Source organism: Lolium rigidum, chromosome 7 (genome assembly GCF_022539505.1).
Source record: "Lolium rigidum isolate FL_2022 chromosome 7, APGP_CSIRO_Lrig_0.1, whole genome shotgun sequence".
In the NCBI taxonomy this organism is placed as follows: Eukaryota; Viridiplantae; Streptophyta; class Magnoliopsida; order Poales; family Poaceae; genus Lolium; species Lolium rigidum.
The window spans coordinates 282627457-282699121 of record NC_061514.1 but is presented as its reverse complement, the minus strand read 5'-3'; the positions used below and the strand labels follow the sequence as shown (position 1 = coordinate 282699121).

Here is a 71665-nt window from a genome sequence, read left to right as displayed (position 1 = left end):
TCGATAACCTTGGTTTCTTTCTGAGGGAAAACCTGTCACTGTGCGCATCATACCTTCCTCTTGGGGTTCCCAACGGACGTGTACATCTACGCGCATCAAAGACCCACCACCAATCTCAGGACGGCCGATGGGAAACCTCGTCCAGGACCAGAGCTGCAACAGGAGTGGGCAACCAACGATTCCAGAACCATGCGAGGTGAGCTGGAAACCCTTACACATACCTCGGTACATAGCAGCTAAGACCGCAGAACCCCAGCTCCTGTGTGTGATGTGCTCTGCTTCTGTGGCCTCTGCTATCTCCTGAGCTATAGGGATGTACCGCGCCTGATCGTGTTCCCGTGATTGTCCGTGAACATCGTCTTCCCGAGTAGCCACATGAGGTACGCCTCCAAGCTGCGAGTGATTTGGGCCGCTGTCATCGGTTCATCTGGGTATCCGAACTGCTCGATCTATCAAGAAATATTCAATGTTAGGACTTACATATTACGCGGTAATTAAGTTGTCATAAAAAAGACGAAACTGTTACGAACCTGGAACTCGTGTAGCCACGCCTGGCGAGGGCCGTGAGCCTCAAAAGAGATAGGCCCAACGTCATCGCGAACACCAAGGAAACGTGCATCCATGCTGTGCATCCAGCCCACGGGTTCCTCCAATGGGCCGATGGGCTCACCAGCCAACGGAATGCCCAGCAACATAGACACGTCCTCTAGAGTAGGAGCCATCTCACCCCAGCGAAAATGGAAGGTGTGGGTCTCGGGCCTCCACCGATCCACTAAGCAGGTGATCAAAGCAATATCGTAGTTCAGGCGCGAAACGTTATCCCGGGCCTTGATGGCGCGTGATGCACACGTCCGTTGGGAACCCCAAGAGGAAGGTGTGATGCGCACAGCAGTAAGTTTTCCCTCAGAAAGAAACCAAGGTTATCGAACCAGTAGGAGATGAAGGCCACGTGAAGGTTGTTGGTGGAGGAGTGTAGTGCGGCGCAACACCAGGGATTCCGGCGCCAACGTGGAACCTGCACAACACAATCACAATACTTTGCCCCAACTTAACAGTGTGGTTGTCAATCTCACCGGCTTGTTGTAAACAAAGGATTAAACGTATGGTGTGGAGAATGATGTTTGTTTGCGAAGAACAACAGAGAACGGAGATTGCAGTAGATTGTATTTCAGATGTAAAAGAATGGACCGGGGTCCACAGTTCACTAGTGGTGTCTCTCCAATAAGATAAATAGCATGTTGGGTGAACAAATTACAGTTGGGCAATTGACAAATAGAGAGGGCATAACAATGCACATACATATCATGATGACTACTATGATATTTAATTAGGGCATTACAACAAAGAACATAGACCGCCATCCAGCATGCATCTATGCCTAAAAATTCCACCTTCAGGTTAGCATCCGCACCCCCTTTCAGTATTAAGTTGCACACAACAGACAATTGCATTATGTACTATGCGTAATGTAATCAACACAAATATCCTTAGACAAAGCATCGATGTTTTATCCCTAGTGGAAACAGCACATCCACAACCTTAGAACTTTTTGTCACTGCCCCAGATTCAATGGAGGCATGAACCCACTATCGAGCATAAATACTCCCTCTTGGAGTTACAAGTATCAACTTGGCCAGAGCCTCTACTAGCAACGGAGAGCATGCAAGAACATAAACAACACATATACGATAGATCAATTAATCAACTTGACATAGTATTCCATATTCATCGGATCCCAACAAACGCAACATGTAGCATTACAAATAGACGATCTTGATCATAATAGGCAGCTCACAAGATCTAAACATGATAGCACAAGAGGAGAAGACAACCATCTAGCTACTGCTATGGACCCATAGTCCAAGGATGAACTACTCACGCATCAATCCGGAGGTGGGCATGGTGATGTAGAGCCCTCCGGTGATGATTCCCCTCTCCGGCAGGGTGCCGGAGGCGATCTCCTGAATCCCCCAAGATGGGATTGGCGGCGGCGGCGTCACAGTAACTTTTCTCGTATCGTCGCTCTCGGTAATAGGGTTTTCGCGACGGAGAGAATATATAGGCGAAGGGGCAGAGTCGGGGGACGCTCGAGGGGCCCACCCCATAGGGCGGCGCGGCCAGGGGTGGGGCCGCGCCCCCCTAGGGTGTGGCCGCCTCATTGCCCCTCTTCGTCTCCTCTTCGGACTTCTGGAAGGCTCCGTGCAAAATAAGACCATGGGCTTTTGTTTCGTCCAATTCCGAGAATATTTCCTGTGTAGGATTTCTGAAACCAAAAACAGCAGAAAACAGGAACTGGCGCTTCGGCATCTTGTTAATAGGTTAGTGCCGGAAAATGCATCAAAATAATGTAAAGTGTATATAAAACATGTGAGTATTGTCATAAAACTAGCATGGAACATAAGAAATTATAGATACGTTTGAGACGTATCAGGCCTCCACTAATCGAGCGAAAGGTAGTAGTCCAGCCCACTTCAACCTGCAAAACAAATCATGAACAAGCTAAATCAGGTCCAATATAGTTCTTACAAATTTGATACAAAACAATTGAGCATGTACCTGTCTTCCCATTGAGGGTGTATCATCCAGTTTTTCTTGGAGTACGGGTCTGCAGTGGCTCCAGGCCAAGCAGCTCAGCCTCCAAGTGCGCTGCACGATGTTTCTGATCAATGAGTGGATCGAGCAACGATCGGGCCGCCATATCTGCACACATACAACCATCGATCACAAATTCTAGCATTGTTCAGACTTAGTACAAATTAAACCATCGATCACAAAGATTACAAATTAAAGCATAGTTCATACATATTACAAATTAAAACATAGTTCCTACATATTACAAATTAAAGCATTGTTCACACATACTACAACTTAAATATTACAAAGTTGCTACTGTCTCCCTCTAGTTCTTCCCCTCCCACGCCTTCCTCGGTTGCCTCGACCACGGTTAGCCGCCGCCGCTGCAGCCGCTGGGTAGAAAGTGGGACATAGGGGGTCCCTGTGGCCAAACTGGTTGCACAGAAAACATTGCCTAGTTGGACCACCCGCTTCTGTTTCATCCATATCATTTCTAATGCGCCTTGTCTCCCGTCGACATCTGCTTGTCCGCAATAACCTTGGGTCAGGGATGTACCGCCTTTCATTTGGTACCACCGTAGTAAAATTTCCCACAACTCTATATCCTAGCATCTCACCGGTCCAGGTGTTAAGCACAGACTCTTTCATGTAATATGGAGAGACGAAAGAGATTGAGTCCATCCCTAGTTGTCTGCTAGCTGCCAGCACATGGGAGCATGGAAGGTGAAGCAACTTCGGTTTGTTGCATGTGCACTCACACGATGGCCATTCTTCATTTCCAATTCTGACCTCATGTGTTCTCACCGCATTCACACAACCAAACTTGTCGGTAGGTAAGGGCACCTCGAACCTCCTTCCCTCATTACCGATGGCCAGAACAGTGTGTGACATACCCTTCTTCATCTTGACATCCATATATTCCATAATGGCCTTACAGTAAGGAGTGTTTGGATTTTCCAGCATATGACTCACAGCCAACTGTCGTCTCTCTTTGAAATAATTCATGGTATAAAATACCCTCCACAAGGGCTGTCAGCGGCAATGCCCTATTTCCCCTAAGCACGAAGTTGTATGATTCAGCTAGGTTGGTAGTTATCACACCATACCTAGCTCCATGTGTGTCATGCAGCAAAGACCACCTTTCTAATGGCTCGTGCTCTATCCACTCTGCAAATTTTTTAATCTGTCGTCCAGGCCTCCTTCTAGTATTGGGTGGGTCAAATCCAGGCAGGTCACATAGCCCAATAGGATCTGGCTCTGGGGCTTCCGGAACCTGTGTACCCTGTGCCACAGCTGCTGCATGAGCTGCTGCTAATGCAGCTCGCGCGGCTTTCCTTTGCCGCACATGGTCCTTAGTGAACTCATCCAGCTTGCCGCGGAGAAAATTGTACTTGCATTCTTGAGTCTGCTTGCACAACTTCTTGAACAGATTCATAAGACTCTTGCTCCTAAATTGCGAGAAGAAATTGGCCCCTAGGTGGCGCATGCACCACCTACTCTACATATCCTGCCATGGCGTCTCTTCATCAGGTCCGGCTTCTTTCAGCGTCTTGATAGCCGCAAGTATACCTGCATGCCTGTCATGGAGCACGCACACATTTCGGCGATCTTTCACTATCGATTTTTTAAACTCCCTGAAGAACCATAACCAGCTAGCAGTGTTCTCGCTCTCAACAAATGCAAATGCCAGAGGAACAATTCGATTGTTGCCGTCCACTCCAATGGCTGTAAGAATCTGACCCCTGTACTTTCCAGTCAGAAAAGTTCCATCTACACACATCACCGGACGATAGTGCATGCAAGCCTCGATGCATATGCTAAATACGAAAAACACCCTGTGCAGAACCCTGACATTAGGGAACTCTGGTATCACAAAGTCTTGTATATCCACATGGGTGCCCGGATTCCGGTCCTTCAATGTCTGGAGGAGACGGACGACACTGTCATAGGCATCTAGGAATGTCCCGAATCTGTTCTCCAGTGCCGTCTGTTTAGCCCTCCATGCCTTGCCATATTCAATATCATACTTATATTGAAGGAAAACTCTTTTCTGGATGGCTTTAACCCCCATGGTTGTATTCTCTACAATCTCATTGTAGAACAGACGAGCAATCAGAGTGGATGTAAGGTTTCGGTGATCCTTCAGCATACTCTTAAGGACACAGGTGTGTGGGACGAAGTCGCTCACAACCCATGATGTGTCATACTTAGGACAGTACCCATGCACCCTTGCTGGACATCTAGCATTGTTGCACACCACTGTCAAGAATTTCTGACTTGAAACGGTGGTTCTGAATACCCTTTGCATGTTCATTGCCCACTGAGTGATTGCTTCCTGCAGATGTCTCTTGTCAGCATATCTAGCACCAATTGAGATGGTGTTCATGCTGTAATCTGATACGTCTCCAACGTATCGATAATTTCTTATGTTCCATGCTACTTTATTGATGATACCTACATGTTTTATGCACATTATATGTCATATTTATGCATTTTCTGGAACTAACCTATTAACAAGATGCCGAAGAGCCGATTGTCTGTTTTCGCTGTTTTTGGTTTCAGAAATCCTAGTAAGGAAATATTCTCGGAATTGGACGAAATCTTCGCCCGGGGTCCTATTTTTGCACGAATCTTCCGGAAGACCGAAGAGATAACGAAGTGGGGCCACGAGGTGGCCGGACCACGAGGCGGCGCGGCCCGGCCCCCGGCCGCGCGGCCCCGTCATCCGGGCCCCTCGTGAGCCCCCCGACCTACCCTTCCGCCTACAAATAGCCTCCGTCGCGAAACCCCCGATACCGAGAGCCACGATACGGAAAACCTTCCCGGAGACGCCGCCGCCGCGAATCCCATCTCGGGGGATTCAGGAGATCGCCTCCGGCACCCTGCCGGAGAGGGTATTCATCTCCCGGAGGACTCTTCATCACCATGATCGCCTCCGGAGTGATGAGTGAGTAGTTCACCCCTGGACCATGGGTCCATAGCAGTAGCTAGATGGTCGTCTTCTCCTTGTTGTGCTTCATTGTTGGATCTTGTGAGCTGCCTAACATGATCAAGATCATCTATCCGTAATTCTATATGTTGTGTTTGTCGGGATCCGATGGATAGAGAATACTATGTTATGGTGATTATCAATCTATTGTTTATGTGTTGTTTATGATCTTGCATGCTCTCCGTTATTAGTAGAGGCTCTGGCCAAGTTTGTACTCTTAACTCCAAGAGGGAGTATTTATGCTCGATAGTGGGTTCATGCCTGCATTGACACCTGGACAGTGACAGAAAGTTCTAAGGTTGTGTTGTGCTGTTGCCACTAGGGATAAAACATTGATTCTATGTCTAAGGATGTAGTTGTTGATTACATTACGCACCATACTTAATGCAATTGTCTCGTTGCTTAGCAACTTAATACCGAATGGGGTTCGGATGATAACCTGAAGGTGGACTTTTTAGGCATAGATGCAGTTGGATGGCGGTCTATGTACTTTGTCGTAATGCCCAATTAAATCTCACTATATTTATCATATCATGTATATGCATTGTTATGCCTTTCTCTATTTGTCAATTGACCGACTGTAATTTGTTCACCCAACATGCTTTTATCTTATGGGAGAGACACCTCTAGTGAACTGTGGACCCCGGTCCTATTCTTTACATAGCATACAATCTACGCAATTGTGTTTTACTTGTTTTCTTTGCAAACATCTTCCACTCGATACGTTTAATCCTTTGTTACGAGCAAGCCGGTGAGATTGACAACCTCACTCGTTTCGTTGGGACAAAGTACTTTGGTTTTGTTGTGCGAGATTCCACGTTGGCGCCGGAATCCCTCGTTGTTGCGCCGCATCACATTTCGCCACCATCAACCTTCAACGTGCTTCTTGGCTCCCTACTTGGTTCGATTAAACCTTGGTTTCTTTCTGAGGGAAAACTTGCTACTGTGCGCATCATACCTTCCTCTTGGGGTTCCCAACGAACGTGTGAGTTACACGCCATCATAATCCCAGGCAGAATCGTGCCGGTCATCCACTATCATTGCCTCCGACAAATCATGGTTCCAAGAAGAGGGGATCGGATCCTCCTCCTCGTTGTCATCTGAATTATCGGATCCACCGGATTCATCTGAGTCAACCTCATAGTCCACTCCATCCTCGTCTTCCTCGTCCATCATGTTCTGCATCTGGTCTTCTTCGTCATCCTCGCTTTGAAGCTCGACACCACCGTCATGACCACCAGCTGCATGGCTACTCTGCCCGGATTGGAAACTGCTGCATCCAACATCTGAACTTTGACTGCTCTGTCCTGGACGGAACTCACCCTCGCCTTCCTGGGAATTCACCTCCTTCGCCTCGGGAAGCATTAAGGCGATGGGGTGAGTTCCCCTGCGCTCGCACGCTTCTAACCAGTGCATCCACTGAGAGGTCCGCTCAATCGGCTTCAACCGCCAGAAAATCTGGGTACTTGAGCTGCTCCACAAAGCATGTACACCAACAGTGTATGCTTCGGGATTAAGCCCGAAATTCACGGTCAACCACTCCTTCAACTGACTAACTCGCCATGTTTTTGGGTTTGACAACTACAACTCCTCATACTGAAACTCGCACAGATCAGCTCCCATCGGAGTTGTTCGGACCGTGCCGTGACCGAAGTAAACAACGAATTTTACTCTATCTAACATATCTGCTCACCTATACAAATTACAGACTCGTCAAAAAAATCTAGCACCTATAGTCCTAAATAAATACTTTCTACCGGTACATATTTCAGTAACTATTCTGCGAAGCTAACGAACGCAACATGCATGATTATACCATCTAATATCAGGAATTAGGGTTTACCCTTGAAGCGTGCCAAACACCTCAGTCAGCAGCTCAGCTCCTCCACCACGCAGCAGCTGCACCACCACGCAGCAGCTGCACCACCACGCAGCAGCTGCAGCACCAGCAGCACCACCACATGCTCCTCCACCACCACAACACCTCCACCACCACCACCAACAACACCTCCACCAAAACGCCTAAAAAACTAACCCATCTATAGATCAGGTGATTCTACAGCTTTTGGTGCTCAAACTACAACAAATGGCTGGACAAATCGCTCACAAATGGGAGAAAATGCTGCTGGAACGAGAGAGAGAAAGAAGATGAACTGAGAGCTGAGAGCTGGAGGAGGAAGAACACTGTCGAGGCAGCAGCGCGCTCTCGCGAGGCAAAAAAAGTTCCCGCTCTGAAAACAATGCTTTCACTAATTAAGACTTTGAATTTCTCATGCAATGTCGCCCCACTAGCATGCCCGTGCTACGAGTCCCGAATCACCAAGCAACATCCTCATCGCCACAAAGACTCGAACCACCATTACCAGTCCTTATATATGGGCTTCCATGCCATTCTCCGCATTTGACTTCACCGTGGAACAAAAAAAACATGTCCCATGATGGCAACCGATAGCAGAGCTTCACGACGCACCCTCCTAAACTTGACACTCCGAACATGGGTGCGCACGATCGATTCCCATCCGATCCAGCAATCTCCAGGGCATGAGGCGCCTAAGGAAATTCGCCGGTGGATCCTTCCGAAACATGCCACACCAATCAGATGAGAAGGAGGACAAGCATCAAGTAGAACACCGTCTTGGCGCGAGAAAGAATCCTAGGACTTCCTCCATTATGCAAGCAAAACCAACCGCCATCCACACCGCCGGTCAGAACAACGGAGGAGAAAGCTACCACGGTGTTGCCCGCCTGCCACCACCGCCGAAGTAGCTGTTTGGAGAGCGACCCACATACCCCTGTCTCTCCACTCCAAATGGCACCAGGCCCATGCCAGATGCCATTCCTTCCAGCGTTGTAACCTCTAGGCGGTCACAGAAAGGCAACGACCATGGCACGACCTAGGGTTAAGATCCCCAATCCATGTGTCGCCACTGCCAGATCGTCGCCGCTGGAGATCTCCACAACCATCCCTACGCAGAGGCGTCACCCTGGTTGCTGAATGTGGGCAAACCACCACCGCCACCCCAGCAGCTCCTGCGGATGTCCCCGACACACCACCACCTCACGAAGCAGAAATTGCAGTTTTATATATAGTGTATGATCAAAACACATGAACATATCAAAGAACACAAAATTTGTATCATTAAAACATTATTAATCATTGTTTTTATTTTCTCCAAGACGAATCAGCTAATTTGTAAAAGAAAAACTTACACCTGCATGCTGCAGTATATGTTCCAAGACACACTTAGGAAAAGGAAAACACCATACAAGTATAAACACTTGGATTTTATCGTCCGAATAGGCCTCCTGGTCTCCCCTGGCTTTCGGACGCACCCCGTTTCATGGACGATATTTGAGTCCAAACTTCAGTTGCGAGGTCTGGACGCTCATTCTCTTCCGGGTGGCTGCATCTGAGGCCCAATACCAGCATCTTCACAGCATCTTCGGTCGGCCAGTTATCTAACTTATCATCCACAATCTTTTTATTTTTAAGCACTTCCCTCTGCCACCCTATATCCTTCTCTTGGAACTGGTTAAGATCTCCCATCTTAAGTACCTCCTTTCTCACCAAATCCTTTTCTGCTTGCCCTGTAACTATCTGCAGCAACACAATACCAAAATCCGATATGTCCGACTGAATTGAGGGAACTATGTTGTTGTTGTTGTTGTTGGTGGTGGTGGTGGTGGTGGTGTGTTGCGTTGAATAGGACATTCCGAAAACACTGAGCTTGCATACGTTGTCTGCATCGAAAGAGATGTTTTGTGCTTCAAGATTGCCGTGAATGACCGGACTAGGCTTCATGTTGTGGAGGAACAAAAGAGTGGAGCATATGCTAGCAGATATTCTAATTCTTTCTTCCCATGAAGTTTGCCTCTTGTTAACAAGCCGATCTTGAAGTGTGCCGTCAGGTAAATGTTCACAGATGAGTGCGTATTTCTTTTCATATTCTTCTATATAACTGACCAAGTTTGGATGCCTGATATTTGTGAGGATATCAACCTGAAATTTCAGAGTTTTTGTCATGAATGAGAATGTAAGTGTACTTTGCTGATAATACATTTGCTCGGAAAGGGGAAGGACATCGGTCTCTGCATCGATTGATGCATATAGCCTTTTGTTGCACTATTATGGTTCCATCATATTCTAAAATGAACTTATTATTCGTGCAAGATGTAAGGGCATATGCATACATATAATTCACCCTCCTAAACTGAACTTGTGCTAGCTAAACTAAAATGCAGTTTGGAGTATAGTGTGTTTACCTTTTGATTGAAATCTTGCTGCCTTTGGTAGCTTTTGTTATTGAGAATTTCAATGGCTACTTCCTTCTGGTCAAGTTCCGAATTATACACGGCGCCACATCTGGTCTTCCCAGTAGACTCCTTGCTTGCCCTGTTCAGTGCCATCTCAAGCTCCCAAGAATCATACTTTTTCATGCCAAGTGACCTGCTAGATTGATCCTCGCTCCATCGGCGGTAATATTCATAAACGTCCGCCATAGTTTTCGACCTAATGAGTTCTTCGTTCTTTCTGTTGAGTTCGTCATATGATCTTTGTAGCTCTTTCCAAGACTGCAACATAGGTAAATATATGAGATGCAGGATACACATATTGGATATTCATGTTCTAATTATATTTGATACCTCAACTGAACTTTTAAGGTTTGACTCTGCTTCTCCTAGCTGTTTCCTCATGCTGATAAGTTCTTGGTCCTTCTTTTGGTGCGACACCGGAGCGCGTTGATGCTCCAGTGCAAGCTCAGTTTTCAACCTTTTCACCAGTCATAATAAAATAAATTAATCTGAGATGTACCGTCATAGTTAGAATTTGCTCTACCCCATCTAACAATTAGCTATGAGCTTTTATAGTTGTAAAATTGGATAAGAGCATTACGATGTTAGTCAATTTTCTTTATCATAGATGTACTACATGACTACCATTTCTGGTGAAAAAAAATCCGATGATTCATTTTGAGAATAGATTGCGATACTAACCTGAGGACCGCATCTTTCTCTGTTTTAAGCTCTGTTCTTAACGCCTGCACCGCATCTCTCTCCTCTTTAAGCTGACCTGATAACCTGAAGTTTTGTTTACCATTACGATAAGCTGACAGCTTTGTTGATCAGAAGAAAAACACCACTCCCGGTGGTAAGTTTATCTGATTTTTTCCTTGGAAATAAATAAATCCAAAGTTTTTTTTTTGCGAGGGAATAAATCCAAAGTTTAAAGGTGTGCATTATGAGAAAGGGGAAGAAGGAAGGAACATTTCAGTGCCGACCTGTTGACGGCATCTTTTAGCGTTTTAAGCTCTGTTTTATGCTCTGCTTTGGACGCCTGCCTGGCCTCCGTCTCCTTTTTAAGTAGTCCTTTTAACCGTAACACCTCAGCTCTCTCGGTTTGAAGCTCTCCTCCCATGCTTTTGATGGCCGCTCTCTCTTTTTCAAGCTGGAGTTGCTCCCGTGCAAGCCCAGCCTTCAACCTTTTCACCATTCATAATAGAATAAATTAATTTGAGATGTACCGTCATTGTTAGAATGTGCTCTACACCATCTAACAACTAGCTATGAGCTTTTATGGTTGTAAAATTGGATAAGATCATTACGATATGAGTCAATGTTCTTTATCATAGTTGTACTACTACCTGAATGGATACCACTTTGGTGATAAATAAATCTGGTATTTCATTTTGAGAAAAGATTGCAATGCTAACCTGTGGACTGCATCTTTCTCTGTTCTAAGCTCTGTTCGTAACACCCGCGCCGCATCTCTCTCCTCCGTATGCTGACCTGATAATCTGAAGTTTTGTTTTCCACGACGATAAGCTGTCAGTTTTGTTGATCAGAATAAATATACAACTCCCAGTGGTAAGTAGATCTGAAGTTTCTTTTCTTGCGTGAAATAAACAATCCGAAGTTTAATGGGGTGCATTTTGAGAAAGGGAAAGAATTCAGGAACATTGTGGTGCTGACCTGTGGACGGAATCTTTCAGCGTTTTAAGCTCAGCAATATGATCTACTTCAGACGCCTGCCCGGTTCCCGCCTCCTTTCTAAGCAGCTGTCCTTTTAATCGTACCACCGCAGCTTTCTCCCTGCGAAGCTCTCCTTGTAAGCTTGCGGCGGACTCCTTCTCCTTTTGAATTTGGAGTTTCAGCCCTGCGGCGGCCGTGTTGGATTTCGGCACTTGGTAGTAGGGGTTGCTGCGTTGCGGATTCTGTAAGAAAGAGAGAACGCACAGCTTGAGCTGGGTTGCTTTTTTTTTATTGTACAAAGAATGTTGCTGAGAAGAGCTGGGTTGCAGATTGCATTTGCCTGATCATAGCCTGGTCCCAACTTGAAGCTTTGCCCTGAAATGCTGGTTGGGAACAACGATGACAATGATGACTTTCCGGGAGTTCCAGAGAGCGACGAGACCCCTGATGAGTTCACTTTTTTCTCCACATTCGAGTACAAGGATGATCCTGAGGAGTTCCCGTGAGTTCCCGAGAATGGCGACGCCCCTGATGAGTACATCGAGTAGGGCGATGACCCTGATGAGTTTCCGTGAGTTCCTGAGTACCCATGAGTTCCTGAGTGCGACGCCCCTGATAAGTTCCCATGAGCTCCCGAGACACTGCAGGATGGATAGTAAGGCGCATTGTTCAACTGAGACTTCAAGGGGGGAAAAGAGAGGGCGAGAGAGCTGAAGGGACTGCCAGGGACACATGACGAGCAAACCTTGAGGTCGGGTGAGCGGTGCCAGATTGTAGAACCTTGCTCTTAGACACGAACGCCGAAGGCGGCGCCGGTTGCTGAGACCATGCAGATTCTTTACCTTTTCCTGCCATTTTACAGTGGCTGTACTGCAGTCTGCAGAATGGCTGATGGCACTAACGAAGGAAGAGTGCTCTGTGATGAACTGATGATGGGTGTCGAAGGAACATCGCCGATGGACGGATTTATGGTCGCGCCCGCTTGACCAGAGGAAAGGATCGTCGTCAACTCGTCATATTCTATTGTTTCAGTAGGTGAACTGTGGTAGGGCACTAGCAGGAGCACACCGTGTGGACTGTGGACCGTGGACGACGACTGATTGAGATTGATAGCCTCGATTCAAATTAAACAACGGTTTGCCATAGGTTGGGAAAGAGACGGGGATGCACCTGCCTCGATGCCTTTTTCACCCACCCACACCGCCGCAACAAACTACATCCTTCGAACACTTTGTGGCTGGCCATGGCGGCTTCCTCGGAAGGGAATTTGGTGCACATGGGCACCAGTGCTCCCGCCATGTGTAGCTGTGTGGTTGGCTCATTCCTGTGTTGGTAACTGTGCCATCCGTATTTCTAGCACACACGGACGCTGTCAAAAACAGAAATACGACACGCCCCGCGTAGTTCCGCTCCTTCCGTGCTCGAGCAGGTCAACCGGCAACTGCCGCACGCGGCCCTCCCAGCGTAGCATGCATGCGACTGTACCCCATCATGCATGCATGTTTTGCTTGGCCAAGTCGCCAACGGCTGCTCGCGCCGCACCAAGCTGCAGCTGTCCTGCAAGCTTTTTCTAGCACACAGACCTAGGAGCAGTATACTATTTGAAGTAGCCTAGAGTGAATCTACCCACTAAAATTAGACTAGATACAAATAAAAGTGAGTTAATCTATAAAATGGCAAAAACGTCATACTTTTCTTTACGGAGGGAGTAAATGTTATAATGCATGCATGTACGACTAGTGGTCGGCTATTTCATACAGCTGACTGCTTGTTATGGTGTTCGCTAGATCGATACGATGTTGTATGGGCTAACCAAGTCGGTGCCTATTATGTTACAAATGGAGCCTTTGAGCCTACTTGCAACGCCATCCAATCCCTCTGTTGCCACGAGTACGATGACCATGGGTAGACGATGGAGCAGTGGGAACGTCTCAGGGTGCCCGATCTAGCGCCAACATGCTTCCATCAAGTCAGGTTTGTGGTTAGCGGTGCCGAATCAGCGAGATTGGTGCTCCAACAATAGTTTAGGGTTTCACGTATTTTTTAATGGTGCGTACATGCTTTTAAATTGTACTCCCTCCGTCCCATAAAATATGTCAAATGTTTGTCTATATTCGGATGTACTAACACTACTTTAGTACATCCGAATTTAGATAAACTTTTGACAAGTTTTACGGGTCGGAGGGAGTAGTAAAATCATGTGTGTTTTGTTGCAAAAAGCACATTCGAGTTATTTCAATGTTTTCTTGTTCGTTTGCTATAAAATTTTTTAATGTTGTGTTCATGCTTTTACAAAAAAGAAAAATTGTATGAGTTTTCTTTGTGGAAAAAGGACTTGTTGTTGCAAGATTTTTATGGTTGTTTGCTAGAAATCGTGTCTCCTCGGATTTTTCAATATACAATGTGACATAAGTGCTTTAAAAATGTAGCAAACATGAAAGTAGATACAAGTTTTTGCAAGGTTTTCTAAAAGTTTGCTAAATTTTGTGTTTCCTTGAATTTTCACATGTTGCATTAGAGATTTTATAATGTAAGAAAAATATTTGAATTTCGTTGTAAAAGCAGACACGAGATGTTGGAAGGTTTTCTGGACGCTTTACTAAAGGTTGTGTTTCCTTAAATTTTTAGATGTAGCATTAGTGATTTCAAAATGTAACAAAATTATATTATTTTTGTTGTGAAAGAAAAACCAATTTTCTTTTTCTGCGACAAAGAAACATCAGAATTTTGGTGAAAGTGAACACATGTTGCGCAAAAAAAGCGTGATGATGGAACGAGAAAGGTCCTCAGCGGTATCCTTTTTCCCTAGCTCGTGCACACCGGGCAGCGGATCATACGGAGGGGTAGGCGTGATTACTAGCATGGAGAAGATGGGGCATCAAACATGACGACAAGCTTTCTAATATGTAAGCAGGGGTGAGGGCATCTAATGCGGGGCGATCCAAAATGGTCCTGGGCCGTTAGAAATGATCCGCGCGAACTGGCTTACTAGTCACGCACGCTCCAGCACACGATCCAAATAGGCTAGCTGATCTGTCCTGTGAGCCATCAACCCACCAATTTGGGGAGCTGATGCGTCTGCACGAATGCGCCGTGGACAGAGCGCGTGCCATGGCCCGCCTGGCTGCAACCAAGTGTAGAAGGCTGACTGGCGGCATAAGCCACGTCCATCAAAGTCGTCGGTGAACTAGAGCTCAATTTTTTATTTTCTATATAAATTATGTTTGAATGAATAAAATATATATTAAAATTTCACTCGCTTTTAAATTTAAGTTGCATTCAGTTTATTTGTTTGTCTGCGATCAACGGGCCGAAATGGCCAGCGGGGATTAAATGGATCACGCCGCTATGCACGCTAGCCTAGTAGGCCAGACTACAACCTAAATTCTTACCGTGCGCTGACTCAGACAGTAGACTGCGCTGACTCAAACAGCAGACCGATCTGGTTTGAATCGCCCGTTTGGAAACGTCGTGAGCCAGAGTGAACAGGAGGAAGGAGCTGGATACGTTAATACGTAGGAGACGCGTGTCGCGTTCATATATCCATGTGATGTGCGATGATGTGCAACGGCACACCTATGAGCTGTGAAGCCTGTGATGCTGCAGGCCTAGGATTGACAACTCCACGACCCATCACACGCTGTAAGAATTTGGAGGCAGGCACAGTTGCATTCCACATGGTACCTCAATAAATGCACCTCCGTGGGAAATACAGATATGTTGGTCATATACATGAACTTATACAGTAGCGAAACTTTCTCTGACAGAAAGGGATACGGTTAATCGATGGCCAGAATGGGAAAAGCAACGGCTGAGACCGACTCCAGCTGGCAGGAGCACTGATGCTCATGTTCCAAAAGCACTTTTCGGGCTTCCTCTCACAAGTTGTGCTATTTTAGGAGCATTACCGTGTGCAGGCTTCCGCGGTTACTACAGCTTGTTTTTCCGACGAAGGAATGTATTAAGGCCACCAATTACAACTTAGCGTCTACAACAACGTAATACCCTAAAGATAGCATGGATGCACACGTGTAAAAAAAGAAAAAGAAAAACTAAGAGAAAAAAACCGCTACGGTATTTTAGTTGTAACAACAACAATACATCCACTACCAAAGACAACACATGAACTCCGGGCTCTCAAAAAATACGTCTCCAAGAAAGGAACATAGCACTAGCGTCGTTATCGCCTGATCAAAAAATTTAGGTTTTCACCCTAAAGATAGTTTCTGCTCTTAAAACACTGCCTTCAACAAGGTCATTGCCAGACAAACCAATTAAGGTCAGACCTTAGATTTTCCCCCTGAAAGATAAGACTCTGAACTCCACTTGTGCTGTCGCTCTCACTTGCATACTGCTGCTACCAAACCCAGAACACCAAACAAGTCCTTCAACAACGCAAAGACTCGAACCTCCGTTGCTAGTCCTCCAATCTAGCCTTAATGATATTCTCCGTCTCTGACTTCACCAAGGAACAAAATGTTACCTGATGGCAACAGAGAACAGAGCTTCGGGCCGCTCCCTACAGAACCAAACAGTCGGAATAAAAGCATGCACGGGTGCGCACGACCGAATACCACATGATCCACCAAAACTCTACGCATAGGTTGCACTGTTACATTTTTCGGCGGAGCCTTCCGAAACTCACCACTCCAGCCAGATCAAGAAGGACCGGCCTCAGGAAGGTCTCCATCTTTGCACAAGAGGAACCTTAGGCCAGCCACCTTTATTAGGAAGATCGGTAGGCCCCCATACCACCACCCGTCGGTCAACCTCATCGGTAGAAGATGAGACCGCCACCGACCACAGACCCGTCGACGAGTCGTCCGCCGCCTCCAACACTGAAGAAGGCCACCACCGTGAGCTACCGGGAGGGAGGGATGCAGATGACCCATCGGCAACCACCAAGCACGACTGCGCCGCTGCATCCGCAACCGTCTAGGTGACCCCCGCCAGCCGCATTGCCAAGCCATCACCCGTCTGCCGCAGCCCTCCCCAAGGCAGCTAGGCGCGACACGCCACCCTGGATCCCACCCTAGACCCCACGACGCCGACCTTGGACCAGCCCCGCTACCGGCCGGTGGTCACCTCTGGCGGCGGCATGGAGGATAGAGACCGGAGGAGGGGAGGAAGAGGCGGTGGCGTTAGGGTATCCGCCCGAGCCGCCTGACCCGGAGGGGGGTGGGGAGGGGGGATGCGGGGATGGTTGGGCCTCGTATAACTTATACACTGTCCATGCCGGCAACTATCTTGTGTCGTACCACTGCACTAAAACACATCGTCTAGATACATGCATAGTTTGATAAAGTTGAGACATACTTTTGTGAACATAGAAAATATAACAAATTATTATATGTATTTTTTGAGCTGTCTAGCTAAATCGAGCCAGGTAGAGTTAGCTCAAGATTTTCAATATCTAACTTTATAGCACCAACAATGCTACACTTACGAAAGAGAGCTTACGAAAAAAGCTTACGTGGAGATCGTGGAACCAATTCATTGGAAGGAAGTTTTGGTTCGGTTGCAGAGAAGAATTCAACGACAAATCCTTGATTGACACCTAACCCCGTTACAAAATTCCGTAAGTTGTCTTCCCATAAACTTAGCATTTGTTTTCCCGTCGATCTTGAACTGAGTTAGAGCAAGAACAATAGTATAGCCAGTAGCTGGCTGTAGCGGTTTGATATGTCATCTATAACCAACTTATAGTCATCATATATAATAGTGAATTTTAATACTCCCTTCGTTCCTAAATATAAGCCATATAGTGTTTTGAGAAAAATTCTAGAATATAAGGTTTACTAAGTTGCCCCACTTGTATGGAAAATATTTTTGATTTGATTATGTTTCATTAGCTTATGCAAAGTCCTATATTAGCTCACGTTTAATTGTCTAGGGTTAATTCCAGCCAAACATGGTGTAATTTTTCCTAAATATGTGTTTCTTAATTTACGTGCTAAAAACTATATAGCTTATATTTAAGACCGGGGGGAGTAATGTACTATTTTATCCAAATATGGTCCACATTTCACTCTCATAAAGTGCCCAGGAGCATGTGGTAGAGCTAGCTCTTCCATAAGAGTCCACTTACTTTCTATTCCCACTCCTCAAACTAAACAAAGATATAACATTTTATCTATAATAGCGAGCTGACTGTACCTTATTATACTTGCTTTTAGAAAAGTATCGATCTCACCTTATCAGTCCATATTTATATTTCTAGAAAAAGTATCTCGTGTTTTTCATTTCCATTCCCACAGAAAGAAAAAGTACTATAATTCACATTTCAAAAAGGCATGGAGGTAGGAGTTTCGTAGCAGCAAGCCCATATCGCGACGATCGAAGAGACAAGCACGTAAGAGCATCTCCACTCGTCCCCCCGAACAGGCCCCCGGCGAGCGTTTTTTACATCCGGACGGCGTAAATCGGCCCAGTCGCGCCCCCGGTTCCTCGTTTTCGTCCGGATTTGGGCCTAGTTTCATCCGGCGATCCCACGCCATCCCCGGCCCCCCGGGGAGCGCTCGGGGACTCCGGACGAAACGAAATCGCGGGAAACGTTTGGTGGCCCCGACCTGTCGGCGACAATGGCATGGGTTTCTACGGCAAAACCCTCATCTTCCCCGATCAACGGCACAACCCTTGTCTTCCCGATCTACGGCAAGACCATCGTCGAACGAAAGATTTGAATTCCCAGTTCAAATTATATATAGTTCGAATAAACATAATTATATATAGTTCGAATAAACATAAAAATTACATATAAAAACTTAAAAACAAACTAAAACTACTACTTCTTCCTAGATGGCCCCGCCTCATCGTCGTGGCGGCGGCGCTTCCGGCTCGTCACCTCCTCGTCGGAGGAAGGCGCCTTCGCCTCTGCGTCCTCCTCCTCCTCAGCCTGCTCCTCGGGTTCTTCCTCGGCCGGCTCCTCGGCCTGCTCCTCGGGCTGCTCCTCGGGCTGCTCCACGGCCGGCTCCACGGCCGGCTCCACGGCCTGCTCCACGGCCTCCTCCTCGTCCTCCTCCTCGTCGTCGTCCCATTCTTCTTCGCTGGACGGCGGGGGGGAATCGTCGCTGCTGGACGATGCAACGCGATCCCACCAATGCCGCCATCCTGGCGGCTTCCCCTCGCTGTCGGTGTCCGATGGCCACGACCAGTCGCTCATGGTTGACAGAAGATGGTGGACGAGAGAATAGATGAATGGCGCCGGACGTTCGAAACCGTATATGTAGTTCTCTGGACGAAGAGAGCGGCGGTTGCTCTTCCTCCGACGGTTGCCCTTCCCGGCGACACCGTCGCTATGCACGCGGTGGGTGAAGTCGACCATGGGCTCGCCACTGGGAAAATGGGCATTTAGCGCCGGATTTCGGCCTGGGGAGCCCCAACGGCTGGGATGCTCTAACTGCCCCGTCCCCAAATACTGCCGCCCTCCATCAACAGTTTCAACTCGCATTCACTCGCCGCATCGATCCATCCGTCTCCTTCCACAAGCTCCACATCCAAGCTCCTCCTCGCGCACTGCTTTGTCCTCGTACAGGTCGCTCGCATAGCTCACCCTTCCGGCGATGGCGGAGCTGGGGAGGGAGCTGCTGGAGGAGGCGCGGGCGCCGGAGTTGGCAGCGTGGGTGCGAGGCCTGCGGCGGCGGATCCACCAGCACCCGGAGCTGGCCTTCCAGGAGCACCGCACGTCGGCGCTCGTGCGCGCCGAGCTCGACGCCCTCGGCGTCCCCTACGCCTGGCCCGTCGCGCGCACCGGCGTCGTCGCCACCATCGTCGGCGGTGCCGGCCCTGGCCCCGTGTTCGCGCTCCGGGCCGACATGGACGCGCTGCCCATCCAGGTCTGTCACTGACAAACATGTACTAGTGTTTACTCCACTTAGAGTTGAGATATCACTGATTAAGTAGGTTGGCGGGAACCATTAGGCAAGCAGTCATCGAGATCGAGTTCATAGAAAATACAGGTTTCGTCGCTACTGCTCATGCGAACGTTTGACATGACAACTTCGGATGCAATGTTTCTGTTTTTTCTTCTTGACGCTATAGGTTCAGGAGGATTAAGAAGGAAGTTGAGTGTGGGGATCTCGGATCGATCATGCAGACATTGTGGTTGTTCCGTATACAGTCTCGCAACGGCACCGTGCCGATACGGAAATCGACGGCGACTGCCTACCATACCATCAGAACAGATTTAGTAATTTGATGGCGACTGCCAACGCAAAGTGATTCTGGTGACGATCTGCAATGGATATCGACTGCCAACGCAAATGCTGCACGTAATTATTAGTAGATCACTTGTTTGCGATTATCAATGCCATGTAAATCAGTATGGAATTGATAGATTCCGTAGTAGAATCAGTCTCTTAATCGGTGTGGTAGGATTCCCTGACAAATCAATTCCCACTGGCCTGTGCAGGAGATGGTAGAATGGGAGTTCAAGAGCAAGGAAGACGGCAAGATGCACGCGTGCGGGCACGACGCGCACGTGGCCATGCTCCTGGGCGCCGCCAAGCTGCTGCAGTCCCGCAAGGGCGGCCTCGCGGGCACGGTGAAGCTGGTGTTCCAGCCGGCGGAGGAGGGCCACGCCGGCGGGTACCACGTCCTGCGGGAGGGCGTCCTGGACGACGTGGACGCCATTTTTGCAATGCACGTCGACACGCACCTCCCCGCCGGCGCCGTCGGGTCCAGGCCGGGGCCCTTCCTCGCCGGCGCGGCCCGCTTCACGGCCACCGTCACGGGAAAAGGAGGGCACGGCGCCACGCCGCACGCCGCCGTGGACCCCATCGTCGCCGCGTCATCCGCCGTGCTCAGCCTCCAGCAGCTCGTCGCCCGCGAGACGGACCCGCTGCAGGGCGCGGTGGTGTCGGTGACCTTCATCAGAGGAGGCGAGGCGTTCAACGTCATCCCGGAGGCGGTCACGCTCGGCGGCACCCTGCGGAGCATGACGACGGAGGGGCTGTCGTACCTGATGAGGAGGATCAGGGAGGTGGTCCAGGGGCAGGCGGCGGTGGGGCGGTGCGCGGCGACGGTGGACTTCATGGAGGAGGAGCTCCGGCCGTACCCGGCCACGGTGAACGATCAAGGGGTGTACGCGCACGTCAAGGCGGTGGCGGAGGGTATGCTGGGCCCGGTGAACGTGAGGCTGTCTCCGCCGATCATGGCCGCGGAGGACTTCGGGTTCTACGCCGAGAAGATCCCGGCGGCGTTCTTCGGTGTGGGCGTCCGGGGCGCCGGCGAGGAGATGCACCACGTGCACACGCCGCACCTGGTGATCGACGAGGACGCGCTCCCGGTCGGAGCGGCCCTGCACGCCGCCGTGGCCATCGAGTTCTTGAACAAGCACGCGTCCCCCGTGCAGGCGTTGAGCATCGACTAGCTACGCACGTACCCTGCACTTGCCTCTGTTTTCTCCAGGGAAATATTTACGGGATGAGGTGGGGCTATTATTCTGTTGGATAAAATATGTGTTTGGACTTTGGACGGGAGTGACGCTTTTGGCTTATCTCCCTTTATTTGAAATGCATTTAAGTATATTTTGAAATGTTATAAAAATATATGTACATATTTGCGTACTACGCGCATGCAAAGGTGTTTCATTAAAACTTGACTTATCATGTGACATGTGAAAAAGATAAAATTCGGTGCTAAAATAAAGCTTTTCACAAGATATTTTTTTTCTACATAGAACATAAAAAATATCGATATTTCACAAAACTTACCGAACACACATATATTGCGGAGATTGTACATGTAGCATTTTTGTCAAAAATTTTGGACACTTGTAAATATGTGTTTTTTTTTGTAAAGGTAGCATATGGATCCAGAAGCCGATTTGAATTTCCATATAGATTTCATGTAAAGATACATTGATAATGAATTTTAGTGGAGATGATATGGATATTTGATTGGCTCATGAAATATTTCCTTGTTCCATGAAGCATGTCGGCTAAATTTGGACGCATCTAGATAATATTTAGTACCTAGATATATTCAAATTGAAACAAATTTTAGACATATTTTATGGGAGGGGTGGAGGGAGTAGATGTTGTTGATGGTTTTCATGTGTAGATAAACTAACTTTAATTACATGTGGTCAGATCTTGATTATCCATTCCCCACTCCCCTCGAATCCCTGCCGGCGACCCCATCCCGATTCATCATTGTGGTCAGATCTTGATTATCCATTGCTAAGTCTGATGGTGAGTGATGAAAACAACTTATCATGCTTTAGAGCAGTCACGACTTATCCAAATCGTGTATGTGTTCCACTGCGCCATGCAATAAAAATAATAATTAAAAAGATAGTTTCTTTTTGGTAGATCCGCTAGGCGCACGCCGACGTCCGCAAGTCCAAAGTCATAAGTCGCGAATATTCACGCGAGCGCACGCGCTATGTGGACGCTATGTGGGTATGGTATAAGACATTGTGTGCTTATAGCATTTTAGATGCCTACAAGAGCTCTCCTTATAAGTTGGTTGCAACTTTCTTGTCTTAGCGATGTGGGACTAAACTTGTGGCATTGCTTTGGAGTCTTCCGAATTTTTCTAACGGGCCACCGAGAGCACTCCCGGGTGGGCTAGAACTGAAAGCCACTAAGTGGTGGGAGGGCCAATGACCTGACGTACCACGAGGTGGGCCAATGTGCTATTTTAAGATGTCTCTTTGCATAACTAGTTTAGATCCTTTTGGTTCGCTAGCGACACTATATTAAGTTAGCATCCGCACCCCCTTTCAGTATTAAGTTGCAAACAACAGACAATTGCATTATGTACTATGCGTAATGTAGTCAACACAAATATCCTTAGACAAAGCATCGATGTTTTATCCCTAGTGGAAACAGCACATCCACAACCTTAGAACTTCATGGAGGAGGAGCTCCGGCCGTACCCGGCCACGGTGAACGATCAAGGGGTGTACGCGCACGTCAAGGCGGTGGCGGAGGGTATGCTGGGCCCGGTGAACGTGAGGCTGTCTCCGCAGATCATGGCCGCGGAGGACTTCGGGTTCTACGCCGAGAAGATCCCGGCGGCGTTCTTCGGTGTCGGCGTCCGCGGCGTCGGCGAGGAGATGCACCACGTGCACACGCCGCACTTGGTGATCGACGAGGACGCTCTCCCCGTTGGAGCGGCCCCGCACGCCGCCGTGGCCATCGAGTTCTTGAAGAAGCACGCGTCCCCGTGCGGCGGAGGAGGCGTGCTCGAGGTTCGCGTCGTTGACGAACTCCCGTTCCTCCTCCTTCAACCTCCGGAAGCGCTGCACGTTCAACGACGCCGGGACTGCCGCCTGCTCCGGGTCGGGGGGGCCTGCGGCTGCTCGCCCCACTGTGCCGCCTCCTCCGCCGCCTCAGCTTCTGCGTCTGCGACGTAGGCCTCATGCCACACGGTGAACCGTGGGTCGACTGTGTCGTCAAAGCTGTAGTCGGCGTCGGGCAGCGGCTGCGCAGCGCGCAGCCGTTGAGACCAAGCATGGAGTACGTCATTTTAAGACGGTGCGGCATTTTTGAGGTGGAGAGGAGAGGCTGGCGCGGCGGCGGTGGTGGATATGAGAGGATAGCACCGCGGCGATGGACGGCGTACGTACTAAATAGGGGTGCCAACTACCCGCATTTACGGTGGCATAGGCGAGTGGACGGCTGCGTAGCCGAGTCCAACGCCCTTGTCGCCGCCTCGGTTTCCGCGCAGGAGACCATTAAACGACGATACCAACCTTCCCGTGCCGCTTCCGATGCAAACCGTCGCGTCCTCTCGCTAACAAGGCGCCCCCACCTGCGAAAACCGTCGTGCCGCGAGGCGCCGGCTCGCCCGATTCGCGCCCTTCGCGAAGGGGCTGGCACGGGGTTGCCGGCGCTTCTATTGGGCTCGAAAAACCGCCGGCGCTATTTGGGGCGTGCCGGTGCGAGCCCATTTTCGATGCCGGCCCCCAAAATGCTATCGGGGGCGCTATCGGGGCCGCCGGTGGGGATGCTCTTAGGATCCAGCAGCGCTTGTTTTGTAGCTGTATCTCTCAGTGTTAATACCTCTGTATTAGGAAATATAAGACCTGTCTCTGGTAGCAGTTACACTTGAGGTAAAATGTTAAATGCATGCCGGGGACATGTGGTTTGTGCATTTTCTTCTTGTTGTCTGCATATGTAACAAGAGTGGGTTTTCATTACACAGTCATGTGGTTTAGGACCACTTTTATCCTGTCTTGTTTGGGGATCCTTCCACTGAGATAGTGCCATTCTAGTACACGAGGACGTCAAAAGGCCCACGTTGCACATGATCAAACTAATGAAGGCTCTCATTAATTTTTTTCTGTCAGTTGGAGAGCCGATTCTTATGTCTTTCTTCATCCTGCCCATTTCTAGTTTTACAGAAAATAACAAATATATGGCAATATGTACTATGTAGTGGTATCATGCATGTACCTAAATCCAGCCAGACAAGCTAGTGTACTAACCGTAGGGCTTAAATAAGACCACCCACATCGCTGACCGCTCACTGCACGGATGCAACGGAACTTGAGTGTAGCATGGCCAGATCTAACTTTTTTGTATGGTGGACACTGGACAGAACTGTGGCCATTTAAATGAGAAATACTTTGGTAAGCAAAGCTGTATAGATGTAAAAAAAGGACGGACCCCGATATCTATATCATTGTTGGAGCCGATATCTATATCATGAAGGAACATCCTGCTGGGTTTGAGCTCCAATCATATAAATAGCTCTCTTCTCCAAAGGGACAAATTGCTCAATCATTGCAAGAAAAATCTGCCAAGCTTCACCACCATTAGAGCCACCTCAAGAACACAAGATTTGCAAGATCTCCTTCTTCCCCCAACCAAAGCTCTTGATCTTTGGAGATTCGAAGGAGAAGCCACCGATCTACATCCTCACCGAAGCGATTTACATTTCCCCCTCATTTGTTTGAGGGGCCCCTTGCTAGTGTTCCTCTTTGGATCCCTAGTTGATTTGTGTTGATGTATTGTTGTTGATTGTTGTGTTGTTACAGATTTGGGAGCCTCCAATTTGGTTGTGGATGTGTGCCCCAAGAACTTTGTAATGGCCCGGTTTCCGCCTCGACGAAATCCCTTAGTGGAAGTGGGCTAGGCCTTCGTGGCGTTGCTCACAGGAGACCTGAGTGAAGTCTTCGTGACTCGTTGGTCCGGCTTGCGTAGCGACCACACTCCTCCGAACGTAGAAGTACCTTCTTGGAAAGGAAGGGAACTACGGGAATCAACTCCGTGTCTCCGTGTGCTCCACTCTCGGTTACCTCTATCCTTTATCTCCTCTATATTGTATTGCTATATCTACTTAGTCGTTAGCCTTGTCATATAGGGAAATTCACATAGTTGCATATCTAGAGAATTTACCTTTGTGTCAAGCCTAAATTGAAAAGGAACTAAAAATTGGGTAGCACCTATTCACCCCCTCTAGGTGCGGCATACGATCCTTTCAATTGGTATCGAGCACGCGTCCCCATGCGGGCGTTGAGCATCGACTAGCTACGCACGTACCCGCACTTGCCTCTGTTTTCTCCAGGGAAATATTTACGGGATGAGGTGGGGCTATTATTCTGTTGGATAAAATATGTGTTTGGACTTTGGACGGGAGTGACGCTTTTGGCTTATCTCCCTTTATTTGAAATGCATTTAAGTATATTTTGAAATGTTATAAAAATATATGTACATATTTGCGTACTACGCGCATGCAAAGGTGTTTCATTAAAACTTGACTTATCATGTGACATGTGAAAAAGATAAAATTCGGTGCTAAAATAAAGCTTTTCACAAGATATTTTTTTCTACATAGAACATAAAAAATATCGATATTTCACAAAACTTACCGAACACACATATATTGCGGAGGTTGTACATGTAGCATTTTTGTCAAAAATTTTGGACACTTGTAAATATGTGTTTTTTTGTAAAGGTAGCATATGGATCCAGAAGCCGATTTGAATTTCCATATAGATTTCATGTAAAGATACATTGATAATGAATTTTAGTGGAGATGATATGGATATTTGATTGGCTCATGAAATATTTCCTTGTTCCATGAAGCATGTCGGCTAAATTTGGACGCATCTAGATAATATTTAGTACCTAGATATATTCAAATTGAAACAAATTTTAGACATATTTTATGGGAGGGGTGGAGGGAGTAGATGTTGTTGATGGTTTTCATGTGTAGATAAACTAACTTTAATTACATGTGGTCAGATCTTGATTATCCATTCCCCACTCCCCCTCGAATCCCTGCCGGCGACCCCATCCCGATTCATCATTGTGGTCAGATCTTGATTATCCATTGCTAAGTCTGATGGTGAGTGATGAAAACAACTTATCATGCTTTAGAGCAGTCACGACTTATCCAAATCGTGTATGTGTTCCACTGCGCCATGCAATAAAAATAATAATTAAAAAGATAGTTTCTTTTTGGTAGATCCGCTAGGCGTTAAAAAGATAGTTTCTTTTTGGTAGATCCGCTAGGCGCGCGCCGACGTCCGCAAGTCCAAAGTCATAAGTCGCGAATATTCACGCGAGCGCACGCGCTATGTGGACGCTATGTGGGTATGGTATAAGACATTGTGTGCTTATAGCATTTTAGATGCCTACAAGAGCTCTCCTTATAAGTTGGTTGCAACTTTCTTGTCTTAGCAATGTGGGACTAAACTTGTGGCATTGCTTTGGAGTCTTCCGAATTTTTCTAACGGGCCACCGAGAGCACTCCCGGGTGGGCTAGAACTGAAAGCCACTAAGTGGTGGGAGGGCCAATGACCCGACGTACCACGAGGTGGGCCAATGTGCTATTTTAAGATGTCTCTTTGCATAACTAGTTTAGATCCTTTTGGTTCGCTAGCGACACTATATTAAGTTAGCATCCGCACCCCCTTTCGGTATTAAGTTGCAAACAACGAGACAATTGCATTATGTACTATGCGTAATGTAGTCAACACAAATATCCTTAGACAAAGCATCGATGTTTTATCCCTAGTGGAAACAGCACATCCACAACCTTAGAACTTCATGGAGGAGGAGCTCCGGCCGTACCCGGCCACGGTGAACGATCAAGGGGTGTACGCGCACGTCAAGGCGGTGGCGGAGGGTATGCTGGGCCCGGTGAACGTGAGGCTGTCTCCGCGGATCATGGCCGCGGAGGACTTCGGGTTCTACGCCGAGAAGATCCCGGCGGCGTTCTTCGGTGTCGGCGTCCGCGGCGTCGGCGAGAGATGCACCACGTGCACACGCCGCACTTGGTGATCGACGAGGACGCTCTCCCGTTGGAGGCGGCCCTGCACGCCGCCGTGGCCATCGAGTTCTTGAAGAAGCACGCGTCCCCCGTGCGGCGGAGGAGGCGTGCTCGAGGTTCGCGTCGTTGACGAACTCCCGTTCCTCCTCCTTCAACCTCCGGAAGCGCTGCACGTTCAACGACGCCGGGACTGCCGCCTGCTCCGGGTCGGTGGGGGCTCGCGGCTGCTCGCCCCAGCTGTGCCGCCTCCTCCGCCGCCTCAGCTCTGCGTCCGCGGCGTAGGCCTCATGCCACACGGTGAACCGTGGGTCGACCGTGTCGTCAAAGCTGTAGTCGGCGTCGGGCAGCGGCTGCGCAGCGCGCAGCCGTTGAGACCAAGCATGGAGTACGTCATTTTAAGACGGTGCGGCATTTTTGAGGTGGAGAGGAGAGGCTGGCGCGGCGGCGGTGGTGGATATGAGAGGATAGCACCGCGGCGATGGACGGCGTACGTACTAAATAGGGGTGCCAACTACCCGCATTTACGGTGGCATAGGCGAGTGGACGCTGCGTAGCCGGTCCATCGCCCTTGTCGCCGCCTCGGTTTCCGCGCAGGAGACCATTAAACGACGATACCAACCTTCCCGTGCCGCTTCCGATGCAAACCGTCGCGTCCTCTCGCTAACAAGGCGCCCCCACCTGCGAAAACCGTCGTGCCGCGAGGCGCCGGCTCGCCCGATTCGCGCCCTTCGCGAAGGGGCCGGCACGGGGTTGCCGGCGCTTCTATTGGGCTCGAAAAACCGCCGGCGCTATTTGGGGCGTGCCGGTGCGAGCCCATTTTCGATGCCGGCCCCCAAAATGCTATCGGGGGCGCTATCGGGGCCGCCGGTGGGGATGCTCTTAGGATCCGAGCGGCGCTTGTTTTGTAGCCGTATCTCTCGGTGTTAATACCTCCGTATTAGGAAATATAAGACCCTGTCTCCGGTAGCGATTACACTTGAGGTAAAATGTTAAATGCATGCCGGGGACATGTGGTTTGTGCATTTTCTTCTTGTTGTCCGCATATGTAACAAGAGTGGGTTTTCATTACACGGTCATGTGGTTTAGGACCACTTTTATCCTGTCTTGTTTGGGGATCCTTCCACTTGAGATAGTGCCATTCTAGTACACGAGGACGTCAAAAGGCCCACGTTGCACATGATCAAACTAATGAAGGCTCTCATTAATTTTTTTTCGTCGGTTGGAGAGCCGATTCTTATGTCTTTCTTCATCCTGCCCATTTCTAGTTTTACGAGAAAATAACAAATATATGGCAATATGTACTATGTAGTGGTATCATGCATGTACCTAAATCCAGCCAGACAAGCTAGTGTACTAACCGTAGGGCTTAAATAAGACCACCCACATCGCTGACCGCTCACTGCACGGATGCAACGGAACTTGAGTGTAGCATGGCCAGATCTAACTTTTTTGTATGGTGGACACTTGGACGAAGCTGTGGCCATTTAAATGAGAAATACTTTGGTAAGCAAAGCTGTATAGATGTAAAAAAAGGACGGACCCCGATATCTATATCATTGTTGGAGCCGATATCTATATCATGAAGGAACATCCTGCTGGGTTTGAGCTCCAATCATATAAATAGCTCTCTTCTCCAAAGGGACAAGTTGCTCAATCATTGCAAGAAAAATCTGCCAAGCTTCACCACCATTAGAGCCACCTCAAGAACACAAGATTTGCAAGATCTCCTTCTTCCCCCAACCAAAGCTCTTGATCTTTGGAGATTCGAAGGAGAAGCCACCGATCTACATCCTCACCGAAGCGATTTACATTTCCCCTCATTTGTTTGAGGGGCCCCTTGCTAGTGTTCCTCTTTGGATCCCTAGTTGATTTGTGTTGATGTATTGTTGTTGATTGTTGTGTTGTTACAGATTTGGGAGCCTCCAATTTGGTTGTGGATGTGTGCCCCAAGAACTTTGTAATGGCCCGGTTTCCGCCTCGACGAAATCCCTTAGTGGAAGTGGGCTAGGCCTTCGTGGCGTTGCTCACGGGAGACTCGAGTGAAGTCTTCGTGACTGTTGGTCTGGCTTGCGTAGCGACCACACTCCTCCGAACGTAGAAGTACCTTCTTGGAAAGGAAGGGAACTACGGGAATCAACTCCGTGTCTCCGTGTGCTCCACTCTCGGTTACCTCTATCCTTTATCTCCTCTATATTGTATTGCTATATCTACTTAGTCGTTAGCCTTGTCATATAGGGAAATTCACATAGTTGCATATCTAGAGAATTTACCTTTGTGTCAAGCCTAAATTGAAAAGGAACTAAAAATTGGGTAGCACCTATTCACCCCCCCTCTAGGTGCGGCATACGATCCTTTCAATTGGTATCAGAGCACGCGTCCCCCATGCAGGCGTTGAGCATCGACTAGCTACGCACGTACCCTGCACTTGCCTCTGTTTTCTCCAGGGAAATATTTACGGGATGAGGTGGGGCTATTATTCTGTTGGATAAAATATGTGTTTGGACTTTGGACGGGAGTGACGCTTTTGGCTTATCTCCCTTTATTTGAAATGCATTTAAGTATATTTTGAAATGTTATAAAAATATATGTACATATTTGCGTACTACGCGCATGCAAAGGTGTTTCATTAAAACTTGACTTATCATGTGACATGTGAAAAAGATAAAATTCGGTGCTAAAATAAAGCTTTTCACAAGATATTTTTTTCTACATAGAACATAAAAAATATCGATATTTCACAAAACTTACCGAACACACATATATTGCGGAGGTTGTACATGTAGCATTTTTGTCAAAAATTTTGGACACTTGTAAATATGTGTTTTTTTTGTAAAGGTAGCATATGGATCCAGAAGCCGATTTGAATTTCCATATAGATTTCATGTAAAGATACATTGATAATGAATTTTAGTGGAGATGATATGGATATTTGATTGGCTCATGAAATATTTCCTTGTTCCATGAAGCATGTCGGCTAAATTTGGACGCATCTAGATAATATTTAGTACCTAGATATATTCAAATTGAAACAAATTTTAGACATATTTTATGGGAGGGGTGGAGGGAGTAGATGTTGTTGATGGTTTTCATGTGTAGATAAACTAACTTTAATTACATGTGGTCAGATCTTGATTATCCATTCCCCACTCCCCCTCGAATCCCTGCCGGCGACCCCATCCCGATTCATCATTGTGGTCAGATCTTGATTATCCATTGCTAAGTCTGATGGTGAGTGATGAAAACAACTTATCATGCTTTAGAGCAGTCACGACTTATCCAAATCGTGTATGTGTTCCACTGCGCCATGCAATAAAAATAATAATTAAAAAGATAGTTTCTTTTTGGTAGATCCGCTAGGCGTTAAAAAGATAGTTTCTTTTTGGTAGATCCGCTAGGCGCGCGCCGACGTCCGCAAGTCCAAAGTCATAAGTCGCGAATATTCACGCGAGCGCACGCGCTATGTGGACGCTATGTGGGTATGGTATAAGACATTGTGTGCTTATAGCATTTTAGATGCCTACAAGAGCTCTCCTTATAAGTTGGTTGCAACTTTCTTGTCTTAGCAATGTGGGACTAAACTTGTGGCATTGCTTTGGAGTCTTCCGAATTTTTCTAACGGGCCACCGAGAGCACTCCCGGGTGGGCTAGAACTGAAAGCCACTAAGTGGTGGGAGGGCCAATGACCTGACGTACCACGAGGTGGGCCAATGTGCTATTTTAAGATGTCTCTTTGCATAACTAGTTTAGATCCTTTTGGTTCGCTAGCGACACTATATTAAGTTAGCATCCGCACCCCTTTCGGTATTAAGTTGCAAACAACGAGACAATTGCATTATGTACTATGCGTAATGTAGTCAACACAAATATCCTTAGACAAAGCATCGATGTTTTATCCCTAGTGGAAACAAGCACATCCACAACCTTAGAACTTCATGGAGGAGGAGCTCCGGCCGTACCCGGCCACGGTGAACGATCAAGGGGTGTACGCGCACGTCAAGGCGGTGGCGGAGGGTATGCTCGGGCCCGGTGAACGTGAGGCTGTCTCCGCGGATCATGGCCGCGGAGGACTTCGGGTTCTACGCCGAGAAGATCCCGGCGGCGTTCTTCGGTGTCGGCGTCCGCGGCGTCGGCGAGGAGATGCACCACGTGCACACGCCGCACTTGGTGATCGACGAGGACGCTCTCCCCGTTGGAGCGGCCCTGCACGCCGCCGTGGCCATCGAGTTCTTGAAGAAGCACGCGTCCCCCGTGCGGCGGAGGAGGCGTGCTCGAGGTTCGCGTCGTTGACGAACTCCCGTTCCTCCTCCTTCAACCTCCGGAAGCGCTGCACGTTCAACGACGCCAGGACTGCCGCCTGCTCCGGGTCGGTGGGGGCCTGCGGCTGCTCGCCCCACTGTGCCGCCTCCTCCGCCGCCTCAGCTTCTGCGTCTGCGACGTAGGCCTCATGCCACACGGTGAACCGTGGGTCGACTGTGTCGTCAAAGCTGTAGTCGGCGTCGGGCAGCGCGGCTGCGCAGCCGCGCGGCCGTTGAGACCAAGCATGGAGTACGTCATTTTAAGACGGTGCGGCATTTTTGAGGTGGAGAGGAGAGGCTGGCGCGGCGGCGGTGGTGGATATGAGAGGATAGCACCGCGGCGATGGACGGCGTACGTACTAAATAGGGGTGCCAACTACCCGCATTTACGGTGGCATAGGCGAGTGGACGCTGCGTAGCCAGTCACTGCCCTTGTCGCCGCCTCGGTTTCCGCGCAGGAGACCATTAAACGACGATACCAACCTTCCCGTGCCGCTTCCGATGCAAACCGTCGCGTCCTCTCGCTAACAAGGCGCCCCCACCTGCGAAAACCGTCGTGCCGCGAGGCGCCGGCTCGCCCGATTCGCGCCCTTCGCGAAGGGGCTGGCACGGGGTTGCCGGCGCTTCTATTGGGCTCGAAAAACCGCCGGCGCTATTTGGGGCGTGCCGGTGCGAGCCCATTTTCGATGCCGGCCCCCAAAATGCTATCGGGGGCGCTATCGGGGCCGCCGGTGGGGATGCTCTTAGGATCCAGCAGCGCTTGTTTTGTAGCTGTATCTCTCAGTGTTAATACCTCTGTATTAGGAAATATAAGACCTGTCTCTGGTAGCAGTTACACTTGAGGTAAAATGTTAAATGCATGCCGGGGACATGTGGTTTGTGCATTTTCTTCTTGTTGTCTGCATATGTAACAAGAGTGGGTTTTCATTACACGGTCATGTGGTTTAGGACCACTTTTATCCTGTCTTGTTTGGGGATCCTTCCACTGAGATAGTGCCATTCTAGTACACGAGGACGTCAAAAGGCCCACGTTGCACATGATCAAACTAATGAAGGCTCTCATTAATTTTTTTCTGTCAGTTGGAGAGCCGATTCTTATGTCTTTCTTCATCCTGCCCATTTCTAGTTTTACAGAAAATAACAAATATATGGCAATATGTACTATGTAGTGGTATCATGCATGTACCTAAATCCAGCCAGACAAGCTAGTGTACTAACCGTAGGGCTTAAATAAGACCACCCACATCGCTGACCGCTCACCTGCACGGATGCAACGGAACTTGAGTGTAGCATGGCCAGATCTAACTTTTTTGTATGGTGGACACTGGACAGAACTGTGGCCATTTAAATGAGAAATACTTTGGTAAGCAAAGCTGTATAGATGTAAAAAAAGGACGGACCCCGATATCTATATCATTGTTGGAGCCGATATCTATATCATGAAGGAACATCCTGCTGGGTTTGAGCTCCAATCATATAAATAGCTCTCTTCTCCAAAGGGACAAGTTGCTCAATCATTGCAAGAAAAATCTGCCAAGCTTCACCACCATTAGAGCCACCTCAAGAACACAAGATTTGCAAGATCTCCTTCTTCCCCCAACCAAAGCTCTTGATCTTTGGAGATTCGAAGGAGAAGCCACCGATCTACATCCTCACCGAAGCGATTTACATTTCCCCCTCATTTGTTTGAGGGGCCCCTTGCTAGTGTTCCTCTTTGGATCCCTAGTTGATTTGTGTTGATGTATTGTTGTTGATTGTTGTGTTGTTACAGATTTGGGAGCCTCCAATTTGGTTGTGGATGTGTGCCCCAAGAACTTTGTAATGGCCCGGTTTCCGCCTCGACGAAATCCCTTAGTGGAAGTGGGCTAGGCCTTCGTGGCGTTGCTCACAGGAGACCTGAGTGAAGTCTTCGTGACTGTTGGTCTGGCTTGCGTAGCGACCACACTCCTCCGAACGTAGAAGTACCTTCTTGGAAAGGAAGGGAACTACGGGAATCAACTCCGTGTCTCCGTGTGCTCCACTCTCGGTTACCTCTATCCTTTATCTCCTCTATATTGTATTGCTATATCTACTTAGTCGTTAGCCTTGTCATATAGGGAAATTCACATAGTTGCATATCTAGAGAATTTACCTTTGTGTCAAGCCTAAATTGAAAAGGAACTAAAAATTGGGTAGCACCTATTCACCCCCCCTCTAGGTGCGGCATACGATCCTTTCAATTGGTATCGAGCACGCGTCCCCCATGCGGGCGTTGAGCATCGACTAGCTACGCACGTACCCTGCACTTGCCTCTCGTTTTCTCCAGGGAAATATTTACGGGATGAGGTGGGGCTATTATTCTGTTGGATAAAATATGTGTTTGGACTTTGGACGGGAGTGACGCTTTTGGCTTATCTCCCTTTATTTGAAATGCATTTAAGTATATTTTGAAATGTTATAAAAATATATGTACATATTTGCGTACTACGCGCATGCAAAGGTGTTTCATTAAAACTTGACTTATCATGTGACATGTGAAAAAGATAAAATTCGGTGCTAAAATAAAGCTTTTCACAAGATATTTTTTTTCTACATAGAACATAAAAAATATCGATATTTCACAAAACTTACCGAACACACATATATTGCGGAGGTTGTACATGTAGCATTTTTGTCAAAAATTTTGGACACTTGTAAATATGTGTTTTTTTTGTAAAGGTAGCATATGGATCCAGAAGCCGATTTGAATTTCCATATAGATTTCATGTAAAGATACATTGATAATGAATTTTAGTGGAGATGATATGGATATTTGATTGGCTCATGAAATATTTCCTTGTTCCATGAAGCATGTCGGCTAAATTTGGACGCATCTAGATAATATTTAGTACCTAGATATATTCAAATTGAAACAAATTTTAGACATATTTTATGGGAGGGGTGGAGGGAGTAGATGTTGTTGATGGTTTTCATGTGTAGATAAACTAACTTTAATTACATGTGGTCAGATCTTGATTATCCATTCCCCACTCCCCCTCGAATCCCTGCCGGCGACCCCATCCCGATTCATCATTGTGGTCAGATCTTGATTATCCATTGCTAAGTCTGATGGTGAGTGATGAAAACAACTTATCATGCTTTAGAGCAGTCACGACTTATCCAAATCGTGTATGTGTTCCACTGCGCCATGCAATAAAAATAATAATTAAAAAGATAGTTTCTTTTTGGTAGATCCGCTAGGCGTTAAAAAGATAGTTTCTTTTTGGTAGATCCGCTAGGCGCGCGCCGACGTCCGCAAGTCCAAAGTCATAAGTCGCGAATATTCACGCGAGCGCACGCGCTATGTGGACGCTATGTGGGTATGGTATAAGACATTGTGTGCTTATAGCATTTTAGATGCCTACAAGAGCTCTCCTTATAAGTTGGTTGCAACTTTCTTGTCTTAGCAATGTGGGACTAAACTTGTGGCATTGCTTTGGAGTCTTCCGAATTTTTCTAACGGGCCACCGAGAGCACTCCCGGGTGGGCTAGAACTGAAAGCCACTAAGTGGTGGGAGGGCCAATGACCTGACGTACCACGAGGTGGGCCAATGTGCTATTTTAAGATGTCTCTTTGCATAACTAGTTTAGATCCTTTTGGTTCGCTAGCGACACTATATTAAGTGAGTGGAAGACATCTAAACAAAAAAGAGTGAGTGCAAGAGGCTAGTGACTAAGCATTTGACATATATGTGGAAATACGAGACACGCTTGAGTTCTAGCTTATCATCCAATCAGAGTGCCACCGACATGCCCCATGGGAAGGCTCCCTTACGCCATACGTGATATAGATCTCTATGATACTCTCGGTAACATAAGAACATGTCACCTATTTTCTTTGCTGGATGTATACCATGTTCCATTGTTAAGTGAATTTATGAAAGAGCTGACTAGTCGGCCAACTAGCTAGTACTCCCTCCATTTTAAAATAACCGTCGCAACTTTTTCTATATATTGATGTATATATATTACAATACATCTAGGTACATTCCTATCCGACAATTCATATCTAGACAATTTGCTTCAACGGAGCTGAGGTACACTACGGGAAAAAAAGGCGTTGCCGTGCGACGCGCCTTTGCCATGCGGCTTTGCACGGCAAAGATGCCAAAAAGGGCGCACGGCAAAGAACCATTGCACGGTAAAACTACTGACGACGCACGGCAAAGAATCATTGCACGGCAAAACTACTAACGGCACACGGCAAAGAAGGTTGACACGGCAAAGCCATAATTCGGCGCACGACAAAGAATAAAACCACGGCAAAGTCAGAAAACCACACGGCAAAGAAATCGCACGGCACAGCTGGGCTTTGCCGTGCGCCTCAATCTCACGCACGGCAAAGTTCGGAGCGGATTGCTGACGTGGTTTACCCCACGTATCACATGGCCCCATTTTATTGTTGCCCTGCCTGCCCACCACACACCCATATTATCCCCACAATCGCCTCTCTCCCATTTCTTTCTATCTCCCACGCACAAAGCCACACCAAGCAAGCCAACGCCCGAGAGAGGAGACAAGAGGAAGCAGAACCAAGAACCAGAGGAGGAAGAAGAAGATGATGCGTCGCGCCTACGCCTCCAGCTCTTTCCGCTGCGCCTACGCCTCCTTCGTGGCCGGAATCACTCACCCATCGCTCGCCAAGATGATGCGCGGGGGCACGAGCATGCTGGGGATCGGCGGCGGCACAGCCTCGTCGGCTTCACATCTCCTTGCGCGCGCACAGCCTCGTCGGCCACCACCTCCTCCTTGCGCGCGACGGCGTCCTGGACTCGGCCAGCTCCGACAGCGGCCGCGTGTCCTCGATCTCCGGCGCCTGCGCCTGCGCCTTCTCCCCCTCGGCGGCGCTAGGCCCCAAGAACGACGCCGAGGAACCGGAGCGCGGCGCCTATTCCGGCGACCGCCCGGTGGCTGCGGCGGTGAGGGAACACGCGGCGACGAGCGGGCGCACGGCGAACCGGCGTGGCTGCGGCAGCGAGGAAACACGGGGAGACAAGCGGGCGCGCGGCGAGCACCCTTCGGCGCGGCGACATGGCGTGAGTAGCAACGATGACGGCTCGCTGGTGTCAGCGCACAGGCATTTTTTTTGTTTTGCTTGAAGCTCTTTGCCGTGCAGTAAGCGCACGGCAGAGGCACTAGTCAGTAGGCACACGGCAATGAGAGGTTGCATGGCAAAGAAGATGGACGCACGAAAAATGGAGGAACGCACGGCAAAGACGTTGCCGTGCGGTTTTGGCGAGGCGCACGGGAACGATGGCGTTGCCGAGGCAGACATTGTCGTGCGGTCTTTGCCGTGAAAATAACACCCTTTGCCATCTGATTTGCTTGCACGGCAACGACTCTTTCCGGTAGTGGTAGTAGAAGGAATCGCTAGTACGGCTAAAACATAATTTATGGTTCTACAGACCTATCTATGGAATTGTTTGGATACATGGTATCGGAAGAACTAGTTTTCCGAAAACTTATTTAACTCCTATGCGAACAAAAATCTGTCTATGAAGGGAAAATCACCATAGTTAATCTATTCTACTCGAATAAATCATGTATCATGTGGACTAACTCGATTGTTCATATTTGTAAAAAAAAACGCGCTTTGCCACTCTAGTACATCGATCCACCACAAACATGCATCCATGTTGTATGGATCCAACTAACACACTTAGCATGCTACCTCCTAACTCGACAGGAGTAGCAAACAGAGCTTGGCTCTGGTGGTTAGGTCCCTTGTGGTGAAACCAGCCCACCCACGTTCAATTCCTAGACTTGACATGGTGTTTGCATTTACCTAAACTAATTTCAGGATTTAATCTGCGTTATGCTTTCAGTGGTAGATGACGTCCCCGTCACGAGGCGCAAATGGTGACTTCGTCAATCTTAAGATATGTCGGCTCGGTTCCTCGAAGGTGCTCATAGGGGTAGGGTGTACGTGCGTGCGTTCATACGGGTAAGTGTACGTGTGTGTTTGTGAGCATTTGCGTTGTAATGTGTTCTCAAAAAAAAAAAAACTCGACAGGAGTATCCCATACATGCATGCCACCCCGCCTTCCACTTTCTTCCAAAAAATATGTGTGCCCAAGTCCGATGACATGGTTAAAGGTATAAGGCTATTCCTATATGTCCCTACCTAGCATGTTGTCACCCTCACGGACTCACCCTAACTCTAACCTCTAATCCTCAGTTCCTTGTTGTTGTGCCACCTTCACCCCTCGGCTTGCCACCTTCGGCTTGGTCAATGCTAACCTTTTTTCACGCCGTCGGACGCGTCTAATGTGGTCCATGCTCACAACCACTAGCGACTCTTCCGAGCTAACATGGTACACGCGTCGGTATGCTTTCTTCCGAGCTCTGCACATTATATTGTTGTGTGCAGCAACTAATAACTAATTCTTTGTCAATGTTACGCCCGGTCGATATTGCTTCTTCATGCATGATGATATTGCATGTGCCTTGCTGCCTACGCTCCCCGTTTAGGACATCTAGCATCCTCCCTTCGGTGATGTTGTTGATGATGCCAAAACATGTGATCACGAATCTAGCCAGATAGCTACTTCAATGTCTTGTACGCAGCTGGCCACCTAATTTCAAGAAAAAAAGAGTGCATCTGTATAGAGTGTGGATTTATTGCCACCCGGTGGCAATGCCCCCACTAGGTTGCCGTCAGATCAACTGGTGGAGATTCGTGCTGCCCTGGCACATGATTGGATATACACAGTTACCAGTAGCTTGGTCCCGTTGTAAACCGACTTAGAGGCTAATTTTTCGCTTGACTGGTCCGTGAATTGCAGAGACGTGCAGCGAGAATCCGATAACAGGCTTGCTCTTTCACATGGAAAAGTTGGCCGAAAAAAGATGCACACATAGTGCGCCGGTGATGATAACCTGCATGCATGCCCAGCTTATGATGTGTCGCTGCGAGGAGAGGGAGATAAAAAAAGTGAGAACATTTATTTCCCAATTGTCCATCTCAGCGAATCCATGAGCATCTGCCGCTAGGTGGCAGAACAAGTTCTTTCCAGCGACCTGCGGAGCGACGTTGGACCCATATCACGCTGCTGGTGCTCGTCCTGGCGGCGGCCTCGTCCCGCGCGGCGTCCACGGCGGGCGTGTGCGCGGCGGAGAAGTTCCCGGCGGGGAAGGCGTACGCAACGTGCTCGGACCTGACGCAGCTGGGCGCGGCGCTGCACTTGACGTCAGAGCTGGCCGCCGACGCCGGGAGCGAGGCACCGGACAAGCACACGTTCTCCACCGGCAACCTCGCCGCCAAGGCAAAGCTCGTGCTCTCCGGCAAGGCCAGGGCGCTGGTCGCCGCCTCCAATTAAGCCGGCCATGACCGATGCTGAGTGGAGGTGGTCTGCGGGGGCGGCGCGTGGGTGGGCCAGGCGGCAGGCGGCGGCAGCGCATGCGCGCGGGAATTGTTGGCCGGCGGTCAAGTCGAGCTGGAGCGAGCGGGGCGTGATCGAGCGGGGCAGATGGCTACGCGCGCGTGGGGGTGGGCAAGGCCGCAGCGGTGGTTGACTTGCTCGTGCGCGCGCGGGATGGTGGCCGGAGGTGGATCGACTATTATTAAATTGGGCACTATACGCATTGGGTGGCAAACCTCTTTCTCCTTGCTGCACTGTGCTTGATTAGCAAGTACATAAACAATAGCTTGGCAAGTACTGTAGTAGTACTATGTAATTAACAAAAGACATGCGATGCAGATTATGCTAGTTGCAGTTGCGATTTTGGAAAGAAGGGCTGTCGCCCAGTTTCACCTCCACATAAACTTCAGATAACTTAGTCAATCAGCTCATGGCCTAATTATTGTAACAAAGCACGCATGCATACAAAAAGAATAACCTGCTTTAAAAGCGGAAATTCAATTCGGCTCCCGGGTGCGTATGCTCCCTCTACCAAAATATCATATTTTAAAATATTAAAAAAAATTGACAAAAAATTCTACATGTACATCTCCATAATATATGTGCGTTCCTCAAGTTTCACAAAAAACCAACATTTTTTGTGGTCTATGTAAAAAAAAAAGAGAAAATTTATCTTGTGAAAAGAATTATTTTTTGCACTGAAATTTGTCTTTTTTACACACATCACATAATAAGTCGATTTTTTTATGAAACGACTTTGTGAGCATGTATCACGTGGATATGTACGTACAAATTTTCTGTTTCAATTTTTCTGAAGTTCAAAATCCGTGTAAGATGCATTTCAAAATAGTGAAAGCATATGCACCCATGTTCCGAAACACCACTCCCGAAACCCCTTTAAAAGTTGGAGCCTATCAGTGCAACCAAACTGCACACATAAATCATGTCAACTACTCTATAGCAAGTGGATAGCACATGACATCATGAGGATAGGGATTTGGTGCACATGGGCACCAGTGCCCCTTCCACTTTTAGATTTTTAATTTTTTAAAAATCTCACACTTCTATTTCTCCAAAAATTATGGCATTAAAAATGTAGATAGATATGTACATGAGGAGTCTACGCAAAAAAGTCCCGGTAAAAAAATACTTTAAATTTTGAGAAATACAAAATAAACAAATTTCTGACAAAAAGACATACTATTTTAATACTATTATACTACTATTTACCGTCACAAATTTGTCTTTCTATATTTCCCAAAATACAATGTTTTTTTTAACGGGACTTTTTTGCATACACCCATACTGTACATATCTATCTATATATTTAACGCCATAATTTTTAGAGACACGAAGTGTTAGGTTTTAAAATTTTCAAAAATCTGAAATTGAAGGGAGCACTGGTGCACATGTGTCAAAGATACTTTTTGCATGACATCACCACATTTTTGTGGCATGCAAATTATTAAGTGAAGACAAACAATGATATGTTGTGCGAGGATATTTGCATGATGATCAATCGCACGACAATGAGAGGGGGTATTGCCACCGGGTGGAAACACCATATTTACCCATCCGTATAATAGCAAACAAGCAGTTTGATTAAATTTTCAATTACACCTTTAGACACGCATCACTAATAGAGATATGCTAATAGGGATCGACCCATTGGTGGTGCGCCACCTTATTACAACGCTAGAGCGAAAAACTTGTGGTGGGAAGTGCAACGCCACGGCAAAGGGACCACTTGTGGTAGCATCATGTTGTCCCAATCCGGCGTCGTCTCCTCCCTATGACACTGCACCATCTCGACAAAGTCGCCGAGCGCGAGGCTAGCCTCCTCGCCAAGCTTCGGGAGGACCAGCTCGAGCTCTGCGTCGTCGAGGTAGTCCCCAGGCGCGTGCGCATCGCCGAGCTCCATCTTCACCACCATTGACGTTGCCGGTGGCACGCGGGAGCTCGTGGATGACGAGGCGGCGGAAGAGGAGGATACGTTTTTGGGCTGCGACTTGGATCCGTTTTCTAGGCCAGACCACCGATGTGGTGTCTAGTCTGGCCAAAAAAAGGGCAAAAACATGCATAATAGCCCAAACTGGCATATGCGAGCTGATATGCGGTGCCTGCTAGAGTTGCTCCAACTCACATTGTCATGCATGTACTATACTAGTTCTCAGATCCACCGAATGTGCACCAAAATGCTACGCCGCTTCCCAAAGCTCATCGGTCTGCATGCAACTTTCCAAATTGAACACATCTAGCATATATGATTCACCCCGACAAATCTACCCTTGTACGATTAAATATGGAGGCTACACCCACACCAATTAATAACTAGTCCCTCCGTTCTCAAATAAGTGGATATCTAGTTTTAAAATTTGTTCACAAAAGAGTGTAATTCTCTTTTTTCAATGCACTTTAAAATGATTTTCTCTCATCACATAGAAGTTAAGACCAATAACATTGCATGTAGCCCATTGGATCATGTGAAATTAAGTAGGTGAGAGATGGTGGTTAACATATTTCTAATGCAATATTCTTAATATGTCTTGAAAAACGTAAATGTACACTCTTTCAAGGATGGAGGAAGTACGTGTAGTCGGAAATAAACACACAACTACAAAAAGTATTATTTTTCATGCAGCTAACGGTATGACATTGCTTCACGACAACGTCCCCTCAGCCTTGCTAGCTACGTTGCTGGGTCAAATGTTGCAATTTGCTTCCAATTGCTTTCCAATTTGTTCCTCGCCACCTTAACAAATGCTTGACCCTCTACTTGTCTCGCGTTGTGGCATGCTAGCCCTATGATTTTGTGATCTGATGCGTCCTTTGATGGCATGTTTTCACGATCTTCTAGGATTTTCTAAGATTTTATGTAAATAAAAACATCCATGCTTAAACTCGATTTTGAATTGTTTTGGCAACTCATAGTGTTGTTTTTCGAGTTGCGGGACATTTGATTTTTTCTTGAGGCAAAAAAACATATATGATATTGAATATGTGGTCCATCCCTATAATTGAAAAAAGGCACGTGTGAAAATCTCTATTTCGATGTGCATGGCTGGATTTCTGGCATGGATCCCACGGTTCGGAAAACTATTTAGTACCTTGACCAAGACATACATGGAGATTTTTATATTATTTTTGGCTGGTACAAAGCATACATAGCTCATCAATAGAATAAATCGTAATATCACACTACTGTTATGAAACTCCAGCTGGAATGAGCATCTTTGAAAGAATTACACTTGTACCGTTTAGCAGGAAATGCCAGCTTGAATGACAGGCATCTTAGAAAGAATTACACTTGTACCATTGTTGTACGCATTGTTCACACATGATAACAAAACTCGTAGCCAATATGGCCCCTAGCATAAAATAAGGCGACCGATAACAAAATGACACATGAAATGATAATCAACTAATATCTCCTAGCATGAAATAAGGTTCCCTATAAGGCACGGCCACAAGACTACACACAAATGGTAGACAATATATAGCTATCATTTCATATATATACAAATTATAACTCACGCCGATCCGACGCCACATAAAATGATAGGTGATAGCTATATACATATGTACTTGTCCCTATGGTCACTGGTAACAAAACTAGGCGGGAAAACAACAAAATTGTTTGTTATGGACAAAACGGGGGAAATACCGAAACGGAACGCAAACATATGAGAAAATGCCAAAACAAAAGCAGTGTGACATAGCCCCTTAAAGCACAAGGGAAAGCGCCAAAACGACGGCTTTGTTGCCCTTTTTCTAGGAACCCGACCACATCGTCCTAGGCTACTCCTCTTGTGGCGGGTGGCTCGTCGTTGCCGATGACCAGGCTTGGATGCGCCTCCAAAATGTGGTCACTAGCGAGTAGCACATGCTCTTACCTTTCGTACAGCGTGGCACCAGAGAGGCCACCTCTCTCGATGCACTCTTAGGTCCCTCCAAAGTCCCTTCCTCTCGCTCTCTTTAACTCTGTGTTATCTCTATCGCTCTCTGGGGTCACCGGGATATTTATTCTTACTCTCCTACCTCGTTGCCCCCCCTCCCTCTCAGAACTACGCTTCCTTTTTGCCTCCTCCAAGCCATGGCCATTTTTCATCAGTGAATAGTCAACAACTATCAAAGTTTCATTCAGCATGACACTACTAGGAAAACAGCTAGCCCCAATATTACTAGGAGCGGTGCAAAAAAACCGAGTACGCCTATCGCTTTATAACACCGGCGCACAGAAAAACATGTGTGCTACTGCAATATAGCAGTGGCGCGCTTATTAGTGGTGCACCACTGCTAGAAACCTACTAGTGGTGCACTATATTAACGGATGCGTCATTGCTATTCTTGAGCCTTGTTAACCCCAACGTCCACACTTACGAGTGGCGCACAACATCTAGGTGTGCCACTATTATTTGAGGTAGCACTGGCACACCTAGGTGTGACGCGCCATCGGTAAGTCCAAGTGTCCCCACCATGCACAAGCCTCGCCAACATCCCACCGACCCCACCATGCACATCCGCACACCCCTCTCTCGCCCCACCCACCCCACCGTACTCCCTCGCCCCTTTCTCTTCCCAACCTACCACCGAGCCTCGCCCGCTCCGCTCCGCTCTCCGCCGCTAGCTAGTGCCCCTGTTTCCACCCGCCCGCATGCAACGCCACCTCGACCACGCTACTAGCCACCTACCGCTTGTCGGCCTCCTCGCTCGCCGCCACCACCAAGCGCGACGGCCGCCGGGCGCACATCCTATTATCGCGCAACCTTGTCGTTGGCAACCTTGTCGAGCTCGATCTCCCGATGGAAAACATGGATCACTAGCATCCGAGGATCTCCCAGATTGAAAAGCAAAGAACCGGTGAGCGAAGAACTGTTGGTCCGGACACCTGAACGGCAAGGTCATTGATTTGAAACGGGCTTATAGGGAAGGAGGTAGCTACGACATGGCGGCCCAACGGCTCATGGCGGTTGACATCTCTATGGGTTTCTAGTGAGGGATGAGGGGAGAGACGACGTGGCCATCGGCCAGCATACACGGATCAGCCACTTCTCACCGAAATTTCCGAAGATACAATACCCGCAAAATCAAGAGTCGAGGTTGAGTGCATTCGTCGATGTTTGGTGTCCACAAACATCGACGAGTGCCAAGGTGTTCAGGACGTGCACATCTTTCAAGCAATTACGCCATGGAAAGAGGCGTATCATTTTCATAGCTCACGTACCAAAGCAAAGCGAGCTTGCTAGCAAGCTAGAGGTCGTTTTCGGTGGAACCTAGCTCATGCCAAATACTTTGCTTTGTTTTGCTCGTTATTGTTTCTATGAAAATTTCAGGATTTTCTTGAAGCAAAACAAGATCTCACAAAGTTGCCTTAGACAAGCCTAGCGAGCGGCCCATAGCTTTTTTTGCTAGCCGCAGCACGGAAACGCAGTCGCGAGGCATCATTGTACCTGGTGACCGGAGATGTTCACACTCGTCACCATATCTGGCTATCTCGCGTGCACCCGTATACGTCATGTAACCAGGCTGCACCAACACGTGGTATCACCTCCAATCTAACAGCATCTCCAACGGCGCTCCCAATATCGCTCCCAATAGCTCTATTAGCATAGTGAGAGAAAGCGTTTGCACCGGCGTTACTCAAAAAGCGCCGACATGGTCTGGAGGCCCATAAATGCGCTGGCACGGATCCCTATGTGAAGGGCTTCAAATTTCTGATCAAAAGATGCTAACTGGCCCACATGCATTGATAGCCCTCGCAAAGATTGTCCTTTCTCCTACTTTTTCTGCCTCCACCACCTACTTTCCTTTAACTTCATGCATGTGCTATTGGAGCTGTGATATCAATAACTCGCATGTATGTCACCGGTGTCGAACACACCTCCCCATAGCACATATACCTGTTGTCGGCGCCCCATATGCTGCTCTCGGCACTGCTGCCGGTCATATTATAGGGCTCAGCGGTGGAGATGCTCTAACCGGTCTAAGCCAAAGCAACCCAATTAAAATTGGTAGCGGTGGGTTAGTTTTGAGGAACCATCACAAATCGTTTTAAACTGGGAATGCCTAGGCTTAGGCCGCAGCTGGTGAAGTCGTCGATCGGTTTGTATATAGATGTTGTTGCTGGAGCTGGTCTGGAGTTGAATGAACAAGGTGTCGTGGCCGATATAGTGTGTGTAATGCTGAGCAGTAGTGGACATTGTAAGGACATTGTTTTTTTTCCTCCAGACTCGAAATTGTACTCCCTGAATAGTAACTGTCATGGTTTATGTTTAAATTTAACTAAATCTAAACTAAAAGCTCTCGGTACTTATTATGAATTGGAGGACGTACTCCCTCCGTCCGAGTTCATAGGCGGTTCCAACTACATATTAAGCTTCATACATACTCTCTCGTTCACTTAAGTGGACGTGAGGGTTTTTAAGGACAAATTATCAAGTGGATAGAAAATTGCATTGGGATGATACAAACCACCATCTCTCTCCTCTTTATTTTTCAACCTCCATGTAGAAAATGAAGATATCATTTGATGAATATTACTCGGGTTTGATTTCCATGCGATGAGAGAAGCAATTTTTGCCACATTAAAGTACGTTGGAAAGGCTAAACATACATTTATTTGAGGACGGATGGAGTAATCACCCGTAGGGGAGGATGGTGACTTTGACACCGTAACGATGACTCATCCTACTTTAACTTGTAATTGCTCATTAAAACCTTGGCCGGAACGAGAGAGCATGAAGACTACTCACAATGGGAGTATCATACACTACATGCATGCAAAAAACTAATGTGTTACATCAATTAATGATGAAAGAGATGATAGTAGTATCATAGGTAGATACCGTATCATTGCACGTAGAACTAGAAAAATCAATGCCAATCTTGTACACACTTTTGTATTGATATTTATTTGAAACTAGCCTAACTACTCGGAATCCCAATCGAAGTCCGACGAGCCCGGAGTTGTCGACGACACCGGAGTGGATGTCCACTCGAAGGAGGAGGAGGAGGAGGAGGAGAGGACGATCGTCAATGGGCCGGCACGTTTTCTTCTCCTCCGCCTTCCTCGCGGCCTTCTCCTCCCTCTCCTTCTTCCTCGCTGCCGCCTTCGCCCTCCTCTCCTCCCGGTCCGCCATCTTTGCTGCCTTCACCGCCGCCTTCTCCTCTTCTTTCTTGTCGTAGAACGCCTCCATCGTGGCGACGTCCTCCGGGAACTGACGCCCCCACTCGAGGCGGAGGCGCTCGTCGCGCTCCGCGATGACTAGCCGCTGCTAGAGCTCGCGCTGGCGTTGCCTCGTCTCGCGCGTGATGGCCGGCGGCGGCGGCGCGAGCGCTTCCGCCGCGCTCGTTGCCGCATCCAAACATCATTGAAACATCGACCGCCGGGAGAGGCCGAGGCGCCGAGCGACCGCATCGTACGCGTGCGCCGCCTCGTGCGCCGTCTCGAAGGTCCCGAGCCCGATGCGCGCGTCGCCGCTGCGGATCTCGGCGTAGAACGTGTCGTTCGGCCGCGCGCGGATGCCTTGGTAGCCGGAGCTCAAGCAGCGGCGGGGCGGCATCTCGTCAGCGTGGAGGCGGAGCGGCGGCGCGAGCGACATGGTGCACGGAGAGAGCAACACGCAGCGAGGTGGAAGGCGGTGAAGCGACACGCGGTGAAAGTTCCTAGCGGTTGGGTGCGCGCGCGGAGTTTTATAGCGCATGCGGCAATCGCCGCGGCGGGTTTGGCGCAAAAGCGCGCGTGACGAAAATTTAGCGCGCGCGGCTTTTTCGCGCGTCCGCTGAAGGTACGTGTGGCCTCTCCCGCACGGCATTTCGGCGGTTAATTTACCGCGCACGAGTTTTGCCACGCTGCTGGAGATGCTCTTATCGGTTCAAGCGAGCGCGCAAGAGAGAGAGAGAAAAAGGACGGAGCGAACGAAGGACTTGAAATCGCACCTGCTACTGCAGGCCATGTTGTCATCGGTATCTGCACGCGAGAAAGAAAAATCACGCGTGCCGGCCGGCATGCAGTTTGAATTCATTTCCGCCCGCGAGCAGGAAAAATGAATGCATGATGTTTCATGCCACGCGGTTTGGCGTCGTCTGATTCGGTTCGCTCGTGAGATGAGATGATATACGTGATCACCGCTAGCGTTCATCTGTTACTGGATTTTTGTTGCAAGGCTGGGCTAATTGACCTTCTGTCAACGAGTGTAATTAATGGTGCCGAGGACGTGCACGCCTCGCTAGGCTATCTCATGTACCAAACCAAAACAGAGCTAGGTAGCTAGAGGACGTTTCTGATAGAAGCTAGCTCACGCCAAATACTCTGCTTTGTTTTGCTGGTACTGTTTCTAGGGAAATTTCAGGATTTGCTTTTTGAAGAAAAAGAAGAGCTCGATCACATATATAGTTAATCTAATTGATTTATTTTGGAGCATTGTTTGGTTTACATGAATTATTGTCCAGAGAAATGTCTGCAATTGCATGGTGCGTTGTGAGGCTTGGCACTGCCCTCCGGCACCTCTTAGACGGCCTGCCATCTGACACGGCCACAATGCAAATCAGGTTTCAAGCAGAGCTATCCTCAAGTCTAAAGTTGATGCTGGTACTTGCCAGTATCAAGATGTTTCAGGTTGCGTACGAAGTGTTGCAGTTTTGGGTTTCGGCGGCAGCAGCACCTCATGGGTGCATGGAGAGGCGTTGTCCAAGACCACCACCGCCATAATTGGTGGGATCTATTGCACATCGTCCACCTGACAAACACAGGACGCAAGCAGATCTGCAGGATGCTGCTGGAGGCTTCTATTTGTGCAAGAATGCACACCTAATAATTAGCTAGCTAGAGAACACGTACTAAAGCAAAAAAAAGTAATCGTTGTGTACTCCAAAAAAACTTGGCAAAGGCTTTGATGTGTATTATACTTGGCACATGTGACTGAATAAAGCCTGCCTCAGCGAAGAATCTGTGGCGAGTGTCTTCTCTCGTGGAACATCTTTGTGGTGTACTTTTTCAAGGCACGTGGCATAGAAAAGTAACCACCGTTTTCCCTTGTTAACGAAGTGTATGCTTTGCCGAGTATACATCGACAGGTACACAACAAAGATCTTGAACCCAGCTACGCCACGTGCCCTTCTCCGCCGAGTGTATTTTTTTTCCGTCTCCTAAGTCCGGCCAGATTTAAACTAAGCGTCAAATTTCACTTATTTCAGAACTTTTGGAAAAATCATCTTTAGTTTCGCAACGTGTCACGTTATGCCAAAATGTCATGTATTTGTCTAGTGTCTACATGTTACACTGGGCAAAGAGTGCCTTTGCCGAGTTTGTTCCGAAAGATACTAGGCAAAGAATGCCTTTTTCAAGTGTACCGGTTTGCTGAGTGCAATACATGGTAAACAAGATCTTGCTGAGTAGTGCTCACGGTAAAGATATCTTTGCTGAGTGTCCAGGCTTGATGCTCCACAAAGAGTAACGGTGACAGCCCGTCCGTTGGGAGCGTGATGGAGAGAGAGGCCAAGTGGCATCTGCCTTTGGCGAAGTGCGACATGGACACTCGTCAAAGATTCCCTTTAAATGTGTGCCAATTGTCTTTTCTATGTTTTCCTATGTGTTGTTTGTCAGCCAACTGTTTTTTCTACATTTCGACATGTATTGCCGCTTTTCCATGTGTATTTATGTTGCCACACTGAAAAGAGCCTTTTTGTGGAGTACCCCATGATTTGGCACTCGACAAAGAGCGAAACCTGCGGGAAACAAGCATTTTCAGGTAGTACAACCACATAACACATGGATGCCCAATCGAGGACATGGACGAAATTAAGCAGATCCATGCATGGCACCTTTCTGAACCTAGAAGAGTAACCGAGAGAGAGAGAGAGAGAGAGAGAGAGAGAGAGAGAGAGAGAGAGTTAGCAAATACTAGCTCGATGGTGGCACCGTCCTACCAGATGAGCTCGGTCATCTTCTGCCACGGAAGCAAAACTCGGGGAAAATCCTACAGCAGCAGCAGAGGTGGCATATAACTAGCATTCAACCTTGTCATTCAAAACTGAGACCTCCAGCGCTAAAGGCACATCAAGGCGAGGCATACGTAATGGCAGTATATCCTCATTGTCCTCGCGGTCTCCCCTGCGGCCGCCGGCTACTCCCCCTCACGCCCCTTCCCTCCTGCATTCCCTTCCCGCCACCGTCGTCGGAGGTGGCGTGACGGCTGTAGACTTAGTCTGGTTTCGTTGCGCACTTGCTGGCCAACCTTACAGTGGTTGTGCGGTTGTCAATGGCCAGGAGCATGTCGTGCGGGTGATGGCGGCGTGGTTCGGGCGGCCATGATCTAGGCCTAGATGGGTTAGGATGGGCTTTAACCTGTACCTCACGTTTCGTTGGTCGATGTCGACACCCGGTTGATCTGGCGCTTCGTCAGCACCATGAGGAGATTGAGCCCGGATCGGACGATGTCGGCGCTTTCGGCCTGGAACCCCCTCCCGAGGGCATTGTTTTTTGAGCAGGTAGCTGCCGGACGGCGGAGGTAAGAGGTGGAGCGGTGTGCATATTCCTATTAATTGGCTTAGGTTTATATATCTGGGTAAGCATGTATCTAGTGTGTACTCCAATCGTCCTCAAATAAGTGGACGTTTAGCTCCAAACTTTATCCGCAAAAGAGTGTACATCTCTTATCACTGCAAATACGTATTAACTAAGTCGATTATTTTGGAAGGGGAGAGAGTGCGCTGCCTCGTACATGCCTCTTATTTATTTCTGTCCGTACGTATATATGCGTTGATGGCGTGGAGTTGCTAGTTTATATTATTTCGGAGAAGCAACTACTAATCAATCGATCGAGAATGAATGAATTAAAGCAGCAGGTTGGAGCGCAAGGTGTGGGTTGAGTTGAAATGACGTAGATATATATATATGTACGTACTGTACGCGCGCGACGACGTACGTAATCTATCTGGGACCGAAACAGTACATGTGCGTGCGCGGCTGTTGTTTCATCAAGGAAAAAAGAAGAAATCGAGATGGATCCGTCCCAAGTCCCAACCCAATTAGTAGTCAATTGCTCTAAAAAAAAGCGCAATTAATTAATTAAGCAAGCAAGGTAGGTAATCACCGGCCGGTTGGAGCTAGCCGAAAGAAACAAGCGCGCGCGCGAGAGCGGAGCGTGACGTGGTTTGACTTAGTCGAACCCGAACTCTTGCAATGCCACCGATTCCACGTGACAGCTGTCCCGCATCATGCATGGATTCCTTCTCATTAATTAACTTGCTGGCCGGAATCCAAAACGGCTTGCTCCAGGGCGCCCACCGCCCATACGGATAAACAGCTAGTCCGTAGTAGGATCAATCTCTTAATCGGTGTCACAAATCGATTTCCACTGGCCTGTGCAGGAGATGGTGGAATGGGAGTTCAAGAGCAAGGAAGACGGCAAGATGCACGCGTGCGGGCACGACGCGCACGTGGCCATGCTCCTGGGCGCCGCCAAGCTGCTGCAGTCGCGCAAGGACGGCCTCGCGGGCACGGTGAAGCTGGTGTTCCAGCCGGCGGAGGAGGGCCACGCCGGCGGGTACCACGTCCTGCGGGAGGGCGTCCTGGACGACGTGGACGCCATTTTTGCAATGCACGTCGACACGCACCTCCCCGCCGGCGCCGTCGGGTCCAGGCCGGGGCCCTTCCTCGCCGGCGCGGCCCGCTTCACGGCCACCGTCACGGGAAAAGGCGGCCACGGCGCCACGCCGCACGCCGCCGTGGACCCCATCGTCGCCGCGTCATCCGCCGTCCTCAGCCTCCAGCAGCTCGTCGCCCGCGAGACGGACCCGCTGCAGGGCGCGGTGGTGTCGGTGACCTTCATCAGAGGAGGCGAGGCGTTCAACGTCATCCCGGAGTCGGTCACGCTCGGCGGCACCCTGCGGAGCATGACGACGGAGGGGCTGTCGTACCTGATGCGGAGGATCAGGGAGGTGGTCGAGGGGCAGGCGGCGGTGGGGCGGTGCGCGGCGACGGTGGACTTCATGGAGGAGGAGCTCCGGCCGTACCCGGCCACGGTGAACGACCAAGGCGTGTACGCGCACGTCAAGGCGGTGGCGGAGGGCATGCTGGGTCCGGCGAACGTGAGGCTGTCTCCGCAGATCATGGCCGCGGAGGACTTCGGGTTCTACGCCGAGAAGATCCCGGCGGCGTTCTTCGGTGTGGGCGTCCGTGGCGCCGGCGAGGAGATGCATCACGTGCACACGCCGCACCTGGTGATCGACGAGGACGCGCTCCCCGTCGGAGCGGCCCTGCACGCCGCCGTGGCCATCGAGTTCTTGAACAAGCACGCGTCCCCAGTGCAGGCGTTGAGCATCGACTAGCTACGCACGTACCCTGCTCTTGCCCCTGTTTTCTGCAGGGAGTGGTGTTTTGGCTCTCTCTTTATTTTGAAATATGTTTATGTACGGAGTACATTTTAAAATGTAAAAAAAGTGAAACACATATTCGCGTACTACGCGCATACAAAGGTGTTTCATAAAAATCAACTTATCGTATGGCATGTGAAAAAAGATAATCGGTGCTAAAATAAAGCTTTCCATAAGTTAAATTTTCTCTTTTCTATATAGAACACAAACATTAGGAATATTTCATGAAACTTAACGGATGCACATATATTGTGGACATGTATATGTATAATTTTTTGTCAATTTGTTTGGACACTTTTAATAGGTTTTCTTTTTGGCGAAGGTAGCATCTGCATTCGGAAGCCGAGTTAAATTCCTGTTTCAGGGAGTAGTGTCATGGAACATGAAAGTATATGCTACCTCTATTTTGAATGAAAGGCATCCTACACATATTTTAAATTTTAAAAAAAACACAAAATTGCAAATTTGCAAGTACATCTTCACGTGCTACGCACTCAGAAAGTTCTTTCATAAAAAGTCGACGTGTCATGTGACGTGTGTAAAAAAGACAAAACTCAATGCTAAAAATAATGTTTTTCACAAGATAAGTTTTCTCTTTTTTACATCACCATAAAAAATATTATTTTTTCGTGAAATTTGACGAACGCATGTATATTATGAAGATGTACATGTAAAAAAAAATTGTCAAAATTTTTCGACACTTCAAAATATTTCTGTTACATATAAAGATACATTAATAATGGATGTCAATGAAGATGATATGGATATTTGACTGGCTAATAAAATAATTCCTCCGTTCCATGAAACATGTCGCCTAAATTCAAACGTATCTAGACAATATTTAGTACCTTGCATGGGATTTTGCTTTATACTAAGAAGTGAAATTCAATTCGGCACCCGGAAGCATTTTCTCCCTCTACCAAAAATAACTTATTTCAAAGTGCCAAAAAAAATTATTAAAATTTTTACATGTACATCTCCACTATATATGTGTGTTTGTCAAGTTTCCTGAAAATTCGATAATTTTTGTGGTCCATGTAAAAAAGAGATTTTTTTTGGAAAATGCCTTATTTTTAGCATCGAATTTTATCTTTTTTGCACACGCCACACGACAAGTTAAATTTTCATCAAATGAATTTATGAGTGTGTAGCACGTGAAGATGCACGAGCCAATTTTTTGTTTCAAATTTTTCAACATTTTAAAATATGACAGGTGCATCTCAAAATAAAGGGAGCATTTTTTTTTAGATGCACCTGAGATATTTTTGACACCCATTTATTCTTTTAGCTTTTTGTATATTACAAACACTCTCAGGTCGAGTTTGAAACCACACGTGCTTTCCGACATCTAGAAGATATATCAAAGATCTAGCTAGGCACTGTGCGTCAACATTCCACGATCTCCCCTTGTGGACAAACTGCACCACCTGAAAATCCGTCGTCCTCGCTTTGAGTTCTCGGACTATGTGGTCATACGACCACTTCCTTCTCCTTTAATGCTCCAAATGAAATTAATATAGTCCGAGCAGCTTTGATGCGTTTTAGCAGTAGACATTCTTTTTAGCAGTAGACATAACTACTATATTATAGCTTAACAGCTTCGATTTTTGCTATAATTTTGAACTCTGTTTTGAGTTCACAGCCGTTTTGACACGTATGTTCTTTTGTAGTTAATTCTTACGGTGTATTTCACTGTTGTCAGTCGGTTTGTGAGCTCTGGCGTGGACACCTGGTTCTCCACACCGCTTTGCCCCGAATTTCTATCCCCACTAATTCTTCTCCTCGTGTCGGGAGGTCTCTGGAAAGCCCATGCCGTTGCCAATCCCTGGAGTTTCTTCCTCATATCTCATCCAATTGGCACTCCCACGCAATAATCCCGTGCTTCATCCGGCGGTGACCGGCGACACGAGGAGCGGCTGCCGGCAGAAGAGAGGAGACCGTCCATGGCAAGTGGCAAGTCATAAGTCGCGAATATTCACGCGAGCGCACGCGCTATGTGGACGCTATGTGGGTATGGTATAAGACATTGTGTGCTTATAGCATTTTAGATGCCTACAAGAGCTCTCCTTATAAGTTGGTTGCAACTTTCTTGTCTTAGCAATGTGGGACTAAACTTGTGGCATTGCTTTGGAGTCTTCCGAATTTTTCTAACGGGCCACTGAGAGCACTCCCGGGTGGGCTAGAACTGAAAGCCACTAAGTGGTGGGAGGGCCAATGACCTGACGTACCACGAGGTGGGCCAATGTGCTATTTTAAGATGTCTCTTTGCATAACTAGTTTAGATCCTTTTGGTTCGCTAGCGACACTATATTAAGTGAGTGGAAGACATCTAAACAAAAAAGAGTGAGTGCAAGAGGCTAGTGACTAAGCATTTGACATATATGTGGAAATACGAGACACGCTTGAGTTCTAGCTTATCATCCAATCAGAGTGCCACCGACATGCCCCATGGGAAGGCTCCCTTACGCCATACGTGATATAGATCTCTATGATACTCTCGGTAACATAAGAACATGTCACCTATTTTCTTTGCTGGATGTATACCATGTTCCATTGTTAAGTGAATTTATGAAAGAGCTGACTAGTCGGCCAACTAGCTAGTACTCCCTCCATTTTAAAATAACCGTCGCAACTTTTTCTATATATTGATGTATATATATTACAATACATCTAGGTACATTCCTATCCGACAATTCATATCTAGACAATTTGCTTCAACGGAGCTGAGGTACACTACGGGAAAAAAAGGCGTTGCCGTGCGACGCGCCTTTGCCATGCGGCTTTGCACGGCAAAGATGCCAAAAAGGGCGCACGGCAAAGAACCATTGCACGGTAAAACTACTGACGACGCACGGCAAAGAATCATTGCACGGCAAAACTACTAACGGCACACGGCAAAGAAGGTTGACACGGCAAAGCCATAATTCGGCGCACGACAAAGAATAAAACCACGGCAAAGTCAGAAAACCACACGGCAAAGAAATCGCACGGCACAGCTGGGCTTTGCCGTGCGCCTCAATCTCACGCACGGCAAAGTTCGGAGCGGATTGCTGACGTGGTTTACCCCACGTATCACATGGCCCCATTTTATTGTTGCCCTGCCTGCCCACCACACACCCATATTATCCCCACAATCGCCTCTCTCCCATTTCTTTCTATCTCCCACGCACAAAGCCACACCAAGCAAGCCAACGCCCGAGAGAGGAGACAAGAGGAAGCGGAACCAAGAACCGGAGGAGGAAGAAGAAGATGATGCGTCGCGCCTACGCCTCCAGCTCTTTCCGCTGCGCCTACGCCTCCTTCGTGGCCGGAATCACTCACCCATCGCTCGCCAAGATGATGCGCGGGGGCACGAGCATGCTGGGGATCGGCGGCGGCACAGCCTCGTCGGCTTCACATCTCCTTGCGCGCGCACAGCCTCGTCGGCCACCACCTCCTCCTTGCGCGCGACGGCGTCCTGGACTCGGCCAGCTCCGACAGCGGCCGCGTGTCCTCGATCTCCGGCGCCTGCGCCTGCGCCTTCTCCCCCTCGGCGGCGCTAGGCCCCAAGAACGACGCCGAGGAACCGGAGCGCGGCGCCTATTCCGGCGACCGCCCGGTGGCTGCGGCGGTGAGGGAACACGCGGCGACGAGCGGGCGCACGGCGAACCGGCGTGGCTGCGGCAGCGAGGAAACACGGGGAGACAAGCGGGCGCGCGGCGAGCACCCTTCGGCGCGGCGACATGGCGTGAGTAGCAACGATGACGGCTCGCTGGTGTCAGCGCACAGGCATTTTTTTTTGTTTTGCTTGAAGCTCTTTGCCGTGCAGTAAGCGCACGGCAGAGGCACTAGTCAGTAGGCACACGGCAATGAGAGGTTGCATGGCAAAGAAGATGGACGCACGAAAAATGGAGGAACGCACGGCAAAGACGTTGCCGTGCGGTTTTGGCGAGGCGCACGGGAACGATGGCGTTGCCGAGGCAGACATTGTCGTGCGGTCTTTGCCGTGAAAATAACACCCTTTGCCATCTGATTTGCTTGCACGGCAACGACTCTTTCCGGTAGTGGTAGTAGAAGGAATCGCTAGTACGGCTAAAACATAATTTATGGTTCTACAGACCTATCTATGGAATTGTTTGGATACATGGTATCGGAAGAACTAGTTTTCCGAAAACTTATTTAACTCCTATGCGAACAAAAATCTGTCTATGAAGGGAAAATCACCATAGTTAATCTATTCTACTGAATAAATCATGTATCATGTGGACTAACTCGATTGTTCATATTTGTAAAAAAAAACGCGCTTTGCCACTCTAGTACATCGATCCACCACAAACATGCATCCATGTTGTATGGATCCAACTAACACACTTAGCATGCTACCTCCTAACTCGACAGGAGTAGCAAACAGAGCTTGGCTCTGGTGGTTAGGTCCCTTGTGGTGGAACCAGCCCACCCAGGTTCAAGTCCTAGACTTGACATGGGTGTTTGCATTTACCTGGATTTATTCCAGGATTTAACCGGCGCTATGCTTTCAGTGGTAGGTGACGTGCCCGTCAACAGCGAGGCGCCAGTGGTGACTTCGTCAATCTCAAGATATGCCGGCTCAGTTCCTCGGAGGTGCTCATAGGGGTAGGGTGTACGTGCGTGCGTTCATAGGGGTGTGTTTGTACGTGCGTGTTTGTGAGCGTCTGCGTTGTACTGTGTTCTCAAAAAAAAAAAAACTCGACAGGAGTATCCCATACATGCATGCCACCCCGCCTTCCACTTTCTTCCAAAAAAATATGTGTGCCCAAGTCCGATGACATGGTTAAAGGTATAAGGCTATTCCTATATGTCCCTACCTAGCATGTTGTCACCCTCACGGACTCACCCTAACTCTAACCTCTAATCCTCAGTTCCTTGTTGTTGTGCCACCTTCACCCCTCGGCTTGCCACCTTCGGCTTGGTCAATGCTAACCTTTTTTCACGCCGTCGGACGCGTCTAATGTGGTCCATGCTCACAACCACTAGCGACTCTTCTGAGCTAACATGGTACACGCGTCGGTATGCTTTCTTCCGAGCTCTGCACATTATATTGTTGTGTGCAGCAACTAATAACTAATTCTTTGTCAATGTTACGCCCCGGTCGATATTGCTTCTTCATGCATGATGATATTGCATGTGCCTTGCTGCCTACGCTCCCCGTTTAGGACATCTAGCATCCTCCCTTCGGTGATGTTGTTGATGATGCCAAAACATGTGATCACGAATCTAGCCAGATAGCTACTTCAATGTCTTGTACGCAGCTGGCCACCTAATTTCAAGAAAAAAAGAGTGCATCTGTATAGAGTGTGGATTTATTGCCACCCGGTGGCAATGCCCCCACTAGGTTGCCGTCAGATCAACTGGTGGAGATTCGTGCTGCCCTGGCACATGATTGGATATACACAGTTACCAGTAGCTTGGTCCCGTTGTAAACCGACTTAGAGGCTAATTTTTCGCTTGACTGGTCCGTGAATTGCAGAGACGTGCAGCGAGAATCCGATAACAGGCTTGCTCTTTCACATGGAAAAGTTGGCCGAAAAAGATGCACACATAGTGCGCCGGTGATGATAACCTGCATGCATGCCCAGCTTATGATGTGTCGCTGCGAGGAGAGGGAGATAAAAAAAGTGAGAACATTTATTTCCCAATTGTCCATCTCAGCGAATCCATGAGCATCTGCCGCTAGGTGGCAGAACAAGTTCTTTCCAGCGACCTGCGGAGCGACGTTGGACCCATATCACGCTGCTGGTGCTCGTCCTGGCGGCGGCCTCGTCCCGCGCGGCGTCCACGGCGGGCGTGTGCGCGGCGGAGAAGTTCCCGGCGGGGAAGGCGTACGCAACGTGCTCGGACCTGACGCAGCTGGGCGCGGCGCTGCACTTGACGTCAGAGCTGGCCGCCGACGCCGGGAGCGAGGCACCGGACAAGCACACGTTCTCCACCGGCAACCTCGCCGCCAAGGCAAAGCTCGTGCTCTCCGGCAAGGCCAGGGCGCTGGTCGCCGCCTCCAATTAAGCCGGCCATGACCGATGCTGAGTGGAGGTGGTCTGCGGGGGCGGCGCGTGGGTGGGCCAGGCGGCAGGCGGCGGCAGCGCATGCGCGCGGGAATTGTTGGCCGGCGGTCAAGTCGAGCTGGAGCGAGCGGGGCGTGATCGAGCGGGGCAGATGGCTACGCGCGCGTGGGGGTGGGCAAGGCCGCAGCGGTGGTTGACTTGCTCGTGCGCGCGCGGGATGGTGGCCGGAGGTGGATCGACTATTATTAAATTGGGCACTATACGCATTGGGTGGCAAACCTCTTTCTCCTTGCTGCACTGTGCTTGATTAGCAAGTACATAAACAATAGCTTGGCAAGTACTGTAGTAGTACTATGTAATTAACAAAAGACATGCGATGCAGATTATGCTAGTTGCAGTTGCGATTTTGGAAAGAAGGGCTGTCGCCCAGTTTCACCTCCACATAAACTTCAGATAACTTAGTCAATCAGCTCATGGCCTAATTATTGTAACAAAGCACGCATGCATACAAAAAGAATAACCTGCTTTAAAAGCGGAAATTCAATTCGGCTCCCGGTGCGTATGCTCCCTCTACCAAAAAATTATATTTTAAAATATTAAAAAAAATTGACTAAAAATTCAATATGTACATCTCCATAATATATGTGCGTTCCTCAAGTTTCACAAAAAACCAACATTTTTTGTGGTCTATGTAAAAAAAAAGAAAATTTATCTTGTGAAAAGAATTATTTTTTGCACTGAAATTTGTCTTTTTTACACACATCACATAATAAGTCGATTTTTTTATGAAACGACTTTGTGAGCATGTATCACGTGGATATGTACGTACAAATTTTCTGTTTCAATTTTTCTGAAGTTCAAAATCCGTGTAAGATGCATTTCAAAATAGTGAAAGCATATGCACCCATGTTCCGAAACACCACTCCCGAAACCCCTTTAAAAGTTGGAGCCTATCAGTGCAACCAAACTGCACACATAAATCATGTCAACTACTCTATAGCAAGTGGATAGCACATGACATCATGAGGATAGGGATTTGGTGCACATGGGCACCAGTGCCCCTTCCACTTTTAGATTTTTAATTTTTAAAAATCTCACACTTCTATTTCTCCAAAAATTATGGCATTAAAAATGTAGATAGATATGTACATGAGGAGTCTACGCAAAAAAGTCCCGGTAAAAAAATACTTTAAATTTTGAGAAATACAAAATAAACAAATTTCTGACAAAAAGACATACTATTTTAATACTATTATACTACTATTTACCGTCACAAATTTGTCTTTCTATATTTCCCAAAATACAATGTTTTTTTTAACGGGACTTTTTTGCATACACCCATACTGTACATATCTATCTATATATTTAACGCCATAATTTTTAGAGACACAGAAGTGTTAGGTTTTAAAATTTTCAAAAATCTGAAATTGAAGGGAGCACTGGTGCACATGTGTCAAAGATACTTTTTGCATGACATCACCACATTTTTGTGGCATGCAAATTATTAAGTGAAGACAAACAATGATATGTTGTGCGAGGATATTTGCATGATGATCAATCGCACGACAATGAGAGGGGGTATTGCCACCGGGTGGAAACACCATATTTACCCATCTGTATAATAGCAAACAAGCAGTTTGATTAAATTTTCAATTACACCTTTAGACACGCATCACTAATAGAGATATGCTAATAGGGATCGACCCATTGGTGGTGCGCCACCTTATTACAACGCTAGAGCGAAAAACTTGTGGTGGGAAGTGCAACGCCACGGCAAAGGGACCACTTGTGGTAGCATCATGTTGTCCCAATCCGGCGTCGTCTCCTCCCTATGACACTGCACCATCTCGACAAAGTCGCCGAGCGCGAGGCTAGCCTCCTCGCCAAGCTTCGGGAGGACCAGCTCGAGCTCTGCGTCGTCGAGGTAGTCCCCAGGCGCGTGCGCATCGCCGAGCTCCATCTTCACCACCATTGACGTTGCCGGTGGCACGCGGGAGCTCGTGGATGACGAGGCGGCGGAAGAGGAGGATACGTTTTTGGGCTGCGACTTGGATCCGTTTTCTAGGCCAGACCACCGATGTGGTGTCTAGTCCGGCCAAAAAAGGGCAAAAACATGCATAATAGCCCAAAGCTGGCATATGCGAGCTGATATGCGGTGCCTGCTAGAGTTGCTCCAACTCACATTGTCATGCATGTACTATACTAGTTCTCAGATCCACCGAATGTGCACCAAAATGCTACGCCGCTTCCCAAAGCTCATCGGTCTGCATGCAACTTTCCAAATTGAACACATCTAGCATATATGATTCACCCCGACAAATCTACCCTTGTACGATTAAATATGGAGGCTACACCCACACCAATTAATAACTAGTCCCTCCGTTCTCAAATAAGTGGATATCTAGTTTTAAAATTTGTTCACAAAAGAGTGTAATTCTCTTTTTTCAATGCACTTTAAAATGATTTTCTCTCATCACATAGAAGTTAAGACCAATAACATTGCATGTAGCCCATTGGATCATGTGAAATTAAGTAGGTGAGAGATGGTGGTTAACATATTTCTAATGCAATATTCTTAATATGTCTTGAAAAACGTAAATGTACACTCTTTCAAGGATGGAGGAAGTACGTGTAGTCGGAAATAAACACACAACTACAAAAAGTATTATTTTTCATGCAGCTAACGGTATGACATTGCTTCACGACAACGTCCCCTCAGCCTTGCTAGCTACGTTGCTGGGTCAAATGTTGCAATTTGCTTCCAATTGCTTTCCAATTTGTTCCTCGCCACCTTAACAAATGCTTGACCCTCTACTTGTCTCGCGTTGTGGCATGCTAGCCCTATGATTTTGTGATCTGATGCGTCCTTTGATGGCATGTTTTCACGATCTTCTAGGATTTTCTAAGATTTTATGTAAATAAAAACATCCATGCTTAAACTCGATTTTGAATTGTTTTGGCAACTCATAGTGTTGTTTTTCGAGTTGCGGGACATTTGATTTTTTCTTGAGGCAAAAAAACATATATGATATTGAATATGTGGTCCATCCCTATAATTGAAAAAAGGCACGTGTGAAAATCTCTATTTCGATGTGCATGGCTGGATTTACGGCATGGATCCCACGGTTCGGAAAACTATTTAGTACCTTGACCAAGACATACATGGAGATTTTTATATTATTTTTGGCTGGTACAAAGCATACATAGCTCATCAATAGAATAAATCGTAATATCACACTACTGTTATGAAACTCCAGCTGGAATGAGCATCTTTGAAAGAATTACACTTGTACCGTTTAGCAGGAAATGCCGGCTTGAATGACGAGGCATCTTAGAAAGAATTACACTTGTACCATTGTTGTACGCATTGTTCACACATGATAACAAAACTCGTAGCCAATATGGCCCCTAGCATAAAATAAGGCGACCGATAACAAAATGACACATGAAATGATAATCAACTAATATCTCCTAGCATGAAATAAGGTTCCCTATAAGGCACGGCCACAAGACTACACACAAATGGTAGACAATATATAGCTATCATTTCATATATATACAAATTATAACTCACGCCGATCCGACGCCACATAAAATGATAGGTGATAGCTATATACATATGTACTTGTCCCTATGGTCACTTGGTAACAAAACTAGGCGGGAAAACAACAAAATTGTTTGTTATGGACAAAACGGGGAAATACCGAAACGGAACGCAAACATATGAGAAAATGCCAAAACAAAAGCAGTGTGACATAGCCCCTTAAAGCACAAGGGAAAGCGCCAAAACGACGGCTTTGTTGCCCTTTTCTAGGAACCCGACCACATCGTCCTAGGCTACTCCTCTTGTGGCGGGTGGCTCGTCGTTGCCGATGACCGGGCTTGGATGCGCCTCCAAAATGTGGTCACTAGCGAGTAGCACATGCTCTTACCTTTCGTACGGCGTGGCACCGGAGAGGCCACCTCTCTCGATGCACTCTTAGGTCCCTCCAAAGTCCCTTCCTCTCGCTCTCTTTAACTCTGTGTTATCTCTATCGCTCTCTCGGGGTCACCGGGATATTTATTCTTACTCTCCTACCTCGTTGCCCCCCTCCCTCTCAGAACTACGCTTCCTTTTTGCCTCCTCCAAGCCATGGCCATTTTTCATCAGTGAATAGTCAACAACTATCAAAGTTTCATTCAGCATGACACTACTAGGAAAACAGCTAGCCCCAATATTACTAGGAGCGGTGCAAAAAAAACTGGTACGCCACTGCTTTATAACACTGGCGCACAGAAAAACATGTGTGCTACTGCAATATAGCAGTGGCGCGCTTATTAGTGGTGCACCACTGCTAGAAACCTACTAGTGGTGCACTATATTAACGGATGCGTCATTGCTATTCTTGAGCCTTGTTAACCCCAACGTCCACACTTACGAGTGGCGCACAACATCTAGGTGTGCCACTATTATTTGAGGTAGCACTGGCACACCTAGGTGTGACGCGCCACTGGTAAGTCCAGTGTCCCCACCATGCACAAGCCTGCCAACATCCCACCGACCCCACCATGCACATCTGCACACCCCTCTCTCGCCCCACCCACCCCACCGTACTCCCTCGCCCCTTTCTCTTCCCAACCTACCACCGAGCCTGCCCGCTCCGCTCCGCTCTCCGCCGCTAGCTAGTGCCCCTGTTTCCACCCGCCCGCATGCAACGCCACCTCGACCACGCTACTAGCCACCTACCGCTTGTCGGCCTCCTCGCTCGCCGCCACCACCAAGCGCGACGGCCGCTGGGCGCACATCCTATTATCGCGCAACCTTGTCGTTGGCAACCTTGTCGAGCTCGATCTCCCGATGGAAAACATGGATCACTAGCATCCGAGGATCTCCCAGATTGAAAAGCAAAGAACCGGTGAGCGAAGAACTGTTGGTCCGGACACACGAACGGCAAGGTCATTGATTTGAAACGGGCTTATAGGGAAGGAGGTAGCTACGACATGGCGGCCCAACGGCTCATGGCGGTTGACATCTCTATGGGTTTCTAGTGAGGGATGAGGGGAGAGACGACGTGGCCATCGGCCGGCATACACGGATCAGCCACTTCTCACCGAAATTTCCGAAGATACAATACCCGCAAAATCAAGAGTCGAGGTTGAGTGCATTCGTCGATGTTTGGTGTCCACAAACATCGACGAGTGCCAAGGTGTTCAGGACGTGCACATCTTTCAAGCAATTACGCCATGGAAAGAGGCGTATCATTTTCATAGCTCACGTACCAAAGCAAAGCAGAGCTTGCTAGCAAGCTAGAGGTCGTTTCTGGTGGAACCTAGCTCATGCCAAATACTTTGCTTTGTTTTGCTGTTATTGTTTCTATGAAAATTTCAGGATTTTCTTGAAGCAAAACAAGATCTCACAAAGTTGCCTTAGACAAGCCTAGCGAGCGGCCCATAGCTTTTTTTGCTAGCCGCAGCACGGAAACGCAGTCGCGAGGCATCATTGTACCCGGTGACCGGAGATGTTCACACTCGTCACCATATCTGGCTATCTCGCGTGCACCCGTATACGTCATGTAACCAGGCTGCACCAACACGTGGTATCACCTCCAATCTAACAGCATCTCCAACGGCGCTCCCAATATCGCTCCCAATAGCTCTATTAGCATAGTGAGAGAAAGCGTTTGCACCGGCGTTACTCAAAAAGCGCCGACATGGTCTGGAGGCCCATAAATGCGCTGGCACGGATCCCTATGTGAAGGGCTTCAAATTTCTGATCAAAAGATGCTAACTGGCCCACATGCATTGATAGCCCCTGCAAAGATTGTCCTTTCTCCTACTTTTTCTGCCTCCACCACCTACTTTCCTTTAACTTCATGCATGTGCTATTGGAGCTGTGATATCAATAACTGCATGTATGTCACCAGTGTCGAACACACCTCCCCATAGCACATATACTGTTGTCGGCGCCCCATATGCTGCTCTCGGCACTGCTGCCGGTCATATTATAGGGCTCAGCGGTGGAGATGCTCTAACCGGTCTAAGCCAAAGCAACCCAATTAAAATTGGTAGCGGTGGGTTAGTTTTGAGGAACCATCACAAATCGTTTTAAACTGGGAATGCCTAGGCTTAGGCCGCAGCTGGTGAAGTCGTCGATCGGTTTGTATATAGATGTTGTTCTTGGAGCTGGTGCGGAGTTGAATGAACAAGGTGTCGTGGCCGATATAGTGTGTGTAATGCTGAGCAGTAGTGGACATTGTAAGGACATTGTTTTTTTTCCTCCAGACTCGAAATTGTACTCCCTGAATAGTAACTGTCATGGTTTATGTTTAAATTTAACTAAATCTAAACTAAAAGCTCTCGGTACTTATTATGAATTGGAGGACGTACTCCCTCCGTCCGAGTTCATAGGCGGTTCCAACTACATATTAAGCTTCATACATACTCTCTCTGTTCACTTAAGTGGACGTGAGGGTTTTTAAGGACAAATTATCAAGTGGATAGAAAATTGCATTGGGATGATACAAACCACCATCTCTCTCCTCTTTATTTTTCAACCTCCATGTAGAAAATGAAGATATCATTTGATGAATATTACTGGGTTTGATTTCCATGCGATGAGAGAAGCAATTTTTGCCACATTAAAGTACGTTGGAAAGGCTAAACATACATTTATTTGAGGACGGATGGAGTAATCACCCGTAGGGGAGGATGGTGACTTTGACACTGTAACGATGACTCATCCTACTTTAACTTGTAATTGCTCATTAAAACCTTGGCCGGAACGAGAGAGCATGAAGACTACTCACAATGGGAGTATCATACACTACATGCATGCAAAAAACTAATGTGTTACATCAATTAATGATGAAAGAGATGATAGTAGTATCATAGGTAGATACCGTATCATTGCACGTAGAACTAGAAAAATCAATGCCAATCTTGTACACACTTTTGTATTGATATTTATTTGAAACTAGCCTAACTACTCGGAATCCCAATCGAAGTCCGACGAGCCCGGAGTTGTCGACGACACCGGAGTGGATGTCCACTCGAAGGAGGAGGAGGAGGAGGAGGAGAGGACGATCGTCAATGGGCCGGCACGTTTTCTTCTCCTCCGCCTTCCTCGCGGCCTTCTCCTCCCTCTCCTTCTTCCTCGCTGCCGCCTTCGCCCTCCTCTCCTCCCGGTCCGCCATCTTTGCTGCCTTCACCGCCGCCTTCTCCTCTTCTTTCTTGTCGTAGAACGCCTCCATCGTGGCGACGTCCTCCGGGAACTGACGCCCCCACTCGAGGCGGAGGCGCTCGTCGCGCTCCGCGATGACTAGCCGCTGCTAGAGCTCGCGCTGGCGTTGCCTCGTCTCGCGCGTGATGGCCGGCGGCGGCGGCGCGAGCGCTTCCGCCGCGCCTGTTGCCGCATCCAAACATCATTGAAACATCGACCGCCGGGAGAGGCCGAGGCGCCAGGCGACCGCATCGTACGCGTGCGCCGCCTCGTGCGCCGTCTCGAAGGTCCCGAGCCCGATGCGCGCGTCGCCGCTGCGGATCTCGGCGTAGAACGTGTCGTTCGGCCGCGCGCGGATGCCTTGGTAGCCGGAGCTCAAGCAGCGGCGGGGCGGCATCTCGTCGGCGTGGAGGCGGAGCGGCGGCGCGAGCGACATGGTGCACGGAGAGAGCAACACGCAGCGAGGTGGAAGGCGGTGAAGCGACACGCGGTGAAAGTTCCTAGCGGTTGGGTGCGCGCGCGGAGTTTTATAGCGCATGCGGCAATCGCCGCGGCGGGTTTGGCGCAAAAGCGCGCGTGACGAAAAATTTAGCGCGCGCGGCTTTTTCGCGCGTCCGCTGAAGGTACGTGTGGCCTCTCCCGCACGGCATTTCGGCGGTTAATTTACCGCGCACGAGTTTTGCCACGCTGCTGGAGATGCTCTTATCGGTTCAAGCGAGCGCGCAAGAGAGAGAGAGAAAAAGGACGGAGCGAACGAAGGACTTGAAATCGCACCTGCTACTGCAGGCCATGTTGTCATCGGTATCTGCACGCGAGAAAGAAAAATCACGCGTGCCGGCCGGCATGCAGTTTGAATTCATTTCCGCCCGCGAGCAGGAAAAATGAATGCATGATGTTTCATGCCACGCGGTTTGGCGTCGTCTGATTCGGTTCGCTCGTGAGATGAGATGATATACGTGATCACCGCTAGCGTTCATCTGTTACTGGATTTTTGTTGCAAGGCTGGGCTAATTGACCTTCTGTCAACGAGTGTAATTAATGGTGCCGAGGACGTGCACGCCTCGCTAGGCTATCTCATGTACCAAACCAAAACAGAGCTAGGTAGCTAGAGGACGTTTCTGATAGAAGCTAGCTCACGCCAAATACTCTGCTTTGTTTTGCTGGTACTGTTTCTAGGGAAATTTCAGGATTTGCTTTTTGAAGAAAAAGAAGAGCTCGATCACATATATAGTTAATCTAATTGATTTATTTTGGAGCATTGTTTGGTTTACATGAATTATTGTCCAGAGAAATGTCTGCAATTGCATGGTGCGTTGTGAGGCTTGGCACTGCCCTCCGGCACCTCTTAGACGGCCTGCCATCTGACACGGCCACAATGCAAATCAGGTTTCAAGCAGAGCTATCCTCAAGTCTAAAGTTGATGCTGGTACTTGCCAGTATCAAGATGTTTCAGGTTGCGTACGAAGTGTTGCAGTTTTGGGTTTCGGCGGCAGCAGCACCTCATGGGTGCATGGAGAGGCGTTGTCCAAGACCACCACCGCCATAATTGGTGGGATCTATTGCACATCGTCCACCTGACAAACACAGGACGCAAGCAGATCTGCAGGATGCTGCTGGAGGCTTCTATTTGTGCAAGAATGCACACCTAATAATTAGCTAGCTAGAGAACACGTACTAAAGCAAAAAAAAGTAATCGTTGTGTACTCCAAAAAAACTTGGCAAAGGCTTTGATGTGTATTATACTTGGCACATGTGACTGAATAAAGCCTGCCTCAGCGAAGAATCTGTGGCGAGTGTCTTCTCTCGTGGAACATCTTTGTGGTGTACTTTTTCAAGGCACGTGGCATAGAAAAGTAACCACCGTTTTCCCTTGTTAACGAAGTGTATGCTTTGCCGAGTATACATCGACAGGTACACAACAAAGATCTTGAACCCAGCTACGCCACGTGCCCTTCTCCGCCGAGTGTATTTTTTTTTCCGTCTCCTAAGTCCGGCCAGATTTAAACTAAGCGTCAAATTTCACTTATTTCAGAACTTTTGGAAAAATCATCTTTAGTTTCGCAACGTGTCACGTTATGCCAAAATGTCATGTATTTGTCTAGTGTCTACATGTTACACTGGGCAAAGAGTGCCTTTGCCGAGTTTGTTCCGAAAGATACTAGGCAAAGAATGCCTTTTTCAAGTGTACCGGTTTGCTGAGTGCAATACATGGTAAACAAGATCTTGCTGAGTAGTGCTCACGGTAAAGATATCTTTGCTGAGTGTCCAGGCTTGATGCTCCACAAAGAGTAACGGTGACAGCCCGTCCGTTGGGAGCGTGATGGAGAGAGAGGCCAAGTGGCATCTGCCTTTGGCGAGTGCGACATGGACACTCGTCAAAGATTCCCTTTAAATGTGTGCCAATTGTCTTTTCTATGTTTTCCTATGTGTTGTTTGTCAGCCAACTGTTTTTTCTACATTTCGACATGTACTGCCGCTTTTCCATGTGTATTTATGTTGCCACACTGAAAAGAGCCTTTTTGTGGAGTACCCCATGATTTGGCACTCGACAAAGAGCGAAACCTGCGGGAAACAAGCATTTTCAGGTAGTACAACCACATAACACATGGATGCCCAATCGAGGACATGGACGAAATTAAGCAGATCCATGCATGGCACCTTTCTGAACCTAGAAGAGTAACCGAGAGAGAGAGAGAGAGAGAGAGAGAGAGAGAGAGAGAGAGAGTTAGCAAATACTAGCTCGATGGTGGCACCGTCCTACCGGATGAGCTCGGTCATCTTACGCCACGGAAGCAAAACTCGGGGAAAATCCTACGAGCAGCAGCAGAGGTGGCATATAACTAGCATTCAACCTTGTCATTCAAAACTGAGACCTCCAGCGCTAAAGGCACATCAAGGCGAGGCATACGTAATGGCAGTATATCCTCATTGTCCTCGCGGTCTCCCCTGCGGCCGCCGGCTACTCCCCCTCACGCCCCTTCCCTCCTCGCATTCCCTTCCCGCCACCGTCGTCGGAGGTGGCGTGACGGCTGTAGACTTAGTCTGGTTTCGTTGCGCACTTGCTGGCCAACCTTACAGTGGTTGTGCGGTTGTCAATGGCCAGGAGCATGTCGTGCGGGTGATGGCGGCGTGGTTCGGGCGGCCATGATCTAGGCCTAGATGGGTTAGGATGGGCTTTAACCTGTACCTCACGTTTCGTTGGTCGATGTCGACACCCGGTTGATCTGGCGCTTCGTCAGCACCATGAGGAGATTGAGCCCGGATCGGACGATGTCGGCGCTTTCGGCCTGGAACCCCCTCCCGAGGGCATTGTTTTTTGAGCAGGTAGCTGCCGGACGGCGGAGGTAAGAGGTGGAGCGGTGTGCATATTCCTATTAATTGGCTTAGGTTTATATATCTGGGTAAGCATGTATCTAGTGTGTACTCCAATCGTCCTCAAATAAGTGGACGTTTAGCTCCAAACTTTATCCACAAAAGAGTGTACATCTCTTATCACTGCAAATACGTATTAACTAAGTCGATTATTTTGGAAGGGGAGAGAGTGCGCTGCCTCGTACATGCCTCTTATTTATTTCTGTCCGTACGTATATATGCGTTGATGGCGTGGAGTTGCTAGTTTATATTATTTCGGAGAAGCAACTACTAATCAATCGATCGAGAATGAATGAATTAAAGCAGCAGGTTGGAGCGCAAGGTGTGGGTTGAGTTGAAATGACGTAGATATATATATATGTACGTACTGTACGCGCGCGACGACGTACGTAATCTATCTGGGACCGAAACAGTACATGTGCGTGCGCGGCTGTTGTTTCATCAAGGAAAAAAGAAGAAATCGAGATGGATCCGTCCCAAGTCCCAACCCAATTAGTAGTCAATTGCTCTAAAAAAAGCGCAATTAATTAATTAAGCAAGCAAGGTAGGTAATCACCGGCCGGTTGGAGCTAGCCGAAAGAAACAAGCGCGCGCGCGAGAGCGGAGCGTGACGTGGTTTGACTTAGTCGAACCCGAACTCTTGCAATGCCACCGATTCCACGTGACAGCTGTCCCGCATCATGCATGGATTCCTTCTCATTAATTAACTTGCTGGCCGGAATCCAAAACGGCTTGCTCCAGGGCGCCCACCGCCCATACGGATAAACAGCTAGTCCGTAGTAGGATCAATCTCTTAATCGGTGTCACAAATCGATTTCCACTGGCCTGTGCAGGAGATGGTGGAATGGGAGTTCAAGAGCAAGGAAGACGGCAAGATGCACGCGTGCGGGCACGACGCGCACGTGGCCATGCTCCTGGGCGCCGCCAAGCTGCTGCAGTCGCGCAAGGACGGCCTCGCGGGCACGGTGAAGCTGGTGTTCCAGCCGGCGGAGGAGGGCCACGCCGGCGGGTACCACGTCCTGCGGGAGGGCGTCCTGGACGACGTGGACGCCATTTTTGCAATGCACGTCGACACGCACCTCCCCGCCGGCGCCGTCGGGTCCAGGCCGGGGCCCTTCCTCGCCGGCGCGGCCCGCTTCACGGCCACCGTCACGGGGAAAGGCGGTCACGGCGCCACGCCGCACGCCGCCGTGGACCCCATCGTCGCCGCGTCATCCGCCATCCTCAGCCTCCAGCAGCTCGTCGCCCGCGAGACGGACCCGCTCCAGGGCGCGGTGGTGTCGGTGACCTTCATCAGAGGAGGCGAGGCGTTCAACGTCATCCCGGAGTCGGTCACGCTCGGCGGCACCCTGCGGAGCATGACGACGGAGGGGCTGTCGTACCTGATGCGGAGGATCAGGGAGGTGGTCGAGGGGCAGGCGGCGGTGGGGCGGTGCGCGGCCACGGTGGACTTCATGGAGGAGGAGCTCCGGCCGTACCCGGCCACGGTGAACGACCAAGGGGTGTACGCGCACGTCAAGGCGGTGGCGGAGGGCATGCTGGGCCCGGCGAACGTGAGGCTGTCTGCGCAGATCATGGCCGCGGAGGACTTTGGGTTCTACGCCGAGAAGATCCCGGCGGCGTTCTTCGGGATCGGCGTCCGTGGCGCCGGCGAGGAGATGCACCACGTGCACACGCCGCACCTGGTGATCGACGAGGACGCGCTCCCCGTCGGAGCGGCCCTGCACGCCGCCGTCGCCATCGAGTTCTTGAACAAGCACGCGTCCCCCGTGCAGGCGTTGAGACTGGACTAGCTACGCACCTGCCCTGCTCGGCTGCTCTTGACTCTCTTTTCTGCAGGGGTAAAAGTTGTACGGGAAACATATGCTTTCTTTATTTGAAATGCATTTACGTACATTTTTAAATGTTAAAAACTGAAACAAAAAATTGATATGTACATATTCGCTTACTACACGTCTACAAAGGTGTTTCGTGAAAATTGACTTATCATAGCGTGCGAAAAAAGATAAAATTCGGTCCTAAAAATTTAAAAAATCACAAGATAAATTTTCTCTTTTTAAGTAGACTAAAAAAAATTATCGATTTTTCGGGAAACATAATAGACGCCTAAGCCACTTATAGATTTGTATCTAAAAGAGGAGGGAGTTTCCCTAATCCACTAGGGATGGTGGAAGCCTAAGCCATGTTCAAGTTCATCGACTCTAGTCTTTCCTATGAAGGAGTGTGGTAGGTGTCGATTTATAGGGAGAGATGGGGATATACCTTAGGGGGAGTATCACTAGTCTCACTTGCCATGGAGTAAATGGCCCAAGAAGGTCTCCAGTCGGCCTGGCGACTGGGTACCTGGCCCATTGGAGCGACTGGCCTAAAACCCCTGGGTGGGCCGGCTGGACGGGAGGCCCAAGCGACTGGAGGAGGAGATTACTTGCAAGAGGAGCGACGATCCCGGATTAGCAGCAACTGATATGATTCAGACTTATCATCATGTAACCCTAGATCGGGGGTCCCTATATAAGCCCCCGAGCTAGGCCGTAAACACATCGTCATCTGAGATCCAATCTCCCCCTCATAGCTCTTTGCGTAGCCGCCAACTAAGCCCCCCATTGTAATTCTCCACTCAGTAATAGATCTAGCAGGACGTAGGCCTTTTACTCTCCGGAGGGGCTGAACATGGATAAACCCTTGCGTCTTGTACACCTCGCTCCGCAGAATGGATATGCCCCCTTGCTCCCGCATCGATGAAGTGTTACCCCCCGTAACACATGCCGTGGTCATATCCACGACAGTGGCGCCCACCGTGGGGCATGGGACATCAGGCCTCCGAGCTGCGGCGAGGCCCTACTCGCCTATCCGTCGGCCGGTCGCCTCCGGCAGGATGATCGCCACAGGCAACTTCTTCCACATCCATCCAAGCACCTACCACCTGGCTCCGTCGCCCCTCTCCCACGCTTGGATGGTGCCGGTCGGCACGATCAACCTCTTCGTCGGGCTCGCCGGCATCAGCGACCCCGCCAAAGAACGCCCTGGCCAGGAGCATGACCCCTACGCGTCGAGCCAGCTCCTCACGGCCACTCTCCCCCTCTCCGGTGAAGCACACGTCGAGGGCGAGTCGGCCCTGGAGGATGACGCCGACTCGGCGGCCGCAGCGTCGGGCGCCGGATCCATCACTGCATTATCGTTCGGGGACTCCATCACCCTAGTCTTCAACCCGAGCGACTTCGAGGACGACTCCGTCCTCCCCCTCTTCGGCAGCGACTCGGAGTCTGACTCCGTCGACATCCCGTAGTACCAATATCCCACTGCCGTCCTCATGGCGGCTGGAGACGAAGCTCCTCTTCCACCGGATCCCTTCTCCACGCCCCTCCCCGCAACCGCGACCGCGACCAAAATCGAGGCGCATCGGGCGGCCCTGGAAGAGCAGAGGAAGAAGGAGCTCGCCGAACGGCAGAAATTCCACCTCGAGCAGGACTCGGTGAGAGCCGTGTCCCACTATCGCCAGGAGCGCAATCGCCTGCGCATGGAGCGCGCCCGCGAGCAAGGCTTCCCCAGCGCCCGCCTCAACTTCGACGACCCGGGCGGAGAGGTCCGAGTCGCCCAGATCCAGAACCACGGCGTCCCCTAGTCGAGCCGGGCTGCCGCCGGCCGAGTGGCGCACGGCGCGCCACCACCACCGCCCCCACCACCACCTGAAGGACGGCCGGCTCCCCGCGTGGAAGTCGACGCCAACGGCCTGCCCCTCCAATCATCACCTGCCGACAACGTCGCGGCTACTCAGGCCGCCCTCGCTAACCTCCCCGACACAGGAGATTGTGCGATCTTCGTCCAGCACGCCAAGGCCCTAGTCGCTAAGGCCCTGGAACAAAAACATGCCGCTGCGGACTCCCAGGGACGACTCTACTCACGCTCGTCGGCCAGTCGCGTCGGGTCCTCAGCAGCGGCGAATCGTGCAGTCGCCAACGTCAACAACTGCCCGCCACCAGCGCCACGCGCCGCCCACTCGACCAATCACCGAGTCGAGCCGCGTCCCCCGCGAGCGATGGTCGCTGCCAACGGGAAGCCAGTCAACGCGCACACGCACATCGTCGACGACCAAGCGTGGCGAGCGCGCAACCGCTTGAACGACCACTACGTGGACGAGCCCCCGCACCAGAGCGTGTTCAACCGGGTCGGCCCAACATGCTTTGGCCCCATGATCAAAGGCGAGCCCTACCCTGCGGGGTTCAAGGGCCCCGGCGACATCGAGAAGTACGACACACACATCGACCCCA

At 48.8% G+C, this 71665-nt stretch overlaps 4 protein-coding genes and 1 pseudogene across 4 annotated transcripts; all 5 read left to right on the top strand.

Moving 5' to 3' along the window:
* The first annotated feature begins 18707 nt into the window (after window positions 1-18707).
* LOC124672853 (IAA-amino acid hydrolase ILR1-like 4) lies at window positions 18708-20903 on the top strand. Its single transcript, XM_047209017.1, has 3 exons — window positions 18708-18752; window positions 19081-19368; window positions 19944-20903. Exons 1-3 carry the CDS (start codon window positions 18708-18710, stop codon window positions 20901-20903), a joined length of 1293 nt encoding a protein of 430 aa, XP_047064973.1.
* Window positions 20904-22391: 1488 nt separating this feature from the next.
* Window positions 22392-23564, top strand: LOC124672852 (IAA-amino acid hydrolase ILR1-like 4; the record flags this gene model as incomplete). The annotated part of the gene is made up of 2 exons (XM_047209016.1): window positions 22392-22730; window positions 23556-23564. Coding segments are annotated over 2 exons (348 nt in total), but the record flags the coding sequence as incomplete, so codon positions are not given.
* A 7129-nt stretch (window positions 23565-30693) lies between these two features.
* Window positions 30694-31898, top strand: LOC124672851 (annotated as a pseudogene).
* Window positions 31899-35157: 3259 nt separating this feature from the next.
* On the top strand, window positions 35158-50765 carry LOC124672850 (IAA-amino acid hydrolase ILR1-like 3). The gene is made up of 3 exons (XM_047209015.1): window positions 35158-35215; window positions 35302-35425; window positions 49796-50765. Exons 1-3 carry the CDS (start codon window positions 35158-35160, stop codon window positions 50763-50765), a joined length of 1152 nt encoding a protein of 383 aa, XP_047064971.1.
* A 2819-nt stretch (window positions 50766-53584) lies between these two features.
* On the top strand, window positions 53585-69190 carry LOC124672849 (IAA-amino acid hydrolase ILR1-like 3). Its single transcript, XM_047209014.1, has 3 exons — window positions 53585-53642; window positions 53729-53852; window positions 68221-69190. Exons 1-3 carry the CDS (start codon window positions 53585-53587, stop codon window positions 69188-69190), a joined length of 1152 nt encoding a protein of 383 aa, XP_047064970.1.
* The last annotated feature ends 2475 nt before the right edge of the window (window positions 69191-71665 follow it).

Bases quoted from the DNA above. Each gene is read 5' to 3' on its own strand.
- LOC124672853 (XM_047209017.1), top strand. From the start codon at position 18,708: ATGGTGGACGAGAGAATAGATGAATGGCGCCGGACGTTCGAAACC. The intron at 18,753-19,080 runs GTATATGTAGTT...TCGCTCGCATAG, and splicing joins GGCGCCGGACGTTCGAAACC to CTCACCCTTCCGGCGATGGC. The intron at 19,369-19,943 runs GTCTGTCACTGA...TGGCCTGTGCAG, and splicing joins TGGACGCGCTGCCCATCCAG to GAGATGGTAGAATGGGAGTT.
- LOC124672850 (XM_047209015.1), top strand. From the start codon at position 35,158: ATGCGGCTTTGCACGGCAAAGATGCCAAAAAGGGCGCACGGCAAAGAA. The intron at 35,216-35,301 runs GTAAAACTACTG...GACACGGCAAAG, and splicing joins CGGCAAAGAACCATTGCACG to CCATAATTCGGCGCACGACA. The intron at 35,426-49,795 runs GCGGATTGCTGA...CGATTTCCACTG, and splicing joins CACGCACGGCAAAGTTCGGA to GCCTGTGCAGGAGATGGTGG.
- LOC124672849 (XM_047209014.1), top strand. From the start codon at position 53,585: ATGCGGCTTTGCACGGCAAAGATGCCAAAAAGGGCGCACGGCAAAGAA. The intron at 53,643-53,728 runs GTAAAACTACTG...GACACGGCAAAG, and splicing joins CGGCAAAGAACCATTGCACG to CCATAATTCGGCGCACGACA. The intron at 53,853-68,220 runs GCGGATTGCTGA...CGATTTCCACTG, and splicing joins CACGCACGGCAAAGTTCGGA to GCCTGTGCAGGAGATGGTGG.